Raw genomic sequence first — 67,297 nt, forward strand, 5'->3', positions numbered from 1 at the left:
TCGTTTGAATTTGAAGTTCTCTGAGACAGTTTTCTGGGGCAACAAATGGGATGTTTGATGAGAGGTCTTCAAGACCAAGAGGTAGAGATGAATGGAAGCAAAAAGAAATATGAGACTTGAAATGGGTGCTGCCCAGTTTTCTAATTTTTATTTTTAAATGTCTGGCTGATTTGTCTAGGAATTGACAAGTTCTGACTGAGGTTTTGTCCCTGTTTGGGATATTTATAAATTCTACCCCCATGTGTCCCCTCTGGATCTATTAAGCTGTGAATGCATATTTTAGCTGTGGCCTTTTATCTGGGGCATGTCAGGTCTCTACTCATCACTGCTTTTCTTGAATTTTTTCGGCATTCAATTGTCTTGGAAACATCTCTGGCTCTCTGTAAAATGTGGCTCACATCAGTTGTTGGGATCATACACTGTCACACAAACAGATCCACAGGACAAGGTTGTTTTAAGCTTTGTTTTCATATAAAGCAAAGCTGAAATTAGAGGGGCAGATGGTGGGGCCTCTGACTTTTTTTCCCTGTGTCTCCCATACTCAGCTGAACAGAGGTTTAGCACCTCTCAAGGCAGTATTTCCTTTTGGGAAGGGTGAGGCAATTAAATGTGTGAGCAAAAAAAACCCAAACAATAAATCTGGGGGAGGAGCTAATGGGTCATCACCCCTGGCTGCCATGAAAGGATGGGAAGACAATGGTGTGGGCTGTGGAAAGGTCTCATTGCAGTGGTGGCTGGCACGGGTCATCCTGCAGAGTCTGCACGCTCCCAGTGAGCTCATGCCACGCTCCCAGGGGTTGGAATTGCAAAGGAGCAGGTGACTGCAGCTACCAGCTGGTTCCCAGGTGACGCAAGAGTGTGCAAATCCAGGCAGATCCCTTGTCAGCACAGTCGTGTGCGTGCGTGTGCAATTTCTAGGCTTAATCTGCATTCTAAAGTGTGTGTGTTGCGTGTGAGCTTTCTGTGGAGCTCTAGAGCATGTGTGTCATGTGAGGTGAGGCCAGAAAAGCAGATGTCCTGGCCATGCCCCTCCTACTCGGGGATTGGAGGTGCTCAGGGGAAGCTGGGACACACCTCCCGGACTCACAGAGACAGCAGCAGCTTCTGCAGGTTCAACAGGCCTCTGCCCTTTGGTCAAACAAAAACCTGCGGCTCCCTTTCCAGCACCCATCCCCTTCTTTTGGTTAACCAGAGAGGAGGAGGATGGCCTATGCTGAGGAAGACAGGTAAGGTGCCGTGAAACAGGGGATGCACAGACATCCTGGCTGGAAAGGGGCTGGTGAAGTTGCATCGCTTTTCCTCACCTCGTTTTCCTCTCCTTCCTACTGGGCACTCAATAAATGTCAGGCAAAGGCTGCTCAGAAGTAAACATCATATTATTGAAGAGGAATCTGGCCATCTGCCTGTGCCAGGTGCTGGTATTATGAAATATGGCAGCGGTAGGTGACCTTGGGAGGGGTTATGGGCCAGGAGAGACAACTGTCTCATGTGGAGAGGCATGGGCTGCGAATACGTATGGCTGCGTGCCCCCAAACCAATGCTTTAGCTGTTCATTGGGATATGTCTGCTTTTTTTTAACGTGGATTTGCTTTCAACCGACCCAGGAGCACAATGAGGGGTGGGGTTTTTCGTGCCATAAAAGATCTGTCACCGGTGACAGTCCTGTGTTTTGCGACAGAGGCGTTTCCGCAGCGGATGACAGCAATCACAATAAAGGGGATTGTGTTTTCAGCTGATCCTGTGATCTAATCCAAAGCGATGCTACTGAGCACTATTATTAGGTGTGCATTGTTGGAGGCAGAGTAGCTGGAGGGGCCTTTGTGCTACATGTATTAATTCAAGCTGTCAAAAAGCTCACACGGGCCTCGTGCTCACGCGGTTCCAGGCTGAACAATGTGGTGGGTGACCCACAGATCGAGCTCCCCCTCTGCTCCTGCTGTGCAGGTATCTCCCTCGCAGTCAGAAATTATCAGTGCTCGCCAGCCCCTTTGATGTGTGCATCTGGAAGGCTTCTGAAAACCAAATACTGCAGGCAGATTAATTTTGGCGTGGCTGTGCTCTCAGCACTAGGGACAGCTCTGACGTGCCCAAAGCCTTTGGGATGGACAGGGCTCTGCCAGGCCCCTGCACGCCGGCTGGAGCTCCATCCAGGCAAGGAGACATGTGGAGCACTGGAGTTTTAGTTCTTTGGATAAGAAGTATTTTAATATCTTCTGTTTAAGAAGAGAAAAAAAAAAATCCCTGGAACTTGGCACAGCTCAGTCAGTCCCGATATCTTCAGCAGACATCAAGTGATTCATCCCGCACTCCTAAAATTTCTGAGGATGTAGGAATAATATCCATTCTTTAATGTTATTTTGCAAGGGTGTATGCACCTTTTTAAAAAAAAAAAATATGGAGACAAAGGGGATTATGGTCAAGAGGAAGAGCAGATCCTGGTGACCTCATTCTTTTCTCATGCCTGCCACAGGTATGTCAAAAACTTGGGTATTACATATAAATTCTCTTGGTTCCCTTGAATTTCTAAACAAGGATTACAGTTATTCAATGGAGAGATTGGGTGAAATTGTTCATTAATGTATGTAAAGCACTTTTAAAGCTTTTGTCTGGGAGCAAGCGATAATATAGTCAAGTGTAGACCTCATTAATGTCATTTTCACAGCTCCTGCTTATTTCAGGAGCTCATGGTACACTTGGAAAATTCAACAATATGTGACGGTAAATAAACTTCCTCATTTCCAGACTTTTCCTTCGAAAAGTGTTTCAGCTAAGTAGGCCTCTTCATTTTAATCCATGTATATGGAAGTTATTTCTTCTTATTGGATTGCAGGTTTATTATATTTTCGGGCATTTTTGACATCACAGTTTGTAACTGGGAACATAAATCTGTTGTGCAACACATTGGACAGGACTTGCAGTAGGAGCTGGACAGCTAGGAGAGGAGAAGCTCACAGAAAATATCTGTGCAGTAGCTACCTACCCTGTCAGTATAAAGGAAGAAAAACCATAGACTTGAGATCCTCTATTTCAGTGTCTGATACCTCAGTTGGACGACTCAGTTGTACACAGGCAGTCAAATCCTCTTAGTCAGTGGCCTGACACCTCCTGGAGTGAGGAGCACCACTGTGAAAGCTTTTCTGTATATCCTCTAAGGCTGCAGACAGCAGCATCACAACATTACTGAGGTTCACACCTCTGGAAATCAAGAGACTTGGTTAAAAAAAAACCAGAACCAAAAGATAAACATTCATGAAGCAGACGGTGAGTGCTTATCAGCATCGCAGGTGATGTAAAATTGACTGGAGGCCTCGCAGTGTCTGATTCTCTCACCTCTCAATAAGCAGATCAGCTTCTTATATAGAGAACCTTTTTACCCCTGCCTGCGTTGGTTCACTCCAGGACCTCGTCCTCTACCTTGTGCAGTCATTAATTCTGCTCATCAATGGTAACAATCGAGTTGCTACCAAGAACTGCTGTTGGTGCCCCTGCTTTTGAGGAGAGTTTCCGATCGACCTTGGTATTGACTTTCAGGAGGTATCTGCATTGTCTTGTTGGAAACAGGATTATCGGATTATTTCCCTATTGATCGCGTTTCAAAACTGTGATTAAAGCACCTGAATACTGGGCTAAGAGGTTAAAAATTGAACTTCTCTCCCCTCCCCTGAGACAGCTGCACGACTGTACAGTGTACACACTAATGCCAGCTTCTATCCCACCTTCTGGCAGGGGGGCTCAGTGCTGGATAAGACTTTTCTTGCCAAGGTACTGGAGCAGTCCCCCTCTTAAATCAGCATAAACTCTGGAGCCCAAATTCCTGGTTTTCACTTGTTTTGATGTAGACTGATGTCCTTGGGCCTCTTGCCTAGGACTAGGCTGTGCCCCCTGCCCACTCTGCGGGAGAGAAGAGGCCGAGTGAGATCTCCATGTTTATCCTCCTGTGCTGAAGGCACGAGGGATCGAGGAGGTGGGTGTTTGAGGTGTGGTACCAGGCCCTGAAGGAGGCACTGGGAGCTGATGGCACTCAGCGCTTACAGAGATTGGCTCCTCCATCTCTGTAGGTGATTCTTGCCCCATGTCTCAGTAGTCAGGCTACTGCAGAGGACAGTGTCTGCTTTTTCATCAGCCCAGCACTCCAGCCATGCTGTTCAGGTGCCTTTGGAGTTCCATCCTCTTGGATTTCTCCATCACAGGCTGCACATCCCCGTGCACACTCATATAGTTTGCAATTTCTCAGTCTAACTGTGCTTTTGCCTTCCTTCAGTAACTCTGGAAAGACCAGAGCCCATCAGAAGCAGGAGTGGTTATGCCTTGTGACATTTCTGTGATCTAGGTATCATTAGCCATTCTTCAATGACAGAATGAAACCGGCAAAGATGATTCAAATGCCTTCCCTGGGTATATACATGAGATTAAAAGCGATACATCTTCAATAATAGCAGTGAAGCTTCTATTATTATAGCCTTAATGAAATTTCCTTTTCTTTGCACCTTTTCAGGACTTGTATCCTTTGAAGCTTGTTCTTTGAATGGGTTGATAGTCCCCCTGACCTGTTTTCCTTCTGCAGAAACAGCTATGAGGTGTACAAGGAAACAGCAGATTGGTTACGTGCCCGAACCGTCCAGCGCCCAAAAATCGCCATCATCTGCGGATCCGGACTGGGAGGCCTGGCTGAGGTGTTGGATAACAAGACAGTCTTTCCCTACGAGGACATCCCTCACTTCCCACGGAGCACAGGTCAGCACAACCCCAGGGCACCAGCGTCCCACCCCTGGGCAGCCCTGCAGCACAGCCTCACACAGATCACTGGAGTCAACGTGCACCGCTTGGCATCGCCCTGCACGCCAGTCCCTCGGTGCTGAAATGCGTGCTCAGAGTGAAAAAACATAAACACCATAGCACAGAAATATGTGTTTATTTATTTATTCGGCTCCCAGCGCCTGCTCTCGCTGCAGAGCAAAGCCATGGCCTGGCAGACCCCTCTGAAGCCCCAAGGCCTTGAGACTTGTGAGTGAAGTGACGCTGTGTTGGTTTGCAGTTGCAGGGCACGTTGGCAGGCTGGTGTTTGGGGAGCTGAGCGGGCAGCCCTGCGTGTGCATGCAGGGGCGTTTCCACTCCTACGAAGGCTACTCTGTCAGCACGGTGAGTCCTCCTCGAGGAAAACACTCAGGCGGGGGGAGTGTAAAAAAAAAAAAAAAGGGCAAAAAAATGCAAAAGCGACTGCTTGCTTTGCTGTGTAGATGCACATTTTTAGCTCTCACCATGAACTTGCGTTGCTCTTGAAATCGGTCTTTCTTAGATTTCAGATTTCTCCCCGGAAAATAAAATTGGGAGTTCAAACCAAGAGGCTTCTGCTGGGTGAAGGTGATGCTGTGCAGCCACACAAATTGGCTAACCCTGTTATACTTGCAGGGGAAAACAGTTTATCATACAAGGCAGATTAATTTACATTCTTTAACTCAGGCAGTTTAATCACGATTTAAATCAGCAACCAGAAAACTCTGATAAGAATAATCTATTTTAATCTTCTTTTGCATTTGTATAGTTTACAGCTTTTTTTTTTCCCCTAGAAAAAACTCCCTGGCTACTGCAACTTGCTGTACCCTCCCAGCTAACATATAGGAGTGTGTGGATAGTTGCATTTATGCTGCCTAACATACACATATGTACATTTCTGTTAGAAAACACCAACAATATTTACTCTCTGACAGTGTTGTGTGTTCTTTTTTCATTTGGATAGCTTTGAGATTTTCCAGGTGGCTGAGGTTGATTTGTGTTTGGGTATAAACTGCAACATTTGGCACCACTCAGCTTTTTACAGAAAAACAACTATTTTAAAATCACTCAATATGTAACTAGTTTTATCAAGACATGTTTGTCTGAAAGAAGTGGTGTCCACAGTTAGGAAATTTTCTGCTCACAGCTCCTCTAGCACTTGAGAGGGAGCAGCTATCATCCCAGTTCCTTTGTGACTCCTCAAAATAAAACTGTTAAAATTTTTTTCCGGTTCCCAATTTTTCCTTAACTTTGGATTGCACTCCAGGGCTATATGCATAAGTAGTCACTTCAGTCAGCACAGTGGTTTGATCTCTGCAAGACCTTGGCAGTGAGGAAGAACTATCTGCATGTTCTTTCTGTACCACCTTCATTTGACCTTAGCACAACTGCAGGAAGTGTGGGCTTGGATTTTAATGGTGTTCATTACAAGATTAGGTTTTAATATGTTTAAAAACCATTAAAATTCTGTTTAGATTAGAGGAATGTTTAGAATTGGAGAAAGTTGGTTTGTCTCTGTATATAGACCCTTCTTTGCACCCACCAATTGTGATACTACAAATGCAGTAGCAGTAGCTGTCTGTTGGCTGTGATATTCATTGCACACGTGCCTTTGGTTCTTCCAGGTCACCTTTCCCATCAGGGTCTTCTTTCTCCTGGGAGTGGAGATCTTGATTGTCACAAATGCTGCTGGAGGACTGAATCCCCACTTCCAAGTGGGGGACATCATGTTCATAAGAGACCACATCAGCTTGTTTGGCTTGGGAGGGCAGAATCCACTGCGTGGACCAAATGATGAGAGGTAAAAAGGCATCAGCTCCATGTTACCAATTAATCCTTTCTTCCTCCAGCCACAGGCTGGGGCTGCCTGTTGTGCCTGCTGACAGATATTTACTGAGAGTAGAGTCTGGCTCCAGGTATGCACAAGGGAAGAGTTAAAGCAATAGCTGTGTGTGCTGTGCCACCTGCCCTGCCCTCCCCAAGCACCCTGCCTTGGCTGTTGCTTACTCTTACAAGCCCAGAAGGTTCTGTGCCATGCAAGTAGGCTTCTGATCCTCTCCTGACATGACCAGCTGCACCATCTGCCAGAGACCCACTGCTGTCTCTTCTTGTCAGCCCCTCTCTCTGCTGGTTCCTCTTAATTGAGCAGTTGGTGAACTGCAGTGTCCCCAGCCTGTGTTTACCAACAGCCATTCCTGGTGTGATGGAAGGGGTACAACAGAGGCCAGGCAGTGAGAGCAGGGCAAAGATAAAACCTCTGATCTCCTGATAACCACACTTGTATCCAGGCTGTTAAACTGGGGTGCCATTGTTAACAGAATGGATTCATTGAAGGCATTGCTCTGATGAGAGGAGGTTGTCTTGGCAGCTTCTTCAGAGACCTCTAGATCTACGAGAGTGACCTGCTGCTGGTTGAGCTGGGAAGTCAGGTTTCCTGTACTGGCTGTGTAGCAGAATCTTTACCCTGTGGCCAGTGCAGAGAGGGGCTTCCAACATATCCTCACCCCAGACTGCAGTTGCCACTGGGCATAAAGTTGCTTTGAGAGGGATTTTGGACTAGGAGACCTTGAGGTCCCTTCCAACATGAATTTATGATCCTAAAATCCTTCCAAGACACCACCAGTCTGGTAGGGTGGAAGGCAACCAGGATGAGCAAGGTCATGCCACTGAGAGGTTACATTCCAGGTGAACCAGTGCTCACAAAGAGAAGCCCTTTGGCTCTCAAATGGGGCTAAAAAGAGTGAGGACACGTCCACTGGAGATCCAGGCTGAGCAAAGGAAAGCACATCAGTTGTCAGGAAAATACACATGGAAGCAGTAAAGATCCAGTGCTGTCACAAGCAGAAAAGGAAGAGGCCAGATTGTGACAAGGAGAAAATGGGAGCAAGAATTATTTCCTAACGAAGCTGGCAGGAAAGAAGACTAGAAGACAGCCAGATATGTGAAGCCAGAGGACAGGCTGGTGAAGGAGGTGGTAGTTTATGAGCAAAGAGTGAGTTCAGATAATAAGATGGTTAAATCTGTTGTTGGGTTGGTACCTTCATCCTGAAAAATGGACATGTTTGCCGGGCAGGCATCTGGATTGTCCTTGGATCTTTCCAGAGAGAAAGTTCTGCTGAGAATAAGGTGGCCTGCCTGGCTTTCCCTTAGTTAGTTCCTTCCTGATATAACAGCAGACCTGGCTCCTGCTTGTGAAGAGTCTGAAAGGTGCTGGCAGCTGCCTCGGGAGAAATAACCAGTGTGCTGCGATTCCATGGCGAGAGGACAGTAGCCATCTGAAGTGGAACATCTTTACATCTTTGTAGGTAGTGCTGTGGGTTGGAGGAAAGAATGATCAAAAGCAGAGAAGCCACATGGAGTGTTTAAAGCTCTCTGGACTTGCATAATTGCTCTGGAGCAGGAGGAGAAACGCCAATCAAACAACTGCGTCTGGACAATGTTCAAAGGCAGCAGAGCTGCCTCATTGCCTCCCAAAGGCAGCTTCCTGGTGAAGACTGCAGTGCTCTGGGAGGTGACTTTTGCACTGCTGACCAAGGCATCAAAATGGGCAAAAGGTCTTTATGAATCAGGTTTCAAAGTATTGCAGAGCTTTAGCTGAGCAAACTCCTAAAATCCTGTCCAGCTGAGCTACCAGGAAGGATTTATCTAAGCACAACAGAGCAAAACCAGAGGCAATGAAGTGATGTGGAAATAATATTTTTTTAATAAATTAGAGATTGGCTTCTGCATTGCTGGCCATCCTTCAGGAAAGGGAAGCAATTTTCATAGTGATGAATACTTATTGCCTTTGACCAGAAGGGAAAGTTTGTTTTTATTTATATAATATTTATTGTTTATAAAAACAAAATAAGCCACCTCCTGCCCTAAGCATTCAGCTGGAAGAACATGTAAACAAGCAGGAGCTTTAATAGCCTAAATGAGGGACCTGGTCCACTCCTGCTGAACTGCACTGGTGAATATGGCTGGGAGTTTATTTTCCAGGTTTCCTCAGTGGCAGCATAACAATCTTTGCCATCTACTCTGCTCTCCATGAGCCAGTAGAAAGATTCACTCCATCAGGAGCAGGACTGAGCTGTTATCTTAAGACCTAAGGCAAGCAAGACACCCAGCCTTGAAGCAGAGGATGAAGGCTACCTAAAATATGGCCCTGGAGCTCCAAGATGTTAGGAGCTGCCTGCTGGGGTGGGCCTGCTGGGGTGCTCCATCAGGGCCTGCTCAAACCCCCTCCCTGGGACAGCCTGTGGGACTCTGTGCCTCAGGGAGCCCAAAGGGCAGCAACTGTTTGGTGGACAGTGTTTAAAAGTCACTATGAGCAATTACTGGGGAGAGAGAGAACTGGCCATCAGTGCTCCCTGGAGACAAAAGGAATTGATTGACCATTTCAGGAGGGTTTGTGCAGTAAATAAGCAGCGTCAGACCTTCCAACAGCCATAACCTCTGTGTGCTGAGAGTTTTGGGTGATTAGATCTAGCAGAAATGTCATGCCCAGAGAGGTGGTAGATGCCCTGTTCCTGGAAACATTCAAGGTCAGCTTGGACAGGGCTCTGAGCAACCTGATCTAGTTGAAGATGTCCCTGCTCACTGCAGGGGTTTGGATGAGATGGCCTTTAAAGGCCCCTTCAAACCCAAACTATTCTATGATTCTCTAATTTGAGAATGATCTGATGATAAGGGCAGAATGAGAGAGGCTGCCCTGCCCTTGACATTTCCCCTCTCCCCAAAGGATGAGCACCCCTGGACTCCGACGGGGGGGGGGGAAGGTCGCGGTGTCACACGGCTGTGTCCTTTTACTGCCTTGCAGGTTTGGGGTGAGGTTTCCCTGCATGTCAGATGCTTATGAACAGGATCTGCTGGGCCTGGCAAAGGAGAGTGCCCAGGAGCTGGGCTTCCTGAGCTTCACCCGGGAAGGAGTGTACTGTGTGCTGGCCGGGCCCTGCTACGAGACCGTCGCCGAGTGCCGGGTGCTGCAGGCGCTGGGAGCCGACGCCGTGGGTGAGCCCGGGCTGGGCTGGCAGGGTTGGTTGGGCACATGGTTATACAGTTAATTCTACTCAAGGCTGACTTGCTTCAGTGTTTGAGTCTCTTAAGTCTCCTGGGGCTGGAGGAACAAGCTCTGTGTGTTTCTGCTTCGTTCTGCAGTGGCTTAGTGCAGCTCCTTGGGTGGATCTGCAGAAAGTCCCCGTGCTTACGGCTGCCCAGGGCAGGGATGCCAGCACAACATTGTGTTTGTTTCCCAAACACAAGTCTCTTATGCTCGGATGGCTCCACTTCACCAGAGCTGAGTGGGGCCCAATCAGAAAGAAAGTCTTTTTCTAATTTTTTTTTAAATTCTGACACCGTGAAGATTTTCACTGTGCTTTCTCCCTACAAACCAGCCCTCCATAAGAGTCTCGTTTAGGAACAGTAATCATGGATACCTTCCCAACTATGCACAAGGAAAGTAAGGGCCATGATCCATGTGATTCCTCCAGCTTGGCCCCCGGCTCGTGGAAGTCTGTTCATTAATACTTTGCAGTTTCATTGTGTGTGAGGAAAGGAGCTCAGCTCCCCTCAAAGCCGTTTTTCTTTGCAATAGGTTATTTAGCTGGGGAAGAGAAGAGCCAAATGACACAGCACATCAGTACTTCCCTCAGCAAGGCTGCAAGCAGCCTGACACGTCTTGAGGAGGGAGCTGTGGCTCAGGGATCAAATGCAGGAGGTTTATTGTGCTGAGCAGAGTTGTAACTGTAGTGCTGCAGCAATTTGAGCCTTCTAAGTGTCACAGCCTTTAACTATTGCAGGGCTCAGGAACAGAGAGGTGGGGGGAAGGAGACAAGGGCATGTGCTTTGGAGGTAGGATCGTGGTTTGCAGCCTTGGAGAGATTTTGTTTGGTGTAAATCCCGACTCATTCTGGTCCTTTCCTTTCCCACCACAGGCATGAGCACTGTCCCAGAGGTGATTGTGGCCAGGCATTGTGGCCTCCGAGTCCTTGGGATCTCCCTCATCACCAACAAAGTGGTGATGAGCTATGACAGCCAGGAGAAAGCCAACCACGAGGAAGTGCTGCGCGTCTCGGTGGTCCGGGCTGAGGCCCTGCAGAAACTGGTCACACACCTCCTGGGGAAGTTGGGGGAAAGCACAAACTCCCTGTGACCCCCCAGCCATTCAGCATTCATATCCTAACGTGTGAACACTAGCAAGTGCTGGGGGAGAGCCGTTGGTGGGACTGTCCCCTTCTGCTCTCCTCCCTTTGAATAGACCTCTTTATCTTTGTGCTTTGTCTGAACAGGTGCAGAGGTTTGCTTTGAATCCTGCCAGAATGATCCCCTTGTTAGTAGCCAGTGGCCAAAGCAGGTTGCTGGCACTTAAACACTCTGGCACATTCCCAAGCCCCAGTGTTAGCAATGTGAGCTCCAGCTCCCCCTCGTTCTGTCTCTCTTGGCACAACACCCTCCTGCCCGAGCCTCTGCTCCCCCATGCCACAGGAGCCTGTCAGCAGTTGGTCCTGGGGCTTGGTGCCTGCTGGCCTGCTTTGGTGGGGCCTGGTCTGAAGCCAGTGGAAGTCCACAAGAAGACTCTGGATTTTGGATACATGAAACGGGCCAGGCTAAAGGTGAGATCTGCCTGGAACAGGCAATGCTGCAGAGCAAGTGAATTGCAATTGATTTTACAGCTTGGAAAACCACTGCATTCCCATGCATGGGGTTGTGCTCCCTTACCATGCCAGATGGACTCTCAGAAAGTCCCAACTTTGCTCATTCTTGGCCTCTCATGACCAGCTGCAGAGCTCAGTAGCTGTTTGCTACAATTCAGCTCTCCCCCAGCACCCCTCACACCTCTCTGCTCTGTCTCAATTTACAGGGGATGAAAATGCAGCCCAACAACAAGGCATGACCTATCTGTGCACCATGTAAACATGGCCAAAACAGAAATCCAGGTCCAGCTCTGCCTGGACGTGTTCTTTTTGTTTCTGGATGTCTTGGAGATCAGCAGCTTGAGCACTGGAGATTGGTTCCCTGTTGGTGTCACAAGACAGAGAGATCAGTTTGACCCAGTGTTTCACAACAGCTTTGCTCCAGTGCTGCTTCTCCTGCAGCAGATGTTGGAGCACCAATGGTCTGAGGAGTTTAATAATGTGAAATTACAGTGGAAATATTTTGGAGCAGGTGTGATATTTTTCTGGCTTTCCAGGTCCTCTTACATAAAGAAGTTGAGCCAAGCAGTGAGCAAAGGACAAACAGGAGAGGCTCTCTTTTACCAGTGTGCTGATGGTCTATCAAGGAAGGGGAACATTCACCAGAATGGTGCATTATTCATTGTTCCTCAAAGGTCAGGCTGAGCCGTGGATGCAGCTGGATGTGAAACAGTGACTGTAATTATTAGATAACCTTTTTCCCTTCATTTATCTTGGAGTTCTCTATAAAGCCCATCATGGTCATAGTTAAATGTTTTCAGTTGACTCACTGGTCTGAACTGAAGACACCCAACTGGTCATGGAGAGCTCCCAACCTGCCTCCCTAAATTTAGCTGATCAGTTGTTTACCACTGACGCTTGCCCTCCGTCACAGCCTTCAGCCTTCCTTGACATTTCTTCCAGGTTTTTTTTCCAAATGGGTATTTGCTTGAAGCCCTTCATGCTGCAATTACTGGTGTTGACTGCAGCATCCGTGGTGCAGACATTGCCACCAGGAGGAACAGCTGTGCCTTGAATGTCTTCCATGAAATGACAGCACTTCAGGAGTGGGGGAGATCTTGGGTGACCGCCCCGTCCCCTTCTCTTCTCGTGGGCAGGGTTACCTGTGCTCATTCCTGACAAATATCTGCCCAGCCTGGTCTGGAGGACTTGTGGAGGGGGAGGATTCATTGCTTGTGCTTTTCTGGCAGAGTCACTTGTTCAGCAGCTCCTGGTTCTTGGAGGAGCCCTCAGAGACAGCAGCTCTTCCCATTTGGTGGCTCTGACTGTCAGGGCAGTCTCGAGGACCAGCTCTGGTGGTTTTCTGCAGAGGGGGAGAGACTCCAACTCCGTCTTCCACAGGGCTGTTGCCTTTTCAGATCTAGCAGGAGTGAAGTGCTTGTCACGTGGGGCAGCACAAGCAGCGAAATACGAAAAGTGCCAGATGCGCAGAGCAGGGAGGAGCCACTTCTACCTGCTCCCTTTTCAGACTTGCCTCAGTATGGGCTTGCTACAGGGCAGGGAGAGAGCAGATGATTTCCCCTGCCTGGAAAATGGTGCTTCACATTCATCTAATTAATACTTGGTAAATACAAAGTCTCTCAAGTGGGAGTGGAAGGCAGCTGTGCAGCTCGCTGTAGCAGGCAGCAGCCAGAGTAGCTAAGGCTGGGATTTCAGCAGGCTCCATTAATTAATCAGAGTCAGGCTGGGCTGTGATGTTGAAGGGAAGCATCCAAAAAAACCTGCTGTTGTGCTGGTGCTTTTCAGGCGGGGTTTGAGATGAAGAGGGGCTTGGCAGCAGCACCTGCTTCCAGCAGGCTGGGCCTGCTCCTCTCTGCAGCTGTACCGGAGGCAGATCCCCTGCTCTTGTGCCTGAATGCGGCTTAAATGCGACTTAAAATTGAATCTGAAAATCACCCTGCAACTAAACCTTGGGCAAATTATGTCTTTTTTTTTTTTTTTTTTAAGAAATATTTTCTAAATAGCGTTTGAGCCCCTAAACAGTTTGGGGCTCTTCTTTCTGCTGCTCGGGGTTGGCTTGGATGGCCCAAACTCTGCGTGAGTGTCCTCATTTTTGTCCCTGTAAGTGATGAGAGGGAAGATGCCCTGGGCACTTTGGAAAGGATCTTATTCATGCTTTATGGGGGAGAGGGAGAATACAGTTAACAGAGTGGGCTCGTCTGGCTTTGGAGATACTTTTAATACAATTTTTTGAGTTTTTTTAAGTGCCGATGAATTTCAAAAGTCTGAAATACAATGGTGCAAGGCAAGAAACTGAGGGAATAAAACCTGCTGTGATCCTGAAAACAGTGTTTTTGTTTGCTGTGCCAAGGCCGTTGTGCAGAAAAGAGGGAGGTGCTCAGCACTCCTGCACTCAACCCCAGGCTGGAGGATATCCCTGGGGGACCCCACAGCACCACATCCCTGGGGAGCCAGAGCTCAAAGCTCTGGATAAGCAGGACCAACGTTTGACCAGCACTTTGGGCAGGTATTTCTTACTGATCCCACCAGGCTGAGGAACTTATGGAAAAAATACCAAGAACCGAAGGACCTGGACTAACTTTTGAGCAGCTGGAAGGTGTGGTGGGCTGTAGTGGTGCCAGTGCAGCAAGTCACCGTGTGTGCTGGAGGCAGGACACGGGTTCCTTGGTGCTGTGCCTTTTGTTTAGTACTCTTGGTGCTTTCTGGCCACATCCACGGCTGAAATGAGTAGGTTGTGAAACAACTTTGGCTTTCTTCATTCCTGTCCTCTGTGCCCCTTACCTACTTCTGCAGCCCAGGGCATTATGGTCATAGGGATAAGCTGGAAGATGCACAAAAAGCTAAAAAACCTGACAGGTGGTAAAAGAGCCCCAGATTCCATGATGATCCTGGCTGGATTGGGAACACCACCAGCACGGGCTGTCTCATGTGGTTCTACCTGTGGCAGGGGGATCCATGGAAAACCTGTGTCCATGCAGGGCACAGCTGGCACAGCTCCTCCTTTACTCCCTCACAGCCATGGATCCATGAGCCAGTCTGGCCCATCTTCTCTGCCAGCCTTTTCCTTTTCCTTGCTCACCGTTCCAGAGAAAGCTTTTTGGATCATGAGTTCCTGCTGCTTCCAGTCCCCTGGAGAAGGTGGAGGTGTTATATGGATGTGAGATCCACATGAAAGTGTGAGGCCAAGAGGAGAAATCTCTGCCAGAGCCCTTTGCTGGACCGTATAATGAGTGTTTAAGTAGAGATCTCTGCTGTTATCTGCAAAACAACCTTGCAACCCCCAAAAATTGGTGATGTGATCCATCCTGTTTCCTTTGCAAGGCTCAGTTTTCCAGACTTCCTTTTACATGAGGTTTGCCTTTTGCGTTCTTTCTTATATAAAAGTAAATCAGAAAGCTTTTAAAAGCCTGTGCTGTCTGCCTCAGCTCGGCAGCGAGCGTGTGCCTTGCCTTCAAGTTATCAAAATTCCCTTAGATGTTTCTCTTTATTGAAATCCTGCAGCTGAATTAAGGGGGTTCTGCTATAGTACTGTGTTGTTCGGGTTTTTTCTGAAAGCTTTAGGTCTTCACTGCATGGATTTCATGTGCTGAAAAGAATTAAACTCTTGCCTGCCACAATGAATGTGGAGAGCAGGGGGGGAGTGATGTGGGTCACGGCAACAGGGCTGATCTTGGAGCATTGCTGAATTAAAATCTGACTCTCTCAGCAGCATGGTGGGCTGCAATTTCCAAAATCTGATGGCATGTTCAGAGAGAATCATAAAATATCCTGAGTTGGAAGGGACCCACAAGGATCATTGAGTCCAACTCCTGGCCCTGCACAGGACAACAGGAATCACACCATGTGCCTGAGAGTGTTGTCCAAACACTCCTTGAACTCTGTCAGACTGGTGCTGTGACCACTGCCCTGGGGAGCCTGTTCAGTGCCTGACCACCCTCTGGGTGAAGAAACTTTTTCTAGTATCCAACCCAGGAAGTAATTTAAGAGCTGGGACGTGGGTGAAGGCTGGAGGGAACCATCCAGCCTTTTCTCCTGCAGAGGGGACACGCCCTGTGCCCAGACACTCCTGTGGGAGATGGCTTCAAACAGAAGAACAATCATCACTTGCTTTCCTTGCCTGAAGCTTCACAGCCCTCTCTAGAAGTCTTTCTCAGCCTTAGCAAATCCCTTCCTGCAGCAACGAGCCCCTTTTCCTGCTGGCAGCTTGGGGAAGTATTTCCCCAGAGAAGGCAGGGAGTGCACCCAGAGCCCAAATTTTGCTCCCAGGTCCCACCTTGGACCAGCCTTGTCTCTTTGTTAGCAGAGACCTGGGCATCGTGGAGCAGTGGGACTGTGATGGGCTGGTGACTCAGAGCCACCCCTGTGCTGGGGCTCTGCTCCCTGTGGAGCAGAAGATGGACCAGTGTCAGGTACCTGTGCTGCTTCTCTCCCCAGCCTGGGCACAACTGGAGACACATCCCTAAACCCAGCCCTACAGAGGCAGTGAGTGTCCCCTCTCAGCCCCCAGGAAAAAACTGCTCTGGAGGGAGGGGGATAGAAAAGCAGTGGGCTCGGCTGGGGAAAATTGCTCTGCAATAATGGGAAAAAGAATGTTTTTTTGGGTCTAATCTCTGTGCCAGAGCTCAGGAAATGTGAATGGAATACCCAGAGCACCGTTCAGCATGTCATGTGTGCCTGAAGGCTGTGTTGTGCAACAGGGAGAAGGAGAAGGCCATCTTGCTGCTTGGTGTCCCAGTCTGGCTCTTCTCGTGGGATGCTGGTGCAGCATCTCCCTTCCCATGCCTGGAGTCGGGTGTCCTGCCCTGCCCCAGCTTCCCACGGCGTTAGAGCCAGGTTTGGTGCCACCTCCATTGCACTCAGCTCCCCCAGTCCCCAAGCCTGCATCCCCTGCCATTCGTGGGGGGGCACCTCACTTTTTTCTGGCCAAGAGATAAAAATGAAAGGTGCCAGCACCTGGCAGGATGGGCAGTCCCCTGGACAGCTGCCTGCTGCCAACTCCGTCCCTGCTCTGCACACATCTGAACTTCCCTGGTGCCTTCTCATCTTTAATTAAGCACTTCCATCGGCTCAGCCTTCTTGCTGGATCTGAATTCCCCCCCCCCCGTAGCCATGGCAACGCTTCCCCTGGGCAGGCTGCGCTGGAGCCGGTGACAAACCCCACGTGTGGCTGTTTGTTTGGGCCTGGAAATTTCCCTGCAATTTGGGGAAACTTGGGAAAAGAGAATCCCACAATGAGCTGGCGAGCAGCAAAGGGAGCCAGGGTGGGAAACGTTTTTTGGGCTGAGCATCACTCCCATCCCTCCAAGGAGCTCTGTTCCAGCAGGGATGGCAGAGCCTTGATCTGGAGGTTCCTTGGTTTTTCCTCCAAAAGATGGATGCAGTCCAAGTTTTGTGTCCTTGGGTGGTGAGTGACAGCCCTGCTGTGGCCATGGCATGGTCCCTTGGTGGTGGTGACAAGGCACTGCCTTGGCCCTGCTCCTCCCACCAGGACCCCCAAATCATGAGGTGTGAAGCTGCCGTGAGGCAAAAGGACAGCGACACAGGTGGGGTGACACAGGGAAGGGACATGGTGACAGGGGTGAGGCTGGGGGGCACAGGAGGGGATGCAGGGACTTGGGGAAGGGATGGAGTGACAGGCAGGAGGAGGTGGCAGGGCAGGACTAGGTGACAGGAAAGGGATAGATGACACAGGGCAGGGGTGGGTGACATGGGGCAGGGGTGGGTGACATGGGGCAGGGCAGGTGGCACAGAGCAGGGGGAGGTGACAAGGCAGGGACAAGTGGCAAGGCACAGGCTGCCGACCCCAGTGCCCGGTGCTGCCCCTGGTGTCCCAGTCCCAGTATCCTGTCATCCTGGTGTCCCAGTATCCTGTCATCCCAATGTCCCACTATCCCGTTATCCCACTATCCTGTTATCCCGGTGTCCTGTTATCCTGGTGTCCCATTATCCCAGTGTCCTGGTATCCTTGTGTCCCGTTATCATGGTATCCCACTATCCTGTTATCCCTGTATCCCGTTATCCCAGTATCCTGGTGTCCTGCTATCCCAGTGTCCCGTTATCCCTATATCTCTGTATCCCTGTATCCTCTTATCCCTGTATCTCTGTATCCCGCTACCCCTGTATCCCTGTACCCCTGTATCCCATTATCTCTATATCCTGCTATCCCAGCTATCCCTGTATCCCGCTATCCCTGTTATCCCTGTATCCCACTGTTATCCCTATATCCTTGTATCCCTATATCCCGCTATCCCTGTATCCCTCTATCCCTGTATCCCTCTGTCCCTGTATCCCTATATCCCATTATCCCTGTATCCTGCTATCCCTGTATCCCACTGTTATCCCTGTATCCCTGTATCCCTATATCCCTCTATCCCCGTTATCCCTATATCCCTGTACCCCTCTATCCCTCTATCCCCATTATCCCTATATCCCTGTACCCCTGTACCCCTGTATCCCACTGTTATCCCTGTATCCCTGTATCCCTATATCCCTGTACCGCTGTACCCCTGTATCCCACTGTTATCCCCGTATCCCGTTATCCCTGTACCCCTGTACCCCTGTACCCCTGTATCCCACTGTTATCCCCGTACCCCTGTACCCCGTTACCCCTGTATCCCACTGTTATCCCCGTATCCCTGTACCCCGTACCCCTGTACCCCTGTTATCCCCGTATCCCTGTACCCCGTTACCCCTGTATCCCACTGTTATCCCCGTATCCCGTTATCCCCGTACCCCTGTATCCCACTGTTATCCCCGTATCCCGTTATCCCCGTACCCCTGTATCCCACTGTTATCCCCGTATCCCGCTCTCCCGCTGCCCCCCGTGCCCGGCCGGTGTCCCGGGGCGGCGGCGCCCCCTGGCGGCGGCGGGCGGCGCGGCGGCGGCGGGTATAAAAGGCGGCGACGGGCGGCGACGGGATCGGGAGCGGCGGGATCGGGAGCGGGATCGGGAGCGGGATGGCCGGCCCGCAGCAGGCCCCGCACCTCCACCTGGCCGAGCTCACCGCCTCCCAGTTCCTCGACGTCTGGCGGCACTTCGACGCGGACGGTCAGTCCCGGGGCGCGGGGGGCCACTTCGCCCCCCAAAAAACCGGCGGGGAGGGCACGGGGCTGAGCATCCCCGGGGGAGCGGGGCGGGAGAGTGGGGGGGCGGTGGACAGTCCCTGGACATCCCGGAGGAGAGGATAGAGTCTCCATCGCCGCAGCCCGGGGATAACGGAGAGCCCCCGGGATAGAGAGATCTCAGGATGGAGAGCCCCCGGAGCAATGGAGAGCCCCCGGGATAGAGAGACCTCAGGATGCAGAGTCTCCGGGGTGATGGAGAGCCCTTGGGGCTCAGCCCCGTCGGTTGAAGCTCCGGGATCGGGAAGGAGATCCCCAGGACCTCCCCGTCGGGAAAGGAGGGGGAGCCCCAGAACCGGACTCCACCGGGAGCCCCCAGCCCATGGGACGCTGAGCCTGGAGTGCCCTGGGGCTCCTTGGCACGTCCCCCGAATGCCCTGAGAGCTGGGGTTCGCTCAGGGCTGCTCCCACCTCTGGGTGCTGCTCTGGGGGTCCTGCCCTTTCCGGGGTGCCCCCTCCCTGCCCAGTGCCCACCCTCGGCCCCCTCTATCCCCACACCTCGGCAGTGCCCCATCCTTGGCACATGGAGAGAGGGGAGCAGCGGGGCCACCCCCTTGCCAGGGGCGACAGAGCGGGTGTCCCACTCCCTGAGCGGGCTGAGGAACGATCGCCCCGTGTCTGGAGTGCTCTGTCCCTCCCCGCCTGCTCCCCAGCCCCGCAAAACCTCTGCCCAGGGATGTTGTGCCAAACGACCGTGTGCACTACGGGGATGTCACCTTCCCATGGAATCACAGCTGGGCAGGACACCCCTGTTCCCACCACTGCCAGCCCCAGAAAGGGGGGAAATGCAAAAAGCAGCATCATTTTTTGAGAAAATAGTTTCTTTCAGCGCTGCAGTGCTGTGAAGGAGGCTCAGCCCGCTGGGAAGAGCAGCCCAGGGGAAAGCTCCTGCCCTTCGCTGGGTCTCCTGTTCCTGCAGAGAGGTTTGGGGACCAAAACCCTCCTGGGAACTGCGTCACGCAGCCTCCTCGGCTGTGCTGCTGGAGCTGGAGCTCAGCTTGCTCCGGCTGCACCATCAGGGTCCCCCCTGCAGCCCCGCAGCACTGGGGACACGGGCATGAGCCCCTGTCACCACTGGAGCTGGCACTGGATCACCACCAAGGGGTTGGGAAGGTGGCACCCCACAGCTCCTGGTGTGGGTGTCCAGCTGCCTCCCTGCAGCGCATCCTGCTGCGCCCTTGGATGTGCTCTGTCATCTCCAAAACACAGCGGTGGGCACGGATCCAGCTTGGCCTGCGGCCCCCGGGCAGGGCAAGGCTACCGGGCTGCGGCTGTGCCCGGGAGAGGAGGGACTCGGGCGTCAGGGAAGAAGGTGGCCTTGACAAGGACGATGCTCAGCCGCACCAAGTGGGAGCTCCAACAGCCCCAGCAGCTTCCCTCTGCCTATGGAGGGACGTGGGGTTCATTCCCCTGTGGATGGGATTACTTCATCCAAGCTCATCCCTGCACTTAAACCCCTCCAATGGGGCTTCCATCCCTTGAGCCACTTCCCCTCAAGGCTCTTCATGCCCCAGAGATGTCCTCTTGGATGTCTTTGATGTCCTCTCTTTGCCAGTCACAGCTGCCCCGAGGCTCCGAAGTGCAGCCGCATGGACCGGCCACGGCTCTCCGGAGGGGATTTTCCATGATATTCCACACCCTGCTGTTCTGCGGACATGGATCACACTTGTCCAAGCTGCTGCTTGGGGGAAGCCAAGCTGTTGGCCATGGCTTTTCTTGGCCCTTTTCTCTTTCCCAGCTCAAAACTTTTGCTGATTTTTTCCTTTTTTTCCAACTGAATTTGGAGGAGCTTGGGGTTCTCCTGAGCCTGCAAAAGCAAAGCCCCTGGGAAGAGCAGTGGGATACCAAGCACCTCAGCGGCTCACAGCGGCACCCCAATATCGCCCAAGCCCCTCATCCCCTCCTGGGAAGGATGCTGCTGATCCATCGGGTTGTGGTCACCAAAGAGGAGGGTCCTCTGGGACTTTCCCAGGTGTTCCAAGCTGGGATGTGGATGGGTTATTCCCAGCCACTGTGTTGCAGCAGGGAGAAGATGCTGCTGGGGAGCCCGCAGGTGATGATGCCGAAGGCGGTGCGGAACAGGGCGCTGTGGTCCCAAGCCTCCCGAGGCTGAAATGTGGAGCAGTTTTGGGGGGAATGCCCACAAGGAAGAGCCCTGGCTATCCCTCAGCCAGGCACTTCAGAGGGAAGGGCAGCATCCCTCAGCTGTGCCCAGATGTTGGTGGGAGGGAGCGTTTCTGGCAGGGAGGTGGCACCTTGCCTGGCAGCACCATGGAGCCAGTGTCCTCTGCTGTCCCCACCCTGCTGCTTTGAGGCAGAGTGGCCACCCCCTAAAGCCACCAAGGGCCAGTGCCATGTGTGGCTGGGCCCCAGCTGAGCCATCCTGCCACCGAGCACCCCACAGGCAGGGCAGGGCTGTGGATATCCCAGGTTCTGGAAGAACCACATCTCAGCACAGATAGCAGCAAGGGGCACAGGGGACACGGGACAGGGACCTTTTGGAGCTCCCGAGTGGGAGAGATCAGCACTGCGCTGACCCCTTCACTTCCTGCTGGTCCTGCTGATCCTGCTGGGGCTGATCCTGTGCCCGGGGGCATGGGGGAGATGCTGTGCCAGGTGCCTTGTGTCTGCTCCCCATTTGCCCTCACAGCCCCCACAGTGTGTTGAGAAGAGCCAGGCCTGGTTTGGGAAACGCTCGGACAGGATGGGGAGGTTGATTTAAACCATTTGGTTGGAGCATCAGATACAGAAAATGCAGCAAAGACTAAGATGGACAAAGTCCCCAGTGCCCTGCAAGTGGGTGCAGGGGACAAGTCCAGGGCTATGTGTCACCTGGGCAAATTTGGGCATTGCCAGTTTATGTAACACTCAGTGTCGGCATTGGCTGGTGTTTCTTTGCTGCCACAGTCGCCCTGGAGCCGTGTTCTGGTGCGGAGGGAGCAAGCACTGTGTCCCCTGGGAGCATCCATCCCTCTCCTCCTGCCCTCCAACATGGGGCAATTCTTATTGCATTTTTTTCCTTCCCCAGGAAATGGCTACATCGAAGGCAAAGAGCTGGAAAACTTCTTCCAGGAGCTGGAAAGTGCGAGGAAAGGGGCGGGCGTGGTAAGGGCGTCTCCTAGTTTTGCTCCCTCTTTCCTCGGTTCCTTCCTGCCCAAAGATTCAGACTCATGCCAGCCCCATCTCCTTTGGGAATGGCACTGATGAGCGGGACCAGGTCTCCTCTGGGAGGGAAGGGGGAGGAAATGCTCCCATCCCCTCTCTCCTTGCTGGCAGGACTTAAAGAAGGACAACTTGGCCGACAAGATGAAGGAGTTCATGCACAAGTACGACAAAAATTCAGACGGCAAAATCGAGATGGCAGAGGTGAGTGGTGCTGGACCTGACCAACCCCCGGGGTGCTCATGTTCCCCCCCGATGTTCGTGTTTCCCCCTGATGTTTGTGTTCCTTCCCTGATGCTCCTGTTCCCTGCAGCTGGCCCAGATCCTGCCCACGGAGGAGAATTTCCTGCTGTGTTTCCGCCAGCACGTGGGGTCCAGCTCAGAGTTCATGGAGGTGAGCGGGACAGGCTGTGCTGGGGCTCCCCATGGGATTCCATCCTCAGTGCCCAGCTCCACCATGGAACAACAACTGGGAGCTGAAATTGCCCAAACTTCCCCCAGTCTCCCCCAAACTCCTGGCATTAACTCAGGACTGGGAGGCACTGCCAGTCTGGGGGGAGAGTGGGGTGTGGTGAGTTTTCCCAGTCCTCAGCACCTCTTGGGCACCCCTCAGGATGGTCAGGTGTCTCATCCCACCCTCTGGGCGAGGTAAGCTGCGAGGATTTGGGGTTGTTCTATAAATTCCCCCTCATAGCTGGTCCACAGTACCCAAGGAATGTGCTCGTGTGTGTTATGGAAGCCAACACTGCTCTGGGCCACCCCACAACCTCACCATGCCCTTGCATGGGGTGAACCCAGGGAGGTGGGAGAGAAATTGTGGACAGGGAACAAAACACGGCTGGGGGTGGAGAGGAATGTGCAGAGTCCTGGGGAGTGGGGAGGTTGTGCTTGGAAAATGAACCCCAGGTGAAGGCGATGGCTGAAATAAGAGCACGCTGTGGCATGGGGGGGGGGGGGGTAAGCTGGCACTATTGTTTAATTGGGGGATGCAGTTAAATGTTATTAAATATTAAAGCCTGGCCTTGCATACCGGCACGAGGACAATAGTGCTTGAACTCTTGGCATGGGGCTGGACAAAAGCACCCAGCCCCAAGGGAGAGCGTGTGGCACCGGCGAGGAGGTGGGAGCTGTGAGGTGACCCCTCTCCATTAGGGTGGTGGTGGGGATGCTCCCAGCGAGGGGTTATGGAGGACACACACATGTCAGGAGGGGAAGGGGGGCACAAGCTCACACTCCCACACTCAGGGTTCACGGTGGTCCCTCTGCAGGCTTGGCGCAGGTACGACACCGACCGCAGCGGCTACATCGAGGCCAACGAGCTCAAGGTGGGCTGCGGGCACGGGGTGGGCTGAGCTGGGTCCTCGCCAGTGGGACATTCCCACTGGGAGAGTTGGGGACAGGGACAGCCAGCAAAGCCCTCTCCTCCCAGGGTTTCCTGTCGGACCTGCTGAAGAAGGCGAACCGGCCCTACGACGAGCCCAAGCTGCAGGAGTACACACAGACCATCGTAAGTGGGACCCGTGGGACCGTTCCCCCCCTGCCAGGGTCTCACCACCCCGTGGCAGGTGGGACACAGGGGAGGGGGAGACAGTGGGTGAGTGGGTGCTGCTCCTGTCCCCACAGCTGCGGATGTTTGACATGAATGGCGACGGGAAGCTGGGCCTCTCCGAGATGTCCCGGTAAGGTCACGGGTGGTGAGAGGGAAGCAGTGGGGAGGCAAAGACACACCTGAAATGCCTGTGTCTAGGAAGAGTCTGCTCCAGCTTCCAAGGGAAAAAAACTGCTTTCCTATTTAATTTGCCTATTTTTTTTTTGAGCAAGAAGTCATTGTGGTTTAATAAGTGTATTTTCCTGGCTGCTTCCCGCTCTTCCCCGCCCTTCTTGTTTTTCAGACTTTTGCCTGTGCAAGAAAACTTCCTGCTGAAATTTCAGGTAAAATAATAATAATAATAATAATAATAATAATAATTATAATAATAACAACTCGTTCCTATTGCTTACACCTCCATCCCCTCCCTCACGGCCTGGTGTCCCTTGCCACTTTCCAGGGGATGAAGCTGTCCTCGGAGGAGTTCAATGCCATCTTTGCCTTCTATGACAAGGTAGGGAGACGGCTCCCGGGAGACATCCCCAAATAAATATAACTTGGGAAAAAATATCCCAAAATCACGTGTTTTTGGATGGGTCAATGCCCCCTGCACCTATGTCCAAGGGGGAATTGTGGGGCTTGTGTCCTTCCTGCTGCTGATGTCCCTCCCTCATTACCCAGGATGGAAACGGTTTCATTGATGAGAATGAGCTGGATGCGCTTTTGAAAGACCTCTATGAGAAGAATAAGAAAGTAAGTAGGGGGACAGAGCCTGGCTGCCACCCCCAGAGCCCCCCAGTTCCTCCTCCCCTCTCCCAGCAGCATCTTCCACCCCGCTGTGTCCATGTTCCATGGGGACCAGGTGAGATGCTGGTCCTGACCCTGCCTCCTCATGGGAAGCTGCACAGGAGCCGGGGGGGGGATGTGTAATCCCAGCCTGAGGATGCTCCCCGGGGAGAAACGGGGTGCCCACCCCCACTGCTCCCCCCATGCCTTGCAGGAGATGAACATCCAGCAGCTCACCAACTACAGGAAGAGCATCATGAACCTCTCCGACGGGGGCAAACTGTACCGCAAGGAACTGGAGATGGTGCTCTGCAACGAGCCCCCCATGTAGGACCCCCCCGGACACACGCCCCGCGCTCCTCCTCCCCCAAAGCAAGCACAACAGGGGAGCCCCCATCACTGCAGTGCTTCCCCACCAGCTCTTGCGTTTGCTGTAGGTCGCTAAAATCCCATTTGGGGGGGGAAAACTCTTATTTTTTTTTTACCCATCTGCCTGGTTTGTTTAATTATATGTTTGTTTTTTTTTGGGGGAGGGGGAGGGTGTTGTTTTCGTTCCTTTGGTCTCTTCTTGCGTTTTTATCATTTACCAAAGAACAGTTTACTAATAAATTCAAGTACTGCTAGACTGGAGTCCCTATTTCTCCATCCCATTGTGGGCTGGGGGGTGGCAGGGACAGGGGGGACCTCCCCTATATCCTGATCCCAGTGGGGATGTGGCTTCTTGGTGGAGGAGGGAGATGGAGCTTTTGGGAAAGCCCCTGTGGAATGGAAGGGCATTGGGAAATCCCTGGGGAGCAGAGTGCAGGCAGGCTGTGGGCACTGGTGTCCCAGCACAGCACACATCCCAGTACATCCCAGTACCTCTGAATACCTCCCAGTTACCCCTCCCAGACCCTCCCAAACCCTCTGGGCTCTCCCAAGGGTTGTTTTCCCCCCTTCCAGTTTTGGAAACCGGTGCCAGGGTGACGATGCTTGTGGAGTCTCAGTGCCACCTTTCCCAGCAGTGTGTGCAGGGGACACCCCAGTTCCCCCCCACCTTCCCAGTGCCCTGACACCAGGGTGGGTGCTGGGAATGAGCACGAGGTGCTGGTTTCAACACTGAGCCCCCCAAGGGGGGGTGTGGAGGGGTGGGGGGGGGAACTGGGCGGGGCAGCCCCTGTACTGTCCAGTACAGCCCAGTTCAGCCCTGTATAGCCCAGTGTGGTGCAGGGCAGTTCCATATGGACATGAACAGCCCAGTATGACCCTGTACAGCCCATTTTGGCCCAGTAAGACCCCACACAGCCCAGTATGGTGCAGTACAGAGCAACACAGTCCTGTATGGACCAGTGCAGCCCTGTACAGCCCAGTGTGGTACAGTGCAGCCAAGTGCAGCCCCATACAGCCCAGTATGGCCCCATACAGTCCTACACAGCCCTGTACAGCTCCCTATGGCCAAGCACAGATCAGTATGTCCCAGTACAGCCCTACATGACTCCTCATGGCCCAGTACAGCCTTGGGCAGCCCAGTATGGTGCAGTACAGTCCTGCATGGCTCAGTAGAGCCCAGTGTGGCCCAGTAGCACCCTGTACAGACCTGTAGGGCCTCATATGATGCTGTACAGTCCTATATGGCAAAGCACAGCCCAGTACAGCCCTTTACAGCTCCATATTGCCCTGAACAACCCTGTACGTCTTGGTACAGCCCAGTACAGCCCAGTGCAGTCCTGTAGGGCCAAGTACAGCCCCATACAGCCTAGCATGGCCCAATACAGCCCCGTACAGCTCCGTATGGCCAAGTACAGCCCCATATGGCCCTGTAGAGTTCATTATGGTGTGTTACAGTCCTGTATAACCCAGTGTGGCCCAACACTGCCCTGTGCAGACCTGTATGGCTCCATACGGTGCTGAACAGTTCTGTACAGCTGAACCACAGTGCTGTACAGCCTAGTGTGGTACAGTACTGTCCTAGCACGGCCGAGTACAGCCTGGCACACACAGGATGGCCCAGTACAACCTAGTATGGCTCACTGTGTCCCAGTCAAGTCCTCCATATCCCAACGAAGCCCAGCACATCCCCGCACATCCTAGCACAGCCCGCACAGCCCCGCACAGCCCTGTACAGCCCCGCACATCACAGCACAGCCCGCACATCCTAGCACAGCCCTGTATAACCCCGCACAGCCCCGCACAGCCCCGCACAGCCCCGCACATCCCCTCACATCGCAGCCCCGAGCGGGCGGGGGCCGGTGCGGTTGCAATGACCGTTCCGGCCGCCAGGGGGCAGCGCCGGCGGTGCCCGGCGGTGGGCGGCGCATGCGCGGGGCGGGGCGCTCGGCCGGCGCTCGCAGTGTGAGGTGTGAGCCGCCCGCCGCCGTCCCGCCGTCACCGCCGCCATGGCGCTCCTGCACAGCCGCCGGCTCCTCGCCGCCCCGCGCCTCGCCGCCGCCGCCTCCCGCGCCAGGTGAGGGCTGAGGGGCGGCTCGGCCCCCGGAGCTGCCCGCCGGTGCCGTTGGCGGAGGGGTTTCCCCGCTGGGAGGCCGCGGGGAGCGGGTCCCTCCGCGCGGCCCGCGGGTGACGCCGCGCTGGGAGAAGGGGGTTGGCGGCGGGACGGACCGCGCGCGGATTGGCTGGGGAGGGGGCCTCTCGCGCTCCGATTGGCTGGGGCGGGGGGCTCTCACGCTCTGATTGGCTGCGGCGCGGCCCGGCGCCCCCCGCCTGCCCTTGAGGCACCGCCGTGGAGGGCGCGTGGGCACCGGGTACCGGGGAGCCCCCGGAACGGGGGGGAGGCTCTGCCCCGAATAACGGGACTGGGGCCGCCCTGTGCCCTGAGAAACGCGGCGGGGGGGGACTCTGTGTCTTGAGCAGCGGCGTTGGGATGTTGCTCGTGCTGTGCACTGAAGCTGCAGGGCACGAGTGATGTGGTCGATGAGAGGCCGGACACGGGCCGGCCGTGTGCGCTCGCAGCCCAGAAACCGACTGTGTGTGTGTGTCCTGGGCTGGACCAAAGGCAGCGTGGGCAGCGGGGAAAGGGAGGGGATTCTGCCCCTCTGCTCTGCTGAGACCCCGCCTGCAGCGCTGTGTGCAGCTCTGGGACCCCAGCACAGGAGGGACACGGACCTGTTGGAGCGAGTCCAGGGGAGGCCACAAACATGATTAGAGGGCTGGAGCACCTTTCCTATGAGGGAAGGCTGAGAGAGTTGGGGTTGTTCAGCCTGGAGAAGGGGAGGCTTTGGACTGACCTAATTGTGGCCTTCCGGTGCCTAAAGGGGCTCCAAGAGAGCTGGAGAGGGACTTTTGACAAGGGCATGGGTGACAGGACAAGGGGGAAGGGCTTTAAATGGACAGAGTGCAGGGCTAGATTGGACATTAGGAAGAAATTCTTCCCTCTGAGTATGGTGAGGTTCTCTGGCACAGGTTGGCCAGAGAAATTCTGGCTGCCCCATCCCTGAAAGTGTTCAAGGCCGGGTTGGGTGGGGCTTGGAGCAACCTGGTCCAGTGGAAGGTGTCAGGGGGTTGGACGAGATTATCTTTAAGGTCTTTTCTGACCCAAAGCATTCCAGGATTCTGTGTGCTGTGAAATGGGCATACGGTGCAGCAGGTCTGCAGTGACCCCGTGACCCATGGAATGCAAACAGTGCTGGCTGTGCTAGAGCTGTGCCCTCAGGCTACAAATCCTGGCGTGAGGGCGTTTCTGTTCGGGCCAGTCCTGCACTGGCAGCTCTGGATGCCACTATCTCTGGTCAGCAGAGTTGGATGGAAGGATACAGGGTGCAGCTGGAGCCGTGTGAAGAGCCCAGAACAGCTCCACTAAGTACAGCTGACCTGAGAGCACAGGGCTGGGAACACCACTTGGACCAGGCATCCAAGAAGCAGAGTGTGCAGAGGGATCTGGGCAAGGCCTTGCTGCTCTCCAGAGCCCTTCAACTCTTGGCCCACACTGGCTGGGAAAGCTTTAAGAAAGTTTCCAGCCCATGTCAGAGCAGGAAAGCAGTGAGGTGTTTTAAATCCCCATTCCAGCAGATAAAGAGGGCTATTAGATATTGATTAATGCTTGTGAGACAAATGCTCCCTGTCCCTCTCCTTCTGAGGCAGCCTTCTGGCTCTCCTCAGAAGGGATGGAAGAGCAGCTATCTAGAGTTTGTGTTTTGTGCCCATGGACTGTGAAAGGTATTGGAGCCCCCTGGCATTAGCTTTGTTTTTCCAAAGCTTGTTATACAGCAAACTATAAATTACCAAGTTGAATTGAGGACACCCAAGAGACACAGACCATCCCTTTTGTAAGCAAAGTGCCTTGTGCACAGCCCCCGTTATTCCTGTTCAGGAATAGAGAGTGCCTTGTTATGCAACAAGGAATGCCAGTGATTAGCAGTTTCTGTTTCCTTATCTTCAGCAACATAACTGGTGGTGCTCAAGCTGTTACCATTACTCGGTGCTGAGTATGCTCCTTCTGAAATCAGGACAAAGATAAAGAGAGAGGAAATGGTTAAAATGGCTCCCTTGGCACACAAATGCTAATTAAGGTGATAACTCAGTCTGCTGCTCTGATGTCACAAGACAGCTATTTCAATGCTTTTCTTGGTGGGAAGCTTCCCTGCAGCTCTCTGTGGCGAGAATGTTTAGGCTTGAAAGGCCTTGTAGTAGCCAGCAGCCTGTTGGCATTGTTGGTGTGTAAATATTTGCTTTAGCTGTGGTATCTGGACAGCCTGACAGCCTTTGGCCCCTCTGCTCTGCTCTAGCTTGCAGAACTGCTGTGGGGACTCTGGCAGAGGCTCTGAAATCCAGTATCTGATGTATCTGTATCCCAGGGAACCTGGGCTGGCCACTCCACAGTGGAAACCTTCACTGGGCTTGTAAACACTTGCTCTCCCGGCTTGGCTTGAGTCCTTAAGCACCTCTTGGGTCTGTGCCATAAGTTCAACAGAAGTTTTTGAAAGGCATTGCTGTTTTGTGGAGTTCCTGTTGCATTCCCCCCCCCTCTGTCCCACTACACTTGCAGCTGTGCATTAAACTGGCTCAGAAGACCAGTCTGGCTGAAGAGAACAGAGACTACTTGGACCAGCTTTGATGAGCATCTAAACTGTGACTCTGCCTTCTGTGTTGAAGTTCTGTAGCTTGAGAATGTGCTTGCTTTGGCTTTCATTGAGTATTCCCTCGGGTAGCTCAGCCCCAGCTTAAATTTACCTCTGGTTAGTTTTCTTCACTGAAATACCTCTAGCCTGGCAGAGATGTGCAGTTTATAGCTTTGACCTTTATTCAAGACCTTTATTCTTCTAATTGCTCAAAATAAAATATAGGGCAGTGCAGGGACAACAACAGTACCATGGGGTAGCAGTGTATGAGGGTTTGTAGCCTCAGATCCCTAGTAGACCTCTTTTCCCAAACCCCTTTGGGAAGGCCTTGCCTCTGTGATCTCTTTAGTATCCTGATGTGTTGGGACAACTCAGCCTGGACTTTTTTCTCCTGTCTCCTGGCAAGCTCACCACCCTGGAAACAGCTTTGGCCTTCACCTGGAAACCTTCAGGCTGAGAACAAGAAAATCAGTCCTAAACCTACCCTTTGGGTGCCTTAAGCCAACAGGAAAACCGGCTCAGAACTAAAGTACTTAACTCTCTGGAGTGCTGTAGCTTAGGTAAATGCCCCCAGGATCAGCATTAATTGCAGTATGTTAGAACCCAGTGACCTGCTTAAGTCTTTGCAGGATCGGGACCTAAATACCCCAAACTCTGTAAGCTGCTTGGGGAAAAGCCCAGCAGAAAGGAGGTGCCATCACCACTTCCAAAGCAGCAGCTCTTTAAAATACATGGCCAGGCTCCTGCAGCCCTCCATACCAAAATAATCCTAAAGCAGGTAAATTGCAGAGGGACAAACTCCTACGCAGTGTTTCTCTCTTCCCTTGCCCCTCCATTTGCCAGGAAGGCACTGGGAGAGCTTTTTCCAAAGCAGCATTGCATGCTGCCTGAACCTGCAGCAGGTTTCTGCCCTGACTGCCCCCTTGATGAGGGGTTGATTCCCCAGGTCACTCCCTCCCTACTGGCTGCAGCCCCTGTCCCTCTCTGGAGGGTGTGTGTTGCTGGCATGATTGACTCATCCCCCTTTCGAAGCTGATCCTATACTTAAGAGGTAATTAAGACCAGTTAGTGGTCTAAAAAATCGTTAAGGGCATCTTCCATTTTTAAACTACCTGAGGTGGCTCTGCCTTCTACGTGTTTACTGCCCTTTTTTCCACAGACCTATCGAGAGAAGAAACAGAGGCTTTTTATTTGGAAATACTGTGCTGATGGGAAGAGCAATTTATCTGAAGAAGGAAAAAGATGTTTAGGGCTCCATGACATTCAATCTACATACACGAGACACTGCAAAGTATGTTTATGTAAAGTGGGTCTCGATTGACCTAAACCAGGGACAGAATAAAGATGATTTTGTGAGTTCTCCTGATCATGTTAGAGCTTCCTCAACCCGCCTGGCCCTGCTGCCCACAGACCTGTATCTGCCTACAGAGTCTGCACTGAGCACTCAGCAGCAGGTCTGGCTGCCCCTGAGCTGGCTCCAGGCTGCCTGCATTGCCTGGGGCAGAATCCAGCCCCAGGACAGCATTCCCAAGTTGGGAAAGGTTGTTATCTTCAGGTGAGGTGGCCTTTTGTGGGCTGCAGAGTTTAGTAAAGCTGATATGCCTCCCTGACTTTGTATTTCTCCTTCAGTAATCAGGAGTCCTGCCCCAGAGGAGATAAACCCAATCTACTCTTTGTTCCCCACTGAGCTCTGGGGCCTGGGTAGGCACCGGTGTGGTGCCATGAGTCTGGATGCTCAGAGCTGGGTGGAGTTGCCTTTATTAACCCAGCCTTCGGGAGGGGGCTGGGACAGCCACAGCCTCTGGCAGGCAGGTTAAAAACCACCACATCGCTGCTCCTGCACTGTCTGCAGGCCTGCAGAGCCTGGACGTGGGACTGGGCAGAGGCTGTGGCCGAAGGAAATAACAGGTTTCTTTTTATAGCCTGGTCTAGTCTGCCCTTGACATTAAGAGAGCCTCTCCATCTCGGGGTGTGCTGCCAACAGGGCAGAGGCAGGTGGTTTGTTGTGCTGGGGGAGCAGGGCACAAAGCTCCTCCTTGACAGCAGGAGAAGGGACTTGTCACCCTGGGAAGAAAATGTCCTCTGCCATTTCCAGGAAAACAGTATTTGGCTACAAGAAATGAGGAAGAGTTTGTAGGGCAGGAAATAGAAATATCTCTATTAGGTCAGCCAATGTTGTGGGAAAAGTAGATTAGTTTTCACACATTAGAGCCCCTCCGGGAGTTTGGAAGAAGCTCCATATTCATGTTTTGTGCAATTGCCTGGCTCTGGCCAACATTCCCTGGAGGGTACTAACCTATGCAATCCCACCTGTGAGCTCTGGGCACTTGTCCAGAGCATAAGAGTTCAAGGTTTCTGTTTCCTGGACTCTTTGTGGTGTCAGCAGGAAAAGCAAACAGGGCCATTTCGACACGCTAATGACTGGGAGGGAGTCAGGTATCTTCAGCCACAGTGAACTGAGGCTCTTTGTCCGTTCTGCAACGTAAAATGCAGAGCCAGATCATGGAGCATAAAGGGGTTGGTTTGGTTTTTTCCCCTCTGGATAATTCTCTTAACATTACTTGTCCCTTTTTCAGTGGTTTAAAGACGAGATTTCCCTGAAGGTTTCTCTCTACTCGTGTTGCTGTACGTCTCTGCCCAGTTCTCTAGGCTAATTCTTAGCTGCTGCTTTTTCCCTTTAGCTCATGGTGGGCCCACGTGGAGATGGGTCCCCCCGACCCCATCCTGGGGGTGACAGAAGCTTTCAAGCGCGACACCAACTCCAAGAAGATGAACCTGGGTGTGGGGGCGTACCGGGATGACAACGGGAAGCCCTATGTCCTGAACTGTGTCCGCAAGGTGAGCCGGGTGCTGGCCAGGGCCAGGTGTCAGGGAGGGGGAAAGCCGCTGAGCAAGGCTTGTCTGTCGGTCCTTAAAATAAACTTTGTCACTAACAGAGCAGGAAATGTTCCTGGATGTCTCCTAATGCTTTTGAGGCATGACAGAGCCGTTAGGTAGTAGGGGACAAAACAGGAAATACATGTCCTGTTCCCATTCGGGTAACCCTTAACTAATTGCTGACTTGCACAACCCCTCCAATACACCTGTCCTTTCAACTTGAAGGTGTTTCTTGAATAGGCTGATGTTCCCTGGGCCACCCAACATGGGAGGAAAGACCTGATATTGTCCCCTTAATGGATTAGTCTTAGAAATTCTGTTGAGCCGATGTTACCAATTTCTCCATAAGCCAGTCTAAAACTCCAGCCCAGGGAACAGAGTGTGGACATTGCCCTGAGGGGATTATGGGGTCTTTCAGGGCTGTCAGGGTAGAAATAGGCTGTTAAATATTTGGCAGCTGACACACACACTGATTGGCTGATCTCCTTGGAGCTGGGGGGGTGTGTTGTCCATGTGTCTCACCAGTGGGGGGTTTAAAGTCATCCTTTGCCCTCCCTCTCCCCGTGTACTGGGTCACAACCAGAAGGCCTTGTTGGTGTTGCAGGGACAGTTTCCTGGTGGTGTGTGACTGCTGCCAGGGTCTGTCCCACTCTCAGCATGATGAGGCCAGGCAAAAGGCTTGCTACCCTGCCTGGTCCAGGCATGTCACCTGTATAGACATAATATCTGTCTTTCAGTAACGCTCAAGACTCACCTTCCTGCATGACACTTCCTGCTTGGGCAGAGAAATGTATGTCCTTGTGCAGCACCACTGACTTTTAATGGGCTGGAAGCGGTGCTCTCCTCTGGTGTTGGGTGTCCTGGCTCTGCTGTACTGGCACTGGCACCCACTGAGGGCTCTGGTGGCTGCTGGGCACCACATCCCCTGGTACAAGCAGGATTTCATCTGAGATGTTTACTGCTGCCCTTTGCTTGGATTGAGCCCTGAACAGAAACTCCTGTAAACCAACTTTTGCCCCTTTTGAGCAAGCAGAAAGTGCAGAGAAGTGACCTCAAGCTGCCCACTGTCCTCCCCACGGGGATGCCTTCTGTGCTGAATGTGTGTCCTCTCTTCCAGGCTGAGGCCATGATAGCATCCAAGAAGATGGACAAGGAGTACTTGCCCATTGGGGGACTGGCAGATTTCACCCGGGCATCCGCAGAGCTGGCCCTGGGTGAAAACAGCGAGGTCATAAAGAGCGGCCGGGTAAGGAGGGGCTGGGGCACGGCGGGTACTGATGGCTCTGAGCTGTGGGCTGGCTGGGCCCAAGGCTAACTGTGAGGCTGGGGTGGAACAGCCCTGTCCCAGGAAGGGATTTAACCTTGCCAGGGCGCCCAAATCCCTGCCCTGCAACTGGAGCTGCTGAGCCTCGCAACCCCTCCATCCCTTGTCCCTGTTTTGGTGTGCTGATATAGGGACTGTACTTCCCCGTATCCTAACGGGGCTGCTCACACTCAGGTATCTCTTTCTTCCCTTGCAGTACGTCACTGTGCAGGGCATTTCTGGGACCGGATCTCTGCGGATTGGAGCCAACTTTTTGGTGAGTCCTTGGCCAGTGGGGGAAGGAAAGGACGTATTTTGACCAGAGCTGAATCTCTAGGGTCTTCTAACTGCCTGAATCTATTCAACCTGTTTGAACACTCTGTCTTTTCTCTTGACCAGGACCGGTTCTTCAAGCCTAGCCGTCATGTGTACCTACCCAAGCCGTCCTGGGGCAATCACACCCCCATTTTCCGTGATGCTGGCATGCAGCTTCAGTCTTACCGCTACTACGACCCCAAGACGTGCAGCCTTGACTTCTCTGGAGCCATAGATGACATTTCTGTGAGTTGCCTTCCATGCCTGGAAGCAGGGAGGTGATGTGGGGAGATGGATGATGATCTTACTTTACCCTAAATATGATCCCACATGAAGCTGTGTCAGGGAGGGTTTAGGCTGGGTATTAGGGGCTGGGTATTAGGAAGAGGTTCTTCACCCAGAGGGTGGTTGGGGCACTGGAACAGGCTCCCCAGGGAAGTAGTCATGGCACCAAGCCTGCCAGAGTTCAAGGAGCATTTGGACAACTTGTGCACAGGGTGTGATTCTTGGGGTTGTCCTGTGCAGGGCCAGGAGTTGGACTCAGTGATCCTTGTGGTGGGTCCTTTCCAACTCAGGATATTCTATCCTACAATGCTTGAAGGCACTAAATCAAGTCTGGAACCCTTGCAGAGCTCATCTAAGCTGTCTAGGGCATGAGTCTCATCTCTGCTGCTGAGGAGAGCGCTCAGGTACCATTAATAATTCATTTTCTGTAATGTTTTCCTTAGAAAATTCCAGAGAAGAGCATCATCCTCTTGCATGCCTGTGCTCACAACCCCACTGGGGTGGATCCCCGGCAGGAGCAATGGAAGGAGTTGGCAGCAGTAGTGAAGGTGAGCAGTGTCCCAGGGGTACTGTACCATTCCTGGGGAAACCACAACTGGCCTTTCATGGGTGGCACCTGGTCTTCGCTTTGGTAAAGGTTACTCCCTTCCCTGAAGCCAAGATGGGTGTCATGTTCCTGACAGGAGCCAGACAAATGCACCCATCGGGCTTCTGGCTGACCATGAGACTTTCTGCTGGCACCTTCCCAGGAGCTGGGACAAGGATACCTGAAAGGAGAGCAGGGTTGAAAGAGTGATCTGTGATCGCTGGAGTGGAGCTCCCAGTGTTGGTGTATTCAAAATGCTGCAAGGTCTTTCATGTGCCCAGTGTCTCCTCACAAGCTTCAGCTGGAAACAGGCAGGGACAGGTTCTACCCTGTCCTCCTCCTCCCTGCTGCTCACTCAAGCTGTAGCCAGAGAAATTTGGCTTGGGGATGCCTTAGTAGTGTCCTGAGAACTGGTAGATATCAAAGTGGCCTCTGTGGCCCCCAGAAGGCTGTAGGTCTCCTGACTGAAGGGCACTGTGGCTGGGTTATCTGCCTGGAGGAACTGGAAGGGCAGGCACCTGCCTAGAGAGTTCCCAGGTGGTTTCCTGGAAACTGATAATACAGAAGACACTGAAATAGAATATTTTATTACTGCTGAATCCATTTGTGCCTCCTGTGCCAGACTGCACATCCCATAAATGCACTGGAGGGTTTTTAGCTGCTGTTTTGATGTGTGGTGGGCAGCTGCAGGTTTTGGGCTGCTTCCCCTGTGGCAAAGGAAGGGGAGTGCCTCTCCTGGAGGAGAATGGTTGCAGGCGGGCAGGCCGCTGCCTGTGTAGCTCTTTTCACCCTGCTGCCCTGCTCCCTGGAGGGGTGCTCAGCTCCCATGACACTCTCTCCCCTCTTTACTGGCAGAAACGAAACCTCCTTGTGTACTTTGACATGGCCTACCAGGGCTTTGCCAGCGGGGACATCAACCGGGACGCCTGGGCCGTGCGGCACTTCATCGAGCAGGGCATCAACATCGTCCTCGCGCAGTCCTTCGCTAAGAACATGGGGCTCTACGGTGAGGGGGCCTGGAAGGGCTTTCATCCAGGCTGCTGGAGGCACCCCGGTGCCTCTGGGGTTTAGCAGCCAGTGTCTTCCTGCTGCCTGTGTTCATCCTGCTGTACTGGGTGGGGATAACCCGCTGGAGACCCTTCTAGAGAACAGAGATCCACTAAAGCTGTGTGGCGTTGGGTGTCACAGTATAAGAAGGATATAGAGCTTTTAGAGAGCATCCAAAGGACAAAGGGCAAGGGGTCTAGAGGGGAAGCCATACAAGGAGCAGCTGAGGGCACTTGGCTTGTTCAGGCTGGGGGAGACTGAGGGCAGAGCTCATCACAGGCTGCAGCTTCTCACAAGGGGCAGCACTGATCACTGGTCACTGTGTTCTCTGTGACCAGTGACAGGACCCGAGGGAACGGCTGGAGCTGTGCCAGGAGAGGTTTAGATTTGATATTAGGAAAAAAGGTCTTTACCCAGAGGGTGGTTGGGCACTGGAATGGGCTCCCCAGGGAAACAGTCACAGCACCAAGCCTGACAGAGTTTGAGTGTTTGGGCAGTGCTCTCAGGTGTGATTCTTGGTGTTCTGTGCAGGGCCAGGAGCTGGACTCGATGATCCTTGTGGTGGGTCCCTTCCAACTCGGAGTATTCTATGATTCTCTTTCAGGAGAGCGTGCGGGCGCCTTCACAGTGGTCTGCAGCGACGCAGAGGAAGCCAAGAGGGTCGAGTCACAGCTGAAGATCCTCATCCGTCCCATGTACTCCAACCCACCCATGAACGGAGCCCGCATTGCCTCTACGATCCTGAACACCCCTGACCTGCGGAAGGAGTGGTAAGAAGGAACCTGTAATGCTCACAACAGTGAGGTGTGAGTCTCTTTGTGGCAGCCCTGTGCTGTGCTTATTGCCTGCTGCTGTCACAGGCAGCTCTTAGCTTCAGGAACAGTCAGAACCATGTGCCACCCCTTTTCACTGGAGAAATCCCTGCTCATGTCCTGGCATCAGCTGGTATTGGTCTAGCTTGATACAAACAGGTTTTCCTTGTGTTACCAAGGCAGAAAACACTGTAAAGGAGGGATAAAGCTCCCCTGGGATTAAGGGCTGCAGGAGCTGCCTATCCAAGAAGCACAAAAGTCTGACTGAAACGCTGCAGCCACGTAGTGTCTCTCACATGGGGGAAATGGAAGCATAAGCCCCCTGGGAATAAGACCAGGAATGTAACCCTCATGCCCTAAGCCTGCTTCCTGGCAGCCTGGGCTGTTCTCCCAGGTCCTCGGTGTCGGGTCCCTACCAGCAGCTGGCCTGGCAGAACAAAGGCTGGCAGTGTGCTGTGGCCTCGCTGGGGGCTGTGTTCTTTTGGCAGCCTGATGCTTGTGCCTGATCCAGGGCCCAGCAGAGACATCTCCTAGCTGTGTTGCCTTGGAGCAGGGCCTGTCTGCCTGTGCTGGAAGCTGCCCCTGCACTCTGGGTTTATCTGTAGATACTTTACGTGGGTTTGGGCAGGGCTGCCGTGAGGCATCCTGCTGAGCTGTGGCTTTCAGACATGAGAAATGCCTACACTCTGGGAGTAGTGTCCCACACTATGAAACAAATACATAGCAGTCGGCTTCAGGTATCAGGAGAAAGAAGCAGCTCCCCAGCTGGAGCTACATCTTCATGTTCCCTGGTCTTTGCTCGTCTGCATCCCCGTATGAGGCCCCTCGAGGTGGAGAGGTCGATTCCCAGTAGCTGGGGTGGGAAGAGCAGTGTTGGGGTGTTCCAGCCCTGCTCTGAGCGGTTCCTTGGTTGGCTCCTCAGGCTGGTGGAGGTGAAGAGCATGGCTGACCGGATCATCAGCATGCGGAATCAGCTGGTGTCCAACCTCAAGAAGGAGGGATCCTCCCGCAACTGGCAGCACATCACTGACCAGATTGGCATGTTTTGCTTCACAGGGCTGAAACCTGACCAGGTAAACGCAATTCCTGTGGTCTCAAAGTGTCCTTTGCGTCCTTATCAGTAAGTTTTTGACTGCAGGTGCCAAGCTGGGTAAATTTGCACTCTGCTGGCAGAGCAGAGGTTGGCCTGTGGTTAACTCTGCTCTTTCCCCCCAGGTGGATCGGCTGACGAAGGAGTTCTCCATCTACATGACAAAGGATGGACGCATCTCTGTGGCAGGAGTTTCATCAGGCAACGTAGGTTACCTGGCTCATGCCATCCATCAAGTCACAAAGTAAAGACAAAGGTGTGCCCTGGAGCTGGTGGCTTTCCCTTCCCCACCAGTCAAAGATGGGGAGGGAAAAGAAACAAGCAGAATACTTCCAGCCACAGCACTTGAAGCCGCCGCTGAATGTATCTTGTAGATGAGTTGTTGTAGAAGCCTAGTCAAATCCTCCCTGCGTTGTGGAGCAGGGACATCATTGCTGGCTCCTGCTCGTCACAGCTGCTCTTCCCTTCTGTCCATCCTTTCTCCATCAGCCCCAGCACCCTTCTGCGCTGGAGGAAGCAAAGGCTTAGCCGTGCCATCCTACTGGCGTAGGCACCAAAGGCTTCCCCACACTCGTTTTCCCATGAGGAGGCTTTGGGAGGCTGTTGGCTGCTTGCCCGAGTGGCAGCGGGCAGGGAGCTGGGTGGGCTGAGTGGGAAGGCTGCTCCAGTGCACTGCTCCGACCTCCTCAGCCAGTCCCTGCTGCCAGCAGGCTCCATCCTCCTCCATCCTCCCAGCCTGGGGCTGGGCAGCACCAAAGCTGTCCTCTGACAACCAGCTCTGAGGACTTCTGACTACCAAACTCTGCTCCATCGATGGCTTCGCTCTTTCCATCTGGGACTCTCCTCTCAGGTGTAATTCACAGTGGCATCGGTGTGTGGGGCAGTGCCCTCCTCTAAACCTGCCTGGTTCTCCTGACTTCACTCTTGTACCCTGAGGTGAAACCATTTCTCATTCCCCCCCAGTAAGAACCACCTCTGGAAACTGCTCTCTGGTGCTCTCTGCCTCACCCCATTCCTGCCCTAAGCCCAGCAGTCCAGCCCTGTACCTCCAGTTGCCCTCCCTTCAGTCTTTGTGTGTGTCCCAAAGCCCTAAGCCAAGAGGTTGGTCCTGCTGTGTGTCCCCCCTCATGTGGGGTGCCCCTCTCATCTGCTCTGTTCAACCACATTTCTGGTGACACCAGAAAACACAAAAGCTCCTGAGGGAAGTCTGAGGGGAGAACTGAGTGTCCCCGAGGTCCTGTGACTCACTGGACTCTGATTTTTAATCCAAATAAACTGGTGCATGGCTATGTTGAGCTGGGGACTTCATCCTGTCATTGTGCAGCTGGATCCTGTCCCTTCCATGCACCAAACATTCCCTTTTGGTGACGTGCCAGCACCTGGGGTCTTGTAGGGCCAGTGAAACCCTGATCTGAGAATCCCACATGGAGAGAGGGCAGTTCCCACCAGTGTGCTACAAGACCACAGGGGTGTGTGAGCTGAGGTCCCAGGTGGGAGTTGGTGTCGTGGAGCTGAAATTGAAGCCTGCAGGGTTGAACGTAGATGTTGCTGGGGAGAGGACAAGTTCCCAAAGACTTCCTGCCTTGGGACATGGGGCTAACCCCTGCCACTGGAGCACGACGGGGTTTCTCCTTGGGGTTTCTCCTTGCGGCAGCCCAAGGTGCCTCCCGAGGCAGACCCGGGGGCATTACCTCTGCATCTACATGAGCTTTCTCCATCTGCTGGCACCTTTCCCCTCTGCAGCCATACCAGGGTATTTAGTAGAGCAGTCGTCATTTCTCATTCCTGCCCAGGGCAGCCGTGTGCCCCTTGGGAGCTGGCAAGGACCGGTCTAGTGCACCTCTCCCAGTCCAGCGCGCGTTGTTGGCAGGCTGGAGCCTCCCGCCGCTCCCTGACAGCGGGTTTGCACTTCCACGCCTCTTGTTTACTGGCCCGGTGCCCACAGCCGCTGCTTGCTGTCCTTTGTGCAATAAACCGCTTTCCGTGCTGCTGCCGTGGGTGCTGCCCTCGGCGCTGCGGGTTCCTGTGCTGTGGTTCCCCGGTTCTGCGTGGCTCCGGAGCTGCCTCCTCCTGCCCTTTTACTCTACCTGGGGTCTTTCTCCCGCCCGTTCCCTGTACAATAAAAGCACCCTGGAGCACAGCCCTGTCTGTCGCCCTCTCCTTGCCGCGGGTCCCCGCGCGGCTCAGCCGCAGGGACGGGCTGCCCGAAGGGGGAGCCCCTCGGTGATGCTCCCCGGGATGCGGGGCCGGACTACAACCCCCGGCGTGCAGCGGGCAGGGCGGAGCCGCCGCCGCGCTGCCGCCGCCGAGCCCGGCCGGGGCTGGGACCGGCACCGGGGCCGAGCGGAGCGGGTCTGCTCCCACCGCCCGGTGAGTGGGGCCGGGCTGCGGGGCTGCGGGGGTGGAGGGACACGCGGGGGTGGGGCAGCACCGCGTCCCCCGGGGCATCCCCTGCGAGCGGGGGGTGGCCGTCACCGGTTCCGGGCCTTGCTTTTCGGGGTGGGGGGCGCCGCCGGGGCTGTCGAGTCACCCTCGGAGAAACGCCTGCTCTCGGGGTCTGCGGTTGTCAGAGTATGGCGGCGTTGCCTGGGGGGAAAGGACCCTTCAGTATCTTCCCCCGGCCCTGAGAGAAGCCTCGACCCCCTGCAGCATCCTCGGCCGGGTGGGAGCTGCAGCCCACGCGGACCCACCGGCCCGTCCCCTCCACGTTCCTGCCCACAGGGGAGAGGGCAGCCCTTCCTCACCTTTCCCAGAAATCTTTGAAGAGGATTCATAGCACAAGCACAGGGTTTAAATAGCCCAGAAGCAAAGGGTGGGCTGGGCAGGAAGAGTCTCTGTAGATGTCGTCTACGGAAAAAAAAAATTATTTCCCTTGAAAAGAGATTTCCCGTGGCCGTGTAGGTCCCTGCAAAGCCCTGACAGGTTGTGAGGGTTGATTTCCTCCAGCTTGGAGGCACTGAGATGAGATCTGGGCTGTCCCACCCCCAAAAGCTGCGATGCTGGAAACACCAGATCTTCAGGTCCAAAAGCTTCTGAGACATGTGCCAGTGTTCACCCTGGGCGTGCTCTGGAAGGGGCCAGTCCTGCTTTTCCTGGTGACATGGTGTTCCTGCTGCACATGTGGGTCATTCCCGTTGAGCTCAGCCTTGCCCTTTACCCAGGATCACGTGCACAGTGGCTCTTGCAGAGCTTGCAGGAATTGGGGTTGGAAATTAGGAAGCCGTGACGCTGGGTCTCGTGCCCACAGAAAGGCGAGTCCTGCTGTGAGGCTGCAGCTCCCCAGCCCCGGAGGTGGGGCTCAGCCCCCCATCCGGCAGCAGCAGTGTCCTCTCCCTGGATCTGGGGCACGAGAGGTGAGTTCTTCTGCTGTGTCTCTGCTGGTGTGAGGACACCTGCGTGCTGTTACCCCCCCAAACTGAGACCCAGGGAGCTTGTTTTCCCTGTGCCTCCATCTGATGCCCAGGTTGTCCCTTGTTAAGGTAATTTAACTAACACTTAACCCCTTCATCATCCCCTCCTAGGAGCAGGGAAGTGCCTGACCCCCGTGTTGCTGCATCCCAGCCTGCCTGTTTCCTGCCCTCCCTGCCTGATGGAGCCAGTGCTGGCAGAGAACCCTCCTCGAAGCGACGGGCTGAGCCTGGTGCAGGACCACTAGTGGGACGTGGACAGTGGCGTGTGGCACCCTAGGAAGGACGATGGCTCAGGGCACCGGGAGCATCAACAGCGACTACAAGGACTGGGAGTGGAGCGACGATGCTGGGGAACGGGCCAGGCTCCTGCAGAGCCCCAGCGTGGAGACACTGCCCAAGAGCGCGGAGAGCCAAGGGAACGGTCTGGGGGCCACGTCGGCTCTGGGGGCTGTCTTCATTGTGGTCAACGCCGCCCTCGGCGCTGGGCTGCTCAACTTCCCTGCTGCCTTCAGCATGGCCGGCGGCGTGGCTGCCGGCGTCACCCTGCAGATGGTGAGAGGATGGGGAAGGGAAAGTCCCCTAAAGTCCCCGTCCCATCCTGGGAGGGTGCACGGGAGGGACATGTGGAGCTCCAGAAAGGGCTCAGGGAGGACCAAGCTGCTGGAAAGAAGCTCTGTTGGGTGAGGCACACCAGAGATGCTCAGTGTGTTCAGGGGTGGCTGCCCAGGGTGGCTTTGGGGACCATGTCATGTTGTTGCCTCAGTGTCCCCTCCCTGTCTCTTCCCCACCCTAGTGCATGTTGATCTTCATCATCGGAGGTCTGGTCATTCTGGCATACTGCTCTCAGGCCAGCAACGAGCGGACCTACCAGGAGGTTGTGTGGGCTGTCTGTGGGAAGGTGCCTGGTGTGCTGTGCGAGGTGGCCATCGCCGTCTACACCTTCGGCACCTGCATCGCCTTCCTCATCATCATCGGAGACCAGGAGGACAAGAGTAAGTGTGTCCCACAGAGCAACCGGTTGCTGTCCCTTCAGCTGGAAGGGACAACCTGATTGCCCTGGCTGTTCCCACAGTCATTGCTGCTCTGGTGAAGGAGCCCGAGGAAGCTGGGAGCAGCCGCTGGTACACAGACCGCAAGTTCACCATCAGCATCACCGCCTTCCTCCTCATCCTGCCCCTCTCCATCCCCAAGGAGATCGGCTTCCAAAAATATGCCAGGTCGGTAGGGAGAGTCCTCCAGGGCTGGGAGTCAGGGTAGGCCAGCCAGAACCCACCTAAGCACACAGAGTGGGGAGGCAGAGCACTGATGGTCTCCTGTCCCGTCTCGCAGCTCCCTCAGCGTGATCGGCACCTGGTATGTCACGGCCGTCATTATCATCAAGTACATCTGGCCTGACAAGGAGCTGGTGCCTGTGGAGATCCCCACCAGGTGAGAGGCAGTCACACAATGCTGATGGTGCCATCTCAGCACTGCAGAGCCTGGCAGGGGTGTGGGAGCGAGGGCTGCAAAGGGCTACAAATCTTTCGTGAGTCTCATCCCCGGACCTGGGGATGCTGCATGTTGCTGCCTTAAGCTCCCAAGTGGCTGCACCCCTCCATGTTTCAGAGGAGCAGGTGATGAGGAAGAGGAAGAGGATGTCTTGAAGGTCCCCACGGCTCCATTGCAGGTTTTGAGGAGCATTGATTGACTTTTAGCTCTGATACATCTGGGCCCTGAGTTCCCTGTGCAGTGCTTGTGCTCACCCAGCAACAAGGGCTGTGTTTACTTTGGGATAATTTTGGTATTTCCTTGGCCAGCACAGCCTCTGTGGCTTGTTCCCTCCCTCGCAGTGTGGGCATGTTTCTGGAGCCAGTGCAGGCAATGGAAATTTTTGGGCAGAGCAAAGGTTAGACCAGTTTTCTGTGCCGCCCAATTAGATCCTTATTTTTTACTGATACTTTTACTTTTGTATGCTCAGGTTCTGTCTCAGTGAAAGGCCCTGGTTTTCAGGGGGTGCCAGGCACTCCACGCAGTGGTATCATGCTGGGTGGGGGGATGCAATAACAGCAGACACTGAGCACTCCCAGCTCATCCTCCCCTGGGCACTGGTTGGGGGACACAGGGAGCCCTGGTCTGACTGGTGGGTGTTTCTCTCCCACCAGCCCCTCCACCTGGACAGCTGTCTTCAATGCCATGCCCACCATTTGCTTTGGGTTCCAGGTAAGGCCACGAGCCCAGCACTCCCCTTCCATGCCATTGCTGCTTGGGTTGGGGACCAGCGTGATCCAGGGATGCTCCCCTGGGTGATTGGCTAAAACCCTCCCCATGTGCTCACTGCACAGCTTTGGGAGGGGGCTGAAGCCTTTTTAACATCTTACCACCTCTGGATGGAGGCGGATCCATTTTCCCCCAGCTGGGAAGTCCAGGGAAGGCTGTCACTCCACTTTTTCTTCCCCAGTGACAAACCTGGGGGGATCAGGATATCACAACAAGCCTGGGATATCACAAGTGGGATGCTGCATGGCTCAGCCCATCGTGTATCCCTGTATGTGTCTGTGTCCTGGCAGTGCCACATGAGCAGCGTGCCCGTGTTTAACAGCATGAAGCAGCCGGAGGTGAAGACCTGGGGGGCAGTGGTGACAGTAGCCATGGTGATCGCTCTCTTTGTCTACACAGGCACTGGTGAGTGAGGGGGTGGTACCACATGGGTGTGGCACAGTCCTTGGAGAGGCTGTGAACTTCTGGAGGGCAGGGACCCTCTGGTCAGCAAGAGTGGAAAGGGAGGGGAGTCCATCCAACCCCCTCTGCAGTGTGCCCTGTGCCATATCCATCCAAGTCTGGTCCTTCAAACAGAAGTGCAGGAGACTTTTCCCTGTCCACTGCTGACTGCTCCCTTCCTGGCAGGTGTCTGTGGCTTCTTAACCTTTGGAGCTGGGGTGGACCAGGATGTGTTGATGTCCTACCCCTCCAATGACATCCCTGTTGCCCTGGCCCGGGCCTTCATCATCCTCTGCGTGCTGACATCCTACCCCATCCTGCACTTCTGTGGCCGGTGAGCACTGGGAGAAGGCAGGGGCTGGTGTGGGCAGGAGGGGCAGCACAGGGAAGCCCCCCTGCCCTGGGTCTGTGCCCACAGGGCTGTCTTGGAGGGTCTCTGGCTCCGCTACACCGGGGTGACGGTGGAAGAGGACGTGGTTCGGGAGCGGAGGAGGCGCCTGCTTCAGACCATCAGCTGGTTCCTCCTGACCCTCCTCCTGGCTCTCTTCATCCCTGACATCGGCAAAGTCATCTCTGTCATTGGGGGCTTGGCCGCCTGCTTCATCTTTGTCTTCCCAGGTAGGGCATCCTGGGATGCTCGGGGGCTGGCAGAGGTCTCTTGGCCTTGTGTCTTGAAGAGGGAGGGAACAGGATGGTGCCTGGAATCAGGAGGTTTTTAGAGAAGGACAAAAATGTGGCATGAGGTTGGTTGGCAGCCCAACTATTTTGACTGGACTCTGCTCTGTAACAGGGAGTGTGGCTCCCTGGCTTGTGGGATGTCTCCTTGGTCCCCAGGGCACAGTCCTCATCTGGGTCTAATTTGCCTCCCCTGCCTTTCAGGGCTCTGTCTGATTCAAACCAAGCTCTCCGAGATCCAAGAAACCAGGGCAATCAGGTAACTGAAATGTGCTTTCCCTCTCCCCCATTCCCCTGTGGGTATTGGGGTGAAGGTCCCCTGTAAAATGTGCCCTGTCCTCCTGCATCCACAGCTGGTGGGCCCAGGTCAGCTACGGGGTGTTCATGGTCACCCTCGGAGCCTTCATCTTCGGACAGACCACTGCCAACGCCATCTTCCTGGATCTCACTGCCTGACTTCTCCAGGCTGGACTGCACTGCTGCTGCTGAGGGGACGCAGATTCCCCCTAGGACCAAAGGGAAGTGGGAAGAAAACACGTTGGCGTGTTGGGAAGATCCAAGAGGAGCGTTGTAACTTGGGGCTTGGCCGAACAAGCCCTGTGGTGGTTCGTATCTCATTGTCTTAAGGCTCCAGGCAGTCAGGTTTCTCTCAGCCCTGGCTCCCTGGTGAAGCCAGAGCAACACTACAAGGGGACCTGTAGTCCAGGGCAAGCCCTTTCTGTCCCTCAGGGTGGACATGACTCTGTCAGGCATCACTAAGGGGTCATGGTTGGGGTCTGTGAAGCCGAGCTGCTCTCATCCGTGTATCCCCGTGCTGGTGGAGCTCCTCTCCACAGCTCAAACTCCTTCTTCTCCCAGCTTTGGAGGGAGAAAGAGTGTTTTGCATAAAGGGAACTAGTAATCATGTTTACCAGACAGGGTGACACCCCTGTAGTCATCTTCTGTGTCAATGTTTGGTTTGAACTCTGCTTTCCTGTGGCTCAGCTCACTGGTCTCCTGCCCCTCTGCCTGGGCTGCAACTTCCTGTTACAAAGGGGGACTGTTGCCTTCAGCCTGATTTTTTGGGGGGGGGGGGGGGGGGGATCAGGATGACCCTGGGGTAGGGATGCACCAGTGCAGTATTTTCCCTGCAAGAGGTTGATCACTCGGTAGAGAAGTTGCAATGACTGCATCGAGCTACTGAAGGCACTACACTAGAGCAAAGCTCTTCTCCGGATTTCCAATCCTGTTCTTCCAGGTGTCCAGGGAACGGGACTGGGCCAGGTGTAGTTTTTAAGGGATGCTTTGGAGATAAAGCAGTCAGTATTAATCTGTTTTATATTGTCCCCTGTGGCTGGTGTTGCTCTGGGCTGTCCCTCTGCTGCCTGTCTGGATGATCATTTCATTCCTGCTTTTGCTGGGTTAAGGAGCTCCCCCAGCTGCACATTTGGCTGGGGGGGTTAAACCTCAACAGCAAACGGCTCTGGTTATGTCTCTGAGTTTCTTTTGACCTTGTTTGGCTACTAAACCCCTGGGAGAGGGAGGAATTCACGTGTCCCTATTGCTGCAGCTGTGAGGAGGGTCCAGCCATCCTTGTGCAAAACCTTGCCCTTCCTCTCCAGCATCTTTCTGGAAGCAGCCCAGGCTGTCATGGTGGGAACTCCAGTGAGCCATGGCATGTGCTCCTGTACTTCTCACCATGGCTCTCTCCCTCTGCAACCAGAGGCTGCAGACGGGACGACAGCACTTGGGTTCTTCCCCACGTGGAAACTTTTGGTTTTTCCTTATTAACACTCTGTGTGTAAATGGGGATCTCCCCATCTCTGCTCAGGATAGGACAGGGAGATCCAGATGGAGAAGGAGGAATAAAAGCCCCAAGCACAGCAGGAATGTTTGAGGAATGCTGTGAGGGAACAGGTCCCTCCTTCCAAGGGACCTCCAGCCCCCGTGCCCTCAACTTTTGACAAAGCCAGGCTCCAGCAAAACCCCCACTGGTATGGCACCAGCTGCCTCCCAAGCCCCTTCCACCAGCAGGTGCTGGGGCTTGGGGGACCCTTTGGCATAAAGATGTCCACTCCTCCTGGATGTGGGGAGCACAAAGCCACCTCCCACGGCGCACAGCAGAGGTGCCGGAGGCTCAGCAGGTGCCAACGCCAAAATGCCCTCCAGTGCCTGTCCCCCACCAAGATGGGGAGGGGTTTGGTACCCACTGGGTCTTGTGGCCTTGGCTTTTCCAAAGGTGTGCTGGGCACGAGGAGGTCCCACGGCCGGAGCGGAGGAGGACATGGTGTCCCACGTCTTTGGTCGTCACCCACGGCTGAGGGCAGGGCAGGGCAGGTCCGGAGGTGCTGTGGCTGTTCCTGTTTGCCTTACTGCTCCCCTGACTGTTTACAAACACCGGCCTTTTAACGTGTGTTTTATACGTGCAGAAAGCGGAGGGGCTTGGACTCAATAAAAGTGACGTTGTGGTGCGTGCGCCGGGCCAGCACGAGGTGGTTTCTGTGGGAGGGGGACGCTGCCGGGCGGGATTCGGGGACAGAGCCGTGTCCTGAAACGCCATCCCAGCTCTCTGAGCTTTGGGATGGATGGCGTGGGGCTGGTGGTCCCACCGCCTTCCTCAGACCCTCACTCCCGGAGTGTCCTCGCACCCAGGGCCGAGGGAGACCCTGTGGGCACCCCAGGGCTGGCAGGCCAGTGTGGGGTGGCTGAGACGGGCGGGAAGGCGCTGAGGGGACATTCCTCTCCGGGACTGAGTCGTGATGGTGCAAACGGAGGGAGAATTTCGGCAGAGGGGCCAAAAGGCCCCCGGAGCGGCTCGGGCGCTGTGAGGGACCCGCCGCCGCCATGTCGCGGTGGGGCGGGGGGAGCAGCGCCGGGGCCGTACCACAGCAGCGGGAGGGGGGGAGCCGCTCCCGGGGCTGTACCACCGCCCGGGAGTGGGGGTGAGGCGCCCCCCGCGCCGTAACTCCGCGCGCCCTGTGGCACTGCCGCCACTTCCCCTTCCCGCCCCGCCCTCCCGCGCTCATTGGGCGGCCCCGCCAGCGCGGGTTGGCCGCGGGCGCGCACGCGCGAGGCGAGAGGGGCCAACCCCCTCCCCTGTAGTGGAGCGCTGATTGGCCGAGAGCAGAGGAAGGACCCGAGGGCGCTCCCGGCCAATGGCGCGCGGCGCTGGCCCCGCGCGGGGGCGGTGGAACGCCCCCCGCGGATGTCGCGCCGCGCTGATTGGCCGCTTCCCGCGCGGCGTCGCGCTCCGATTGGGCAAGCCCCGCGCCGCGGGGGCGGGGCAGCGCGGCGCTCGCTCCGCCCTCCCGCCCCCCCCCTCCCCGCGTGCCCGCCCCCGCCCTCCCCGCGAGAGGACGGGGGAGGGGAAAGGCCGCGGCGCGAGCGCGCGACCCCGTCCGCCATTTTGTATCGGAACGGCGGCGGCGCGAGAGCAGCGCGCGAGCGGCCCCGGCCCGGCCCTCACGACACCGCCCAGGTGCGAGCGGAGCCCGCCCGGCCCCGGCGCCCCGCGGGCGGGTTGGGGGGCGTGAGGTGGAGGGGGGGAGCACTGGAGGGGGTGCTCGGGGGCGGCGGGGCGGGCGGTGTGGCCGAGGGCCCGGCCCGGAGTGCGCGGGGTCAGCGGGGCCGGCTGAGGCGCCCGCCCGGCCCGGGCCGCCCTGCGGGGCCCGCGGCCCTCCCCGCCCCGCCGCCCGGTCCTGCGGCCGCCGCGGAGCGACGGCGGAAGCGGCCGAGAGGGAAGCCCGCGGGTGCGCCCGGCCCGCGGCGCTCGGGGCAGGGGGAGGCGGCGGCGTGGCGAGGTGGCGGGGAAGCCGCCGGCTCTCGGTCCGTTCTCATCTCTCCCCCTTGGCTCGTGTGACGCCGGCAGTGACAGGTGGAGTTCGGAGCGCTCCGAGCCGGGCCGGGCCCGGCGGCCTCGGTAGGAGAGCGGCGTTGTTGTGACTTGCCCGCAGAAAGCACGGAAAAAGTGAGCGGTAGTAAATAATCCGGTGACATAACCTCCCTGCGGACCACACGGAAGAAATCCGTCTCACCGCCGTCCTCCGGTTAAGAATACGCTGCCCAGTGAAGTGGACTTGCTTAATTCGAAACTAGAAATAGCAACAGTTGGGTGTTTTGACAGATGCTCTATCGGTACAATGCCTCCTTTGCAGTAGTTCTGTAACTTGGATTAGTACTATTTGCTCCTTAAACAAGAGGTTTTAGGGAGTAGCCATAGTTTAATTTCAGCATGTCATGAGCAATTTGGACTGTATTTACAACAGAAGTGAGATAGTACTAAAAACACAACCCCTTGATGTTGATACATCGTGGGCTCAGACTGTCTCTGGTTCCCACTTGTTGCAATAAAGCATGGCATCTGCTCTCAGGAACTTTTTTTTTTTTAAGCAGGTAACAAAACAGGTGTGACCCTGCCAAATCATTCTTGGTGCACACAGCTGAAGTGCTTCCTGTTTCTAAGGAAACTACTTTGGCATTGGCTGAAATTATAGGTAGGGTGAGTCCAGGTGGGGTGACTCTTCTAAACAGGAAGCAAACTGAGTTGCTAATAGGCTTGCTTGTCTTTTCTAGGCTTGTTGCCTTGATTTTTTTCTGCCCTTTTGCTTTCAAGTTCCCTGTTAACTGTTGATGCTGTTGGCTTGGTGTCTCCAAACCACTCATAGCCAGCTTGCTGTCTACCTGTTTCTCCTCTTTGGAGATATTTAATTCATTTTAATTGATGCTGAAGTGGCTGCTGTTGGTGTTGAGCTGATTAAGTGGGGGAGAAACTGTGTAAACATAACTTAGGAATAGAGGACAGTGATATTTTGTGACCCCTTGATGGGACATCACTAAATCACGTTGAGAATTCTTATCACTGAGAATCCTGGTTGAGGACATCACTATTTTAGCCAGATTTATCTTTTTTTTTTCCCCTGTAAACATCCCTGCTGTATGAATACTGCAGTTCTTTGACTTTTAAAATAGCATTTAACTGTTTCCAAACACTTTTTGGATGGTAAAACAGTACAAAGCCTTTGAGAACAGGTCCCTCCTTTCCTTTCCTCCAGCAGAAACTTTATGCTGCAATGTTTGAAGAAGTGGGAAGTGAGAGTTTCTTGGGTTGTTTTTTTTTTTTTTTTTTTTTTTTTTAAGAAGAGTCCAGGTTGAGATGTGAGGTGCCTGAAGCAGCCATGTCATGCTTGGTGCATGTGTGGTGTATTTGAGGTAGGTTCCAAACCTGAAACTCAGCTGGCCTGAGTGTATGGGAACAATATTGGTGCTTAGCTCAGCCACACCATTGTGACTTGCAGTTGGCTGGAATTGTGTGCAGCTTTCCAGTACACAGCATGTTAAGGTGGCTTTTCTATGTGTAAACACCTACATTTGAACTGGTCAAACTAATTGGGAACTTATTTTACTGCTAATGTGCCTTACACTGCAAGGTTTTTCTCTCAGAAGATTTCAAAATGGTAGATGTCCTGAAATCTAAAGTATAGTATAATTCAAACCCTTCTTTCTCCCTTGGATTGCTTCCCGTGTGGGGCTCTGGAGAGGTGTGCTGCTCTTCCGTGTGGTCTATTTGTGTGGGGGTTTGAAAAGAGAGTGAGAGACAGTTCTGAAGAGCAGGTTTAGCAGTGCTCCCTTCAACATGTTTTAAGTGATGTTTTTTGACAGGAGTTTAGAACCTAATCAGTGAACACGTTGGTGTTTGTGTCACTTGAGCTGTTTTATCCTCCACATGCAGCATGTGTGGCCTAAAATCGTTACAGCTCTTGAAACACAGCAGGAATAGTTAATTCTGCAAAATACTGAAAAAAATTCCAAAGTTCAGCTTTAAGTATTTTGAAATTACTTTCTTTTTAAGGCTGTTCCTGAGTTTATGGAAGACTTCAGGTTTGTCAAGTTCAGCATCAAGGCTCAGTTACTCCTGGTGATTTCTGGTTAATAGGGAGTGTCTTTGTCACACCTGATGGCTGGTTTCATATTGGCCTTCTGTTTTGTGCTTCTTGAATTCATGCCTAAAATTTTATCACATTTGTGTTTTAATAGCCCAGCAGAACTCTGCTGTTGAAAAGAATCTACTTAAATGCCCAATTTTTTGCTGATGGCCCGTTGTTTTCCTTAGAGTGTGTTCAGGCTGTGTAATGCTGTAGATTTTGGTAAATATTTTCTAACTCTGTGATGCACAATATAAAGTGGTAATATTGTGAGAGCTCCTGAGTCCTGTGTCTGGTATCTTAATCCATTACTGTAATATAGGATCTGTGACTGAAAGTAGCTAATTTTGACAGTGAATCTAAATTTTTTTTTATAAAATCCCTGTGGCTGAAGCCTGACTTGTCTGAATCTGGCAGGTTTGTCCCATGGACTGAAAGCTTCCTGAATGGTTGAGGCCAGTCTAGGGAGATTCATTCCCACAAAGGATATATGCATCTAAAAATAAAGGCTGCTCCACATAGCATTCATAGCTTTCTTAATCAGTGCTCTAGTAATTGAATTTTAGCCTTGCACTGAATGACCAGAGAGGTACCTGTGCAGTTCTGCTTCCCGGGCAGGATTCCCTTGGTTACTCGGATTTTGTGTACTCTGCTAAGTTGTGCTGTTTGAACCTCTGAAATGCTGTTCGTGTGTTGCTTGTGGGAGCTGTCAGGGTTTGCCGCGTGTCGGGATACACTCCGTGCAATCCATATGTTTAGAACATAAGTGAGAAGCTGTTTCCTCAGCCATTGTGTTCTGTCCTTGAGTCGCCGTGTTTGCTCAGGCTCTTGTTCTGCTTCCTTGAAAGGGAAAATCCCATTTTGCGTCCAGCTTGGGTTCTCCGGTAGCACTGCCAGATTTTGCAGTTGGAAAGTGGCAAAGCTTCTTGTGCTTCCATGCAATCAGAGCATGCTGAGAGGGAGTCCCTGCTTTTTGGGGAGACAACAGAGATGCTAATAGGAGGGCGGGACGGTCAGTGTCCCTGCTCTGCAGGGTAGCAGGGAGGATCAGATAATGGATTGAGCCCAACTCGAGAATTCCAGTACCAAAAAGCTTGATTTTTAGGTGGAGTAGGTGTGAATTGCTGTGCTATTTGTATTGGTCTGAGCAAACTCTTGAAATTCTGTTACTGCCTTAAAAAAAAGTCAAGTTAAAGTTTTGCTTTGTGTCCCGTTCTTGAGTCCTGCTTCAAACATCCCGTGAGTTTTTTCAGGCTGGTTGCTGAAATCTGGTGCTCTGATGGGACTGGATTCCCCTCACTGCCTGCCTGGCTTTGGTAGGTGCAATTACTGTGCCAAGGTCTGTCTGCTTGCATTTTAACAAATGTTTCACAGAAGCTTCATAAGTGGTCATGTATGTTAAACCTTGCCAGTAAGATTGTCTTGGAAAGTGTGTACTTGCCATGCCCAGTAACGTTTTCTGGATTATTCCAAAAGATGAATTTTAGGGTTATTAAAAATAAAAATTAAAAAAATTGGATACTGTGCTACTGAGAAATGTTTTTAAACGTTTGTGTCAGTCCTCCCTTCTGCAGAGGTGTTTCATGGTCAGTGGCCTTTTAAAGCGTGTGTGAAGGTAATGAATTCTAGCTTGTCAGATGTACTAAAAAGAAATGGAAGTTTTGTGTAGTTCTTCTCACTGCAGTTTTAGACATGCCCTGAAATTCTTTCAGAGCCCAGCTGCCTTGTGATTGAAGAATGCTTTCAATATTACTGCTTCAAAATTTGTTCTTCGTGAGATGTGAGTTTTATTGCAGAAGAAGGATCTTGCATCACTTCTTGGGGTAGGCAGGGTTTTACTGTGGCATAATGAAAGTCTGGAAGTCGGTTCATTTGGCTTTCCTTACAAATAGTTTACACGTACATTTATTTAATATAATAAACTTCTCGAGAGAGCAGAATGATCTTCGTTGTCTCTGATAGGGTTTGTTGCTCCTGATGCTTTGAAATGTAGGCAGATGTCAAATAAGGTTCTAAGTGTGAACGATGAAATATGAAGGGAGATGAGGAGAAGAGTTCTGATTGTATCCAGCTGCCTGTGGCCGCTCCGTGGGGTCTCCCAGGAGGAGGGGTGGCCCCGGAGCTGCTGCAGGAGTTGCTCCCTGCACTGGTTTGCCCTCGGCGTTCCTCGTGCCAAGGGAACACCTCACCCGGGCGATCCATCTCCATGATGAGGCAGAAATCGTGTACTGGTGGTTTTGGCCAGAGAGCCAAGACAGCGAGGCAGTAGTTTTTATTCTGAAAAAGGGATCATCAGACTCTTGGCATGAAGCCCAGTGACCTTTGTGTTTCGATCAAGTAGAGCTTCTGAGCAGCTACTTTCCAGCTCGATTCTACCTCTGATAATGTACAGTGCTGCTTCGTGGAGCAGCTTAGGGCTTCCTTTGAGATTCCTCAGGCTGTTGGATATGCAGGACTTGCTTTGGGATGCAGTTTTGTCACATTGGCAATCTGTAATTTAACAGATGAGATGTCAAGTGCCAAGTTTTGTGTTGTCATAGAAATTTATTAAGCTGGCAAGCTCTGCTGTTGTAGCTCACTGGAAAGCTGTTTCAGTATAAGCCAAATGTTAGGGTTAGTTTATTGCAGTTCTTTGTGTGTTGCTCATTCACAATTGCTTGTTTTGGTGTGCAGGGTTGAGGCAATACTGCTTGGATGGTACCGAGGCAAAATATTGAGGAGACGGTAAAAGCACGTTTTTTATATAAACTTGCGATCGATGCTTTGAATGACTCTGACCTCTGATTGTTGCTGTGTGGTAACTAATTCATTATTCATCTCATTTTCTTCTTTCTCACAGTGCTGAAAGGGTAGTCATTCTTCTCACTGAGTTGTTTGCTGGCTCTTTCAGACTGGCAAAATGCAGAAACAAATAAATGTGGTCGGGTAGTGTGGAAACAACTAAGCTTGTGTTGTGAAAACTTGATAGTACTTCTTTTTCCTCGTGGGCATAGTTATGTGAGGTTGCTGCAGAAGTTTAATGTGATACTGTTCTTTTTTTTCAGGTGCCATGTTTCAGAACAGACGAAGACAACTGAGAAAGAAGAGCTGAAGAAAGTAACACAGAAACAAATACAGGCTAATTGGGGGAAAAAAAATTGACCTGTCTCTGAGGTGACTAAAGGGGAATAATGGTGATTTTGCGCCGGGCTCGGCCGCCTGCTTCCGCCCCAACCAGCAATGAATCTTGACTCGCTCTCGCTGGCCTTGTCTCAAATCAGCTACCTGGTGGACAATTTAACCAAGAAAAACTACCGAGCCAGCCAGCAGGAAATACAGCATGTAAGTAAAGTGAGACGGTGCTACAAAATAAATTTTGGAAAGAGAACTGGAGTGTTGAACGAAGTTTCTCTTCTCGTTGGAACTGTGCTCTGCGGTGCTCTCGTGTGTCACTGGGACTGTTTTCTGTGGTGTTGGGAATCCCAGTGTGTGTCTGACACTCCTGTTGGTTCATATGTCATGGAATACAGCAGCTCAGAGCCCAGACCAGTGTTAACTTTGTAGATGAATATCAGGATTAACTGCTGCTCCTGGGGCAAAGCTTTCCTAACTCCTCTAGGTTAAATCTTTCAAGTTTTGCACATTCTACAGAACACTGAGGGGAAGGAAAACATACACATTTTGAGATGTTGCACTGAAAGCATGAATATGTGGTAATTAACATCTGAATGCTTTCACTTACCTCAGGTGGAAGTGTTTTGTCCCTCATTCAGTGAAGCCTGGCTTGTTGTGAAGCCAGGCTGATTGTCTTGGCCCTGGGTTTTCAGAAGGCAGGCAGAGTAACTGTATGTTGAGACCCAAATATCTGTGATCTGTGCAAGAATTCTGGTTTAGCTGACCTTTTTAAAAATAGCTCTGACTAGCAGGGTGGACTGAAAAGCATTATCCACAGAGGAGTGCTTAGGAGGAAGTGAATGTTACTGAGCCAGTTTTAGAAACTGGTTTAGTTCAGTTCCCAGCAGACAGCTGGGCCACTTAAATGTTTTTTTCCTCCAGCAGTTTGATCCTGCAGCGATTTGAATCATATCAGAAGGCCAGAGGGCTTAGGCAGTGTGAGTTTCTGATAACAGTTGTTATCTATAAAAGTGTATTCATTGCTTATCTCGAGGTGAGAGGAGCTCACTGCTTTAAATGTAGGGCATGGAGATGGAATAGATTTCCTGTAACTTCTGTAACTTTCCCATGTTTTTGCAAGTTCAGTAGTCCACTGTCTTATCTGTGATCACTGCTGTGCTTTTGAACAGATGGTTTTTGCAGCGAGGTGTGACTGAAGCATGACTTGCAGATCTGTCAGGTGAACACTTGTGTGAAGGATAATAAACATTCCTTTGGTTTGGGAGATGTGGTTGATCTGCCATTCAGTTGGAGGCTTAAACGGGCAGATTGTCCCTCACCATTCATGCCAGGCCTGTTTCACTCACTGTGGTGAGAGACTGGAACCTGGTGTGTGGAAATGGCTGGTTTGTGTAGGTTGGGTTGTAAGACAGATCTAGGATTTCAAGACTGAATTTCTAAAATCATCTTAATCCATTGTCTTTTTTTTCCTTTTCTCCTGGTATTGCTTTACCTCTGTGGTTGCTAGTACAGTTTTTCCTTAGATAGTTGAAGAGATTATAAATGCTGTAAGTCTGTCTCATGGTACACTGCTTGGTGTAAGTTTTGAGCATGATTCATACAATTTTACAAAGCTTCCATCTAAGCATGTACAGATGTGGAAATTCATACTTGGTCACTTGTGACAATAACAATTCCAAAATGACACTTGCATTTAAATACATCACTCAAGCTTAACAGTGGCAAAGCTTGAGCAACTAATTTCTTTGTAGATGTGCTGTCAGTAGTCATTTAACAGAGGTGATGCTTTAATTCTGCTTTAAAAAAATATATGTTGAAGAGAAGCTTTTATGCATTTGTCAGACACAAATTCTAAAGAATGGCTTCCTCTGAAGTGAGTTTTTGTGGTCTCCTTTTTTTTAAAGGAGTGGAAAGGAGAGCCTGGTCGGAAAGCAGGGAAGGGTTTTGCAGACAGGTTCATCTAGGAAAGCAAAACTTGCTGAATCTAGAAAGACACAGTTATTTTTTTTTATCTAATCATGCATTTGCCTAAACAAAATCCAGCTAGTTCCTGTGTGATAATTCCAAATGCAAGTGCCTCAAACTTTATCCTGAATCACAGACTGGTTGAGGTTGGAAGGGACCTGTGGAGTTCACCTGGTCCAACCTCCTACTCAAACAGTCACTTGGAGAGGGTTGCCCAGGAATATGGATGGACACTCCACAATCTCCCTGGGGAGCCTGTGCCAGTGCTTGGACACCCTTGTGATAAAAAATGAGTCTTTAGATCTTATTTTATGATTGGATACACTGTCTTGTAAATGTATATCCATAACTTTGTACTGACATACCACAGACGTGTATATTGTAGCCTGTGGTCAAGAGGCAGAGCTAGATCTGGCTTGGAAGTTCCTTTGCAGCGGAACAAAACTTGGCAGCCACTGGAATAAGCAGGCTGTGAGGGAAAGGGAAGCACAGTGTCTTAGGTAACAGTACAAAAACAGAGATGGAAACCAAACATCAGAACCTGAAGCAGCCCTGTTTGTCTCTTTGCACAGAGGAACTACCAGCGAACAAGGGCACTCAGGATGGGGTGAGGCAGTGGGCTGGGTGCAGGCAGGCAGGCCAGAGGCACAGCTGCAGGTTTGTGCTGGCACATGTGGCGTGTGTCCTGCAGCTAGAAAGGAGGAAACAATGAGAAAAACATTGCCAGTAGATGAAAGTTGGGTTTGTGATTAACTTCTACTCTTTGGACAAAAGAGGCGAGCTACTATTGGGTGCGTGACTTCAAATGTCTGCCAGTATGGATTCTATTAAAAACAAGTAGTGCTGTGTTCTTAGATGGGGGTTGAAGAAAAGAATAAGCTCTGAAACGATCTGGAGCTGCTTCAGACAACAAGCTGATGAGCTGGTCTGTAGCCAAGAGTGAAGGCAAATGGTAGGGGGTGCTAACAAGAATGTGATATTGTTAAGATTTAGTAATGAATGATGGTGTTGAAAATTAACAGATGTAGATCACCTGTTTTTGGCAGGTATTGGATACAGCTGAATGAGCTCTAATGACTGGGGAAGACTTGGTTAAAGGTCTCAGCTGCAGGTGTCCAGCATGTGGCCTTCGATTTTAAAGCTTGCTAATGAGCAAGTTTGAGATGAACTTTTTTCTTTAGATGGCAGAAAAAACTTCCCTTGTGCTTTAAAAGACCCTGGAGTAATGGCAGTCGAGTCAGTCACAGCCAGGAGACAACGTACAAGCTGCCTGCAAGATCAGTGAAGATGCTGTCTGATGGCTTGTCTCCTGGATAAGTTCCTGCTACACAGGCATAGCACAGAGGTGCACACTGTCCCGGGGCTGTGCTCTGGAGGAGTTAGGCACTGCAGCTGTGGGCAAAAGTGGGGGAAATGAGACCATGGCACTGGATTCTGGGCTGCTTTGGTGGCAGAGAAGCTTGAAACCATCCTCTGGGTGACTCACAAGACCCTTTTTACTTCGTTTTTTGAAAATACTACCCCTGAAATGCATGACTCTGTGTCAGTGACTTGTGTCTGGGTTCTTTATCTCTTCATTTATACTTTTATTATGCCGGTGGGGTTAATGACTTGGCTTTTAGGTTACTCATTAAAAAGGAACATTCTCAGCGGTTTTGTTGAAACCGTAGATGACTTAACCACTGGAAGTATCCATGGTACCAGCCCCAGATCTTGCTCTGTAATCCCTGTTTGCTACCCAGCTGGTTTCTTTGATACTTTTTTGCAGATTGTGAACAGGCACGGTCCCGAGGCAGACAGGCATTTACTACGCTGTCTATTCTCGCACGTGGATTTCAGTGGCGATGGTAAAAGCAGTGGCAAAGATTTTCATCAGGTACAGTTTACACTGAGGCATCTGTTTATTAGTTTTGGTTGTTAAAAATCTGCAGTAGGATTTGGTCCGTGTTAAGCACAAAGGCAGGTTAGAAGCAGTAGCTTCAAACAAATTTCTGATCCGTGGCCTTTCAAGTGCAAGCACCTTTCACCAGTATTAAGTCAGAAGACAAGAAGTTATTGATATCTGACTCTTGCAATCTCTTGATCTGGAAAAAAACCCAGATGGCATCAGTTCAATTGCTCTTTCTACCACATGAAGTGCTCTGTTGTGAAAACCTTTCTGTGTCTTTTAAAACTTTGTCCAAATCCACTGACAGTTCTGGTGACTGTGTCTATTGGCAGGAGTGTTTTCATCCTTAAAAACTTTTACCACAGACTTTTTAGCTCATAAACATGAATCCAATACTCTTAGATTATGTTGAACGTGGGAGGATGACTACAAAAAAAATGAAACACTGCACATGTGATGGAGAATGTTTTATCACTTTTGTCTTAAAAGCAAAACAAACCTGAAGGAAGCTTGAATGAAAAGAAACTAGTTAATGTTAGTGAGAATTTGGGCACTTACACGTATCTTATCATTGTTTACTTTTACTACACGAAGTGGACAGTAGTTTTGTTTTGTTCTCCTGTTACAGAACTGTGAGTCTTCAATTTATCTTGTTCTTTTCAGACTCAATTTCTGATCCAGGAGTGTGCGTCGCTGATTACAAAACCCAACTTTATCTCGACGCTGTCCTACGCCATTGACAATCCCTTGCACTATCAGAAGGTTTGTATGCTCCGAGGGGATCCCACTGTCAGCAGCTGCACTGAATTGGTCTGTAGGAAACCAGCTGGTTTTCCCTTGTGTTCCCTTGTTGTACTAAAAATCTTCAAAAATTGAGCTTGCCCAATTGGTGTGGGCTTTTTGTTAAACTAAGCAAGTTAGTCACTCAGAATGACTGCAAAGTAATTTTAAAGCTTTATCTGATATCAGTATTTTACGTCTTGTTTGTGGCATCAGAACAAAAATAAATCATCAGTGCTCCTGTTTCTTTCTGTATGAAAGCCATGATAGTGGTTTGATAATGAAGGAGTGGGGTATATGGAAGAAGCTTTTAGTTTAGTTGGAAAGATGTTTGTTTAGCCATATAAGCTTTGTGTGAACCTACAGCAGAATAGTTACTAATATTCCAAACTTGCCAATGGACTCTAGATAGCCTGGCACATTGCAAATGAGACTAACCCCGTAACAACTTCCATTTAACTCTTCTTACCTGTTTCAGAGTCTAAAGCCTTCACCCCATTTATTTGCCCAATTGAGTAAAGTCATCAAATTAAGTAAAGTTCAAGAGGTAGGTGAACACTTATTTCGAAAATATTTTAATGTATTTTTACTAAGCATGTTAGAAAGGATGATGCCCCTTACTACAACGTTTATTCCTGTTTGTAGGTGATTTTTGGTCTCGCTTTACTGAACTCTTTCAGCTCAGATCTACGAGGTTTTGGTAAGTGAAGCTTCTGAAGTGCTGCAGCAGGGCCACCCTTTTCTCTTTCAGCACTGGGCTTTCTAGATGGGTAGATACGTGCCTGCCTGGCCTGAGCTTGCAGTTAGTGGTGGGCAATAGCTGACAGTCATATTGTATGAAGTTGAAGGTCCCTTTCATAAATGACTTGCTAGATAATGAATCAGCGTGAGGTACTGCCATAACTTTTAGTTGTCCATTAATATTTGAGTTTTGGAGTATTTAAATCTGAACTGTTGGGGCAAACACAAATTAAGAGAATGGTACCCGCGAATCTTTGTATTTAAAAAGGAGTTCCAGGTTTTGACTGGAGCCTCTTTTTGTTTCCAAAAGCTGCCCAGTTTATCAAACAGAAACTCCCGGATCTCTTACGCTCTTACATTGACGCGGACGTCAGTGGAAATCAAGAAGGTGGCTTCCAAGATATTGCAATAGAGGTCCTGCACCTTCTCCTCTCCCATCTCCTCTTTGGGCAGAAGGGAGCCTTTGGGGTAGGACAGGAGCAGATTGACGCTTTCCTCAAAACATTACGTAGAGGTAAGTGGTGCTGTTCAGGAAACCTGCCTGGATGCAAACTTTGGAAGGGAATTTTGTAACTTGCCGTCAGTGCCGAGGGCTGAAGTTGTGGGGAGCTTGGTGAGGCAGAACTCTGTAAATTTTCATAGCTCTGAACTGACAGAAAAATAACATTTCTCTGGCATTGGCCATAATGTACTGTTTTGCTTTCAATGAGCAGTAATGTGGTCTCATGTTTTTGAAAAGTTTGATAAATAAACGTGAAGTGGGGGATATTCAAGTCTGTGTTTGCTTGTATGGGCTGGTGTTTGTGGGTTTAACCAGAGGAGTTCAGTGCACTGTAGTTGAGAAACCCCATACAGTGTAAAGTGTAAGAACATATATGGCCATTTGAAACAGGTACATTTGCAGCACTGTGCTGTTTATATTGGGTGTGGATCCATGAGGGAACAGTGAGGGAGGGAGGTGCTTCTGAGTTCAACTCTGGTTCATTTCTTGGAAGCTACAATGGTTGTTGCAGGGGACCTTATCTATAAGATAGTCTCTTCCTTTCCAATATGAGTGTTTGCTGTAAACCTATCAGAATAGGGAGGATTTGAACTCAAGATGATAACTGAATTTAAATTAACCCACTCCTTGGTTCTGCACAGATCTAGAGGAAGGTACCCTGTATACAAAAGCAAAATACTTGTTCTTATTGTTTAAATATAACTTGTTAGTGAAATTCTTGACATTTTGCTTTGGGAAATTGGGAACTCTTCCTCGACTGGCCCTGGAGGGTATGGAGACATTATATGTCATCTTAAAGACAATGCTGTCTCAGGAAGGCCCACCCACAAGGTGACAACTCCCATGCCCACACCTGATCTTCTTGTTACCTGTCTCTCTTAAACTTTACCTTCCAGAAGTGAAAAGTGAGTATCTTCTCTTTCCACACCCCAGTGCCTGGCTTAGATTTGCTGTACTTCTTAGACTTAATAACAGATCCTTTGTTTCCTAATACTTCCTGACTTGGAGGAGAGGCTTTTGGTGGACTGGTGTATTGTTTCCTGATCTGTGCTTTTTTCTGGATGATTGTTAGTGACAATCTAAGTCTAAACTTCCACCAGCTGCAGTGAACCTGTATGAACCTAGTCTAGTCTGTACTCTTGCTCTTTAGGAATATCCAAGTGCCATTAGAGAACTGAGAGTGGGACGGAGGGATGCTGCATGAGTACCCTCTTGGTTCCTGCAGGAGCAGGGCAACTCTAGCACAGCAGTGGAATAATTTTGAATAGCCTTTTACGTGCAACTGGTGTTCTGGGGTTTTTGACACTTTTTTGTTACTCTTGCCTTTAGATTTTCCCCAGGAGCGTTGCCCTGTGGTGCTTGCACCACTTCTATACCCTGAAAAACGGGACATTCTAATGGACAGGATCCTGCCTGATTCTGGAGGGATAGCCAAAACCATGATGGAGAGTTCTCTGGCAGATTTCATGCAAGAAGTTGGCTATGGCTTTTGTGCAAGGTTTGTGGGAAAATGTAATTTTCAAGCATCTTGGGTGGCGGTGGTTTTCTTTCTTGTTTCTTGAGGCAAAAGGTAAAGAACGCCTAAAGTACTAAAATAACTGCAATCTCAGTAAATATTGTGAGGTCATTTGTTTGGATTCCTGTTTTATATTTTGCTTTCTTCTAAAGTGTAAAATACATCTGTGTAGGATTTTGTAATGGTGAGAAGTGCTCCATAAAAAGATTCATATTCTTTGTGAAGGTTTTATTAGAATTTGACCATCATCCTTTTTTAAGTGAAAACAAACTTGCCTGGATAATCATAAATTCCAACTCAATCCTACTGGATTTTTGGAAGAATTGTGCTCTTGTGACAGACTCCTGTTAGCTCACTGTCCATATGACATAGGCTACAGCAGAACTGAAGGTGGTCTCACTTTGAGAGCATTGAGCAGCAGTGGCTTTCTGTTTATATTGTGTTTTGATCAGTACTGATCAATTGATCAGTAATGATTGAGATTATTTTCAACTGTAGAATCTAATTAGGATAGTAAATTGATGGAGTATCTTGACAATTGCATCAGTCTTTGCCTGCTTAGGCTTCTTTTGGTAAAGATTCAGCTGTCTCAGCCTGTGTCGGTGTGTATTTTGGTAGACATGCATTGCCCACATCTTCAGTAGTGTTCTGTATTCCTGCTCCCTCCCCAGTCTGAAAGGTTAGAGGGGCAGTTCTGGACTTGTTTAGATACATGTGTGAATTGAAGCAGTTACTAGGAAAGGGGAGGGAGAAGGTAGACTCCAGTCAGAAGCTGTCTGTTGAGGAGTTAATTTGAATATATTAAAGGTTAACTTCCTGCTGTATACCTGCTATCTGCACAAAGCCAGCTCAGTTTTTGAATGCAGTTTATCAAGATTTAGGGTAGTGCTCTGCTACTGGTTGTGATAACAGGAGCCTGCAGGTGTGTGGCTGGTTTTGAAGGGGGCCTTAGTCTTAGCCCTCAGTATGAACCTAACCTGTTTTTGTAAAGGAAATTCATTAGGAAGCATAAGCTAGAAATAAATGATCCTGTATTTTAAGAGTCAGACTATTGCCTACTTTGGGGAGGTGATCAAATCTCAAAGGTATAAATGTGAATTTGTTTAAACCGTGAGGTAAAAACACAGTAAGTGTGTTGGAAGATACTGAAAATTATTTCCTTTGTTAGCATGTGCCTGTTAATAAAATATACAGTTTATATCTGTATTGATGCTGTATAAATCTTGTTGGCCTAGTTATGAAGTGTTCACAAAATAAAAAAAAATAAAGCAGTAAAAGCCTTCAGTTCTAAAACTGAAAGTTGAGCACCTGCTCATTGTTTGCTCTTTTGGCTCCGTGAAGGTTTCTGCTGGTGACCTCTGCTCAGGGATGCCATGCCTTGCATCAGGCTGAAAGGCAAACGTTCACAGCTTACCTTTGAACAGTGCATGTCATCGTTTTGAAATGTGTGCATTCTCAAAGCCTTTGTTTCACTTTTAGCTACCAGAAAACTTGAGTCTTTGAAGCTCTGTATCACAGGTCAATATGTGGAAGTGCTTTTAGCCAGAAACGGTGCTAAGCCTACCCTGTGCCTTTGCTGTGGCAGAGCACAGTCTGTGAAACATCTCTCCCTGTCACTTCAGTACACCTGGCTTTGAACTGCAAATGTGGCACAGAACGTTTCATGGAAATAATTGCACGGACTCTCTACTGAATTTTTCTTCTTGATTGTCCTGGAATTTTGTTATGTTGGATCATTTGGCTAACATGACTGAAGCTGAGTTTTAGTCTCAAGTTAGTTTCTCCCAACAATCTGTGTGTGGTCCCAACTGTACTCACGGGCCTTGTTTCCATCTGTCCTACGTTGTGCCACGGTGAAAGCCGCTTTCACAAGATCTTTGTGTTTTGTTGCCATCTTAGTGTTGAAGAATGTCGCAACATAATCGTGCAGTTTGGGGTGCGGGAAGTCACGGCTGCCCAGGTCGCCAGGGTGCTGGGGATGATGGCTCGCACTCACTCGGGATTGACGGACGGGATTCCATTACAGGTGAGTGGCCTCTTGGGCTGGGGATTATACTTCAGCAGAAACAGAGGAGTTAAAATGCCAGCCTCTAGTAATTTAACAATTGCTTGTATTATTTGGGGCTTGTACTTCGGTCAGTTCTGTTGCAAATGTGTTTAATACTTGAGTGAATGAAAGATTCTCGGAAGTCTAAAACTGGTGTCAGTACTGGTCTGAACTTCTGATTATGCCTTCCCAGTGCAGGGAGTTCTGTAGCCAGTGGGTGTTGAGACTCCTTTGTTTTTAACTATTGTTTAATTCAGTGTATTTGACTTGCAGTCTATTTCGGCTCCTGGCAGTGGGATTTGGAGTGATGGGAAGGATAAGAGTGATGGAACCCAAGCCCATACCTGGAATGTGGAGGTCTTGATTGATGTTCTTAAAGAGCTGGTGAGTATTGTGAGCATCTTGGTCTTTTATGTGGAATATCTGAAAGCAGGACATGTCTCAGTGTGATTGTAAAGCTTTCTAAGCTCCAACAGCCTTGAATAGCTTTGAATCTCCTTAATGTGACTGTACTTAAAATGATTGGGGTTTTTTTTCCTCATGAACAAGAAAATTTTGAGGAATTGTGGGAAATAAAAGCTACTTGAATGAGTAACTCAGGTGCAATTTGAGATTTATTCCACGCTGCTCCCACGTACTCCAGCATGTGTTCTCTGAGGGTTTTTGTGTTTCAGCGTATTTCTGGCAGGGGAATGTTTTGTGCATCAGACACCTTGCTTTGAAAAGCTTCTCACTGTAGGCATAAATGATGAAAATGAAACTATTTTTGTAGCCACTCATTCCAACGCTGTAAAGCTTTTTGCGCATGAGGATGCTTTAGAAATAGGAAAGTTTTTCCACCACTTTATAAGCAGCAATTTTTGTAATTAACTCAGATAAATGTGAGTCCCATTTTTTTGGTCTGCCTTATTTTTTTGTGATTTTTTTTTTCCCTGTATATTCCCTCTAAAGTATACAGGGGTCAATTATTTTTTTCTAAACCTTGGGCCATACAACTAGCTTTGTATTTTTGCTCACCTGTCCCTGAAGTGAGTGGTTTATGTTCCACAATGGCCACAGTTCCCTCCCAAGCTCTCTCATCCTTATTGTTTCACAGTGTTGTTGAAAAATGCAGTAGGTGCTTTTCAAGGACTTGCAGTTTACATTTTGCAGAAGGTCAGACCCTTCTGCCTTTTATTAGAAGGCACATGGGAGTCTGATAAAGGAATAAGTTTGCGTGCTAAGAAAGGAGCAATGTGTTTGGGTTTTTTAAAAACTTGTTAATGAGATGTTTGGAAGGATAGACAGCTACTGTAGTGCTGGGCAAGTGCAATCTCACAAGCTAATTTCACACACTAACTTGCATCAAATTCTCACAACTGTCTAAATGCCTTTCTTTTTAAAAAGAACCCCTTGCTTTCAGCTAAAAGGTGGGTGGATGTTAAACTGGATAAAATAACTGATGGAGAAAGGGCTCTTACAAGACAGTACTGAGGATCATAATGTTCAAGGCTGACCCCCCTTGTTTGTCTGGTTGCAGAACCCCAACCTGGACTTCAAAGTAGTAACGTATGAGTTGGACCACCCGGGATTTCAGATTCGTGACAGCAAGGGCCTGCATATCGTGGTGTTTGGCATCCAGAGAGGGCTGGGCATGGAGGTTTTTCCAGTTAATGCCATATACAGACCTTGGAAGCACGCAGAGGGCCAGGTGGGTGTCCCAACATTTCTGCTGTATGTTTGTTGCTGTATGTCCCAACATTTCTGCTGTATTAGTGGAGTTTGCGGAGTTCCTGAATTTCTTGGGTTGGTGGATTGGTAATGTGAGTTTTAAGATAAAGACACATTTGAGACCTTGGTAAGGCCTCAGGTGTGTTACTGAAGTACAGCCTGTAGTTCACCAGTGTCTGCATTGTGTGGGAGGAGATGGTCACTTGTGCACTGTGACAGCACCCGTGGCTTTAGCAGAGTTCTGTGTACCCCCTGTGTAGTGCAGCAGAGGGTAGAGTTGCTGCTGCGTGGCAGTGCTCTGCAGTTTGTACCTGGTTACACAAACAGGCCACAGCTTTGTGCAAACAAGTACCCTCAGCATGCCTGTCTCCATCACTTTCAGAAATCCTGGGAGAAGTGTGAGGTTCAGTCTTAGTAAAACACACTGGTAGTAAAGCTTGGCTCATCTCTGCTGCTTCGTTGTGCATCATTCTCAAAAATGTGTCACTTGATAAAGTGGAAGGAACCTGAAAGTCTAAATATCTAAATTAGTTTTGATGTCTTTTTTAATTCCAGCTCTCCTTCATTCAACATTCCCTCATAAACCCTGACATCTTCTGTTTTGCTGACTACCCTTGCCATACTGTTGCCACAGACATCCTGAAGGCACCACCAGAGGATGACAATCGAGAAATTGCTACATGGTAATCCTGCTCTCTACTGCTTTTCATACCTAGAGTTAGATTACTTGTCTGCTCAAAGCTGGCTTTATCTTCCTGCAGCCAGATTTATTTGTAGCTGTGTGTACATCCCAGTAGATCAACCATTAGTATCTGTTCCATGTTTGATGGGTGAAAGTACTCATATCATCAGAACTTCCTCTGTACTTCCGTAACAGATGAAAATGTACTGCCAGTGCTTGCTTTTATTGGAGTGCTCAGCTTGTCTGGAGAATTTCTGCTGGTGTATTTTGACATATACTGCAAGGAGGGGATAGAGGAAGTGGTGTGAATTTAAATCTCTCTTTCCCAGGATGACATTAGAGAAGTTGGTTTTATTTGTATGAAAGAAGTCCTGGGATTTAAATAATAAATTTGTGGAGCTGTTGGTGAGCATGAAGCTGACTGGTGTGACTTTTTGAGCTGACCCCTTTCTTTTGATATAGCCAGGTAGCTTATTTCAGTAAAGATACTTGCTTCCTTTTCAATTGTATGGCCTAAAATGGGGAATTGAAGGATAGGAAATACAGGTAAATTGACTGATTACTTGTCCATGAAGCAGACAAAACAAGTAGAGTATCTTCAGTAAGTTTCGCAAGTTGGGACTTGGAGGTGTTTAAAAAAGTGTATTCCATTCTGGAAGTGCATTTCAGGTTAAATTATCCAGGTCACCCACCTCAAGCTGAATTTCTTCAACATCAGCTTTCAGTTCTCCCTCTTCCCTAACAGAGTCAGAAGGTCTTAAGCTCTTAAATTGTGAGTTAATTTTTCATGGTTTTTTTCAGGCTTAGTTGTACGTGGTACAAACAACCTGCAGTGTCAGGTTGGTGGCAGTGGGTGTTGCTTTATGTTGCCTTACCATTGTTCCTACAGAATGCTTGGCTCCAGGATCCTGTAAGCTTTCTGCTTGGTAACTTTGGGGGGGTTGTCTTGTTTTTTTTCTCTTTTGTTAGGAAGAGCCTGGATTTGATTGAGTCTCTGTTACGACTGGCAGAAGTGGGACAGTATGAACAGGTTAAGCAGCTCTTCAGTTTTCCTATCAAGCATTGCCCAGATATGCTGGTATTGGCCTTACTGCAGATCAACACGTCCTGGCACACCTTGCGCCACGAACTCATCTCCACGCTCATGCCAATTTTCCTTGGCAACCATCCCAACTCTGCCATCATTTTGCACTACGCATGGCATGGACAGGTAAGTGTTTTCACTGGAGTGTGCCTGTAGTTAATTCATGTAACTTGAAAGCTTCTAAAATGGGTTGAGCAGTTAGAACACTTAAAACAACAACGGTCATATTGGTTTATGAACTGGTCAGTTTAAAACCCAAGGGGTAAATCATCTGTGGCTTATGCAAAGCAATGAGTTGTCCCCTCCCTGACTTGAGGCAAATTGTTATGATTTGATTTTCAGTAATATTTACTGAGAAAATATACCTGGAAAAGTAGAGAGACAAAGTTAAGTTTGACTTCTTTGAGCATTTCAGTTTTAGCTAAAGTTGCCCGCAGTTTGATTTTTAAAAAACGCAAAATCAAACAATCCAACAAAAGAAACCCCCAAAAACTTCACAAGAGCATCACCTGCCCTGCTCTGCTCAACTCTGAACCTCACACATTTGAGTGTAAAAACTTGAAGCAATAAGTGAAGAGGTTTAAACCAAAAGAGTCTCCTTTGTACTTGCCAAAAGGTAAAAGTTGTTCTAGGCATAAAAAAACTACCCACACCATAAGTTTTCACAGTCTGGGGTGTTTTCAGAAATCTTAGGACTGTCTGCTGACCTCTTTCAAAGAGAACTTCCATGCAGACATAACTATATATGCAAATCCTATACTTTTAATGGGTTTGGTGTTTGGTGTGGCCTTATCATTGTAAGTGCTGGTAGTTAAGCAAAGAGAAGTCATAAGAAACTGAAAGCAGAGGAAGCCTCTGAGGTGGGAGGGAATCTGCAGTGGGAAACATCTTGCTCTCATCATGTGGAGTTAATGGCAAGAAGCTTGAAATCGTGGCTACTTCCTAGCTGAATGCTATGGATGTTTTATATTTTTCCTTATAAAAGTCTTAAATTGAAGAATGGGGGTAGGATAGGTATGATGTGCTTTTTGCATAAGGCCTTGAAATGGCAAAATAGGCAGTTTTTCCCCAGGGTAGATTTCAGAATAAAGCACAGAATGATGGCTGCCATGGGACATGGTGGCATTCCACAACTTAAGGATGTTTCCCTTTAA

At 51.0% G+C, this 67,297-nt stretch overlaps 5 protein-coding genes across 13 annotated transcripts in view; all 5 read left to right on the forward strand.

Moving 5' to 3' along the window:
• The first annotated feature begins 1,082 nt into the window (after positions 1-1,082).
• On the forward strand, positions 1,083-11,039 carry LOC113985414 (purine nucleoside phosphorylase). The gene is made up of 6 exons (XM_027716180.2): positions 1,083-1,226; positions 4,565-4,734; positions 5,036-5,139; positions 6,399-6,574; positions 9,575-9,765; positions 10,689-11,039. Exons 1-6 carry the CDS (start codon positions 1,204-1,206, stop codon positions 10,904-10,906), a joined length of 882 nt encoding a protein of 293 aa, XP_027571981.1. The 5' UTR covers positions 1,083-1,203; the 3' UTR covers positions 10,907-11,039.
• Positions 11,040-18,318: 7,279 nt separating this feature from the next.
• Positions 18,319-24,691, forward strand: CALB2 (calbindin 2). Its single transcript, XM_027716170.2, has 11 exons — positions 18,319-18,456; positions 21,559-21,635; positions 21,807-21,896; positions 22,006-22,086; positions 22,961-23,017; positions 23,122-23,199; positions 23,316-23,371; positions 23,585-23,624; positions 23,741-23,794; positions 23,962-24,033; positions 24,281-24,691. Exons 1-11 carry the CDS (start codon positions 18,366-18,368, stop codon positions 24,395-24,397), a joined length of 813 nt encoding a protein of 270 aa, XP_027571971.1. The 5' UTR covers positions 18,319-18,365; the 3' UTR covers positions 24,398-24,691.
• Positions 24,692-26,410: 1,719 nt separating this feature from the next.
• Positions 26,411-39,572, forward strand: GOT2 (glutamic-oxaloacetic transaminase 2). The gene is made up of 10 exons (XM_027716046.2): positions 26,411-26,509; positions 31,799-31,955; positions 33,112-33,240; positions 33,515-33,574; positions 33,697-33,858; positions 34,341-34,445; positions 35,339-35,489; positions 36,135-36,300; positions 37,265-37,415; positions 37,558-39,572. The coding sequence occupies exons 1-10, from the start codon at positions 26,442-26,444 to the stop codon at positions 37,678-37,680; spliced, it is 1,272 nt and encodes a 423-aa protein (XP_027571847.1). The 5' UTR covers positions 26,411-26,441; the 3' UTR covers positions 37,681-39,572.
• Positions 39,573-39,705: 133 nt separating this feature from the next.
• Positions 39,706-44,748, forward strand: SLC38A7 (solute carrier family 38 member 7). Of its 2 annotated transcripts, none has more exons than XM_027716044.2 (11): positions 39,706-39,802; positions 40,954-41,394; positions 41,636-41,834; positions 41,915-42,059; positions 42,172-42,270; positions 42,984-43,041; positions 43,389-43,503; positions 43,726-43,873; positions 43,958-44,157; positions 44,419-44,473; positions 44,568-44,748. In XM_027716044.2, the coding sequence occupies exons 2-11, from the start codon at positions 41,128-41,130 to the stop codon at positions 44,668-44,670; spliced, it is 1,389 nt and encodes a 462-aa protein (XP_027571845.1). In that variant the 5' UTR covers positions 39,706-39,802; positions 40,954-41,127; the 3' UTR covers positions 44,671-44,748. The 2 variants fall into 2 exon arrangements, with proteins under 2 accessions (XP_027571845.1, XP_027571844.1); XM_027716043.2 differs by lacking the exon at positions 39,706-39,802 and adding an exon at positions 40,715-40,785.
• Positions 44,749-47,570: 2,822 nt separating this feature from the next.
• Positions 47,571-67,297, forward strand: part of CNOT1 (CCR4-NOT transcription complex subunit 1) — a 55,764-nt gene continuing 36,037 nt past the window's right edge. For 7 of the 8 annotated variants that reach the window (XM_027716132.2, XM_027716136.2, XM_027716139.2 and 4 more), the window contains exons 1-13: positions 47,571-47,671; positions 53,159-53,435; positions 56,962-57,069; positions 57,745-57,843; positions 58,340-58,408; positions 58,507-58,561; positions 58,913-59,116; positions 60,434-60,602; positions 62,520-62,646; positions 62,941-63,051; positions 64,187-64,357; positions 64,933-65,060; positions 66,029-66,269. In XM_027716132.2, coding sequence (XP_027571933.1) covers positions 53,334-53,435; positions 56,962-57,069; positions 57,745-57,843; positions 58,340-58,408; positions 58,507-58,561; positions 58,913-59,116; positions 60,434-60,602; positions 62,520-62,646; positions 62,941-63,051; positions 64,187-64,357; positions 64,933-65,060; positions 66,029-66,269 — 1,584 coding nt within the window. In that variant the 5' untranslated portion in view covers positions 47,571-47,671; positions 53,159-53,333. Of the gene's footprint in view, positions 47,672-48,068; positions 48,161-53,158; positions 53,436-56,961; positions 57,070-57,744; positions 57,844-58,339; positions 58,409-58,506; positions 58,562-58,912; positions 59,117-60,433; positions 60,603-62,519; positions 62,647-62,940; positions 63,052-64,186; positions 64,358-64,932; positions 65,061-66,028; positions 66,270-67,297 lie in introns of those variants that run through there. The other variant, XM_027716133.2, reaches the window with a different exon arrangement.

The sequence above is a fragment of the Pipra filicauda genome, unplaced genomic scaffold (assembly GCF_003945595.2).
Source record: "Pipra filicauda isolate LSUMZ 115617 unplaced genomic scaffold, ASM394559v2 scaffold205_size1947385_pilon, whole genome shotgun sequence".
In the NCBI taxonomy this organism is placed as follows: domain Eukaryota; kingdom Metazoa; phylum Chordata; class Aves; order Passeriformes; family Pipridae; genus Pipra; species Pipra filicauda.

Coding starts and splice junctions, on each gene's coding strand:
- GOT2 (XM_027716046.2), top strand. CDS start 26,442: ATGGCGCTCCTGCACAGCCGCCGGCTCCTCGCCGCCCCGCGCCTCGCC. Junction 33,575..33,696: donor GGATTGGAGCCAACTTTTTG/GTGAGTCCTTGG, acceptor TCTCTTGACCAG/GACCGGTTCTTCAAGCCTAG. Junction 35,490..36,134: donor TAAGAACATGGGGCTCTACG/GTGAGGGGGCCT, acceptor ATTCTCTTTCAG/GAGAGCGTGCGGGCGCCTTC.
- CALB2 (XM_027716170.2), top strand. CDS start 18,366: ATGGCCGGCCCGCAGCAGGCCCCGCACCTCCACCTGGCCGAGCTCACC. Junction 18,457..21,558: donor GCGGCACTTCGACGCGGACG/GTCAGTCCCGGG, acceptor TTCCTTCCCCAG/GAAATGGCTACATCGAAGGC. Junction 23,372..23,584: donor GGCCTCTCCGAGATGTCCCG/GTAAGGTCACGG, acceptor CTTGTTTTTCAG/ACTTTTGCCTGTGCAAGAAA.
- SLC38A7 (XM_027716044.2), top strand. CDS start 41,128: ATGGCTCAGGGCACCGGGAGCATCAACAGCGACTACAAGGACTGGGAG. Junction 41,835..41,914: donor CGGAGACCAGGAGGACAAGA/GTAAGTGTGTCC, acceptor CTGTTCCCACAG/TCATTGCTGCTCTGGTGAAG. Junction 43,504..43,725: donor CTTTGTCTACACAGGCACTG/GTGAGTGAGGGG, acceptor CCTTCCTGGCAG/GTGTCTGTGGCTTCTTAACC.
- LOC113985414 (XM_027716180.2), top strand. CDS start 1,204: ATGGCCTATGCTGAGGAAGACAG. Junction 4,735..5,035: donor TCACTTCCCACGGAGCACAG/GTCAGCACAACC, acceptor GTTGGTTTGCAG/TTGCAGGGCACGTTGGCAGG. Junction 6,575..9,574: donor CGTGGACCAAATGATGAGAG/GTAAAAAGGCAT, acceptor ACTGCCTTGCAG/GTTTGGGGTGAGGTTTCCCT.